This window comes from Diadema antillarum, unplaced genomic scaffold (assembly GCF_040938485.1).
Source record: "Diadema antillarum isolate AM-2024a unplaced genomic scaffold, OU_Dant_1.0 scf00000182, whole genome shotgun sequence".
NCBI classification, from domain to species: domain Eukaryota; kingdom Metazoa; phylum Echinodermata; class Echinoidea; order Diadematoida; family Diadematidae; genus Diadema; species Diadema antillarum.
In genome coordinates, this window is record NW_027271071.1 from 419,213 (window position 1) to 491,301 (window position 72,089).

At 38.3% G+C, this 72,089-nt stretch overlaps 5 protein-coding genes across 5 annotated transcripts in view; 2 read left to right on the forward strand and 3 right to left on the reverse strand.

Annotated features, from left to right (window-relative positions):
- Nucleotides 1-2,357: 2,357 nt before the first annotated feature.
- LOC139723172 (2-oxoisovalerate dehydrogenase subunit alpha, mitochondrial-like) lies at nucleotides 2,358-17,903 on the forward strand. Its single transcript, XM_071634432.1, has 9 exons — nucleotides 2,358-2,378; nucleotides 2,951-3,211; nucleotides 4,039-4,147; nucleotides 5,098-5,259; nucleotides 8,358-8,502; nucleotides 9,428-9,489; nucleotides 15,506-15,647; nucleotides 16,407-16,578; nucleotides 17,623-17,903. Exons 1-9 carry the CDS (start codon nucleotides 2,358-2,360, stop codon nucleotides 17,797-17,799), a joined length of 1,251 nt encoding a protein of 416 aa, XP_071490533.1. The 3' UTR covers nucleotides 17,800-17,903.
- A 3,990-nt stretch (nucleotides 17,904-21,893) lies between these two features.
- LOC139723173 (adipocyte plasma membrane-associated protein-like) lies at nucleotides 21,894-28,779 on the reverse strand. Its single transcript, XM_071634433.1, has 9 exons — nucleotides 28,772-28,779; nucleotides 28,028-28,129; nucleotides 26,823-26,938; nucleotides 26,207-26,302; nucleotides 24,907-25,014; nucleotides 24,026-24,197; nucleotides 23,215-23,349; nucleotides 22,482-22,671; nucleotides 21,894-22,100 (listed from the first exon to the last, which is right to left on the reverse strand). The coding sequence occupies exons 1-9, from the start codon at nucleotides 28,777-28,779 to the stop codon at nucleotides 21,894-21,896; spliced, it is 1,134 nt and encodes a 377-aa protein (XP_071490534.1).
- Nucleotides 28,780-32,085: 3,306 nt separating this feature from the next.
- On the reverse strand, nucleotides 32,086-43,107 carry LOC139723140 (DNA repair protein RAD51 homolog A). Its single transcript, XM_071634403.1, has 10 exons — nucleotides 42,907-43,107; nucleotides 39,856-39,947; nucleotides 38,435-38,572; nucleotides 37,472-37,589; nucleotides 36,598-36,689; nucleotides 35,897-35,991; nucleotides 35,358-35,471; nucleotides 34,452-34,581; nucleotides 33,730-33,851; nucleotides 32,086-32,218 (listed from the first exon to the last, which is right to left on the reverse strand). The coding sequence occupies exons 2-10, from the start codon at nucleotides 39,928-39,930 to the stop codon at nucleotides 32,095-32,097; spliced, it is 1,008 nt and encodes a 335-aa protein (XP_071490504.1). The 5' UTR covers nucleotides 39,931-39,947; nucleotides 42,907-43,107; the 3' UTR covers nucleotides 32,086-32,094.
- A 660-nt stretch (nucleotides 43,108-43,767) lies between these two features.
- Nucleotides 43,768-50,961, forward strand: LOC139723142 (N-acylneuraminate-9-phosphatase-like). The gene is made up of 2 exons (XM_071634404.1): nucleotides 43,768-43,930; nucleotides 49,749-50,961. Exons 1-2 carry the CDS (start codon nucleotides 43,850-43,852, stop codon nucleotides 50,379-50,381), a joined length of 714 nt encoding a protein of 237 aa, XP_071490505.1. The 5' UTR covers nucleotides 43,768-43,849; the 3' UTR covers nucleotides 50,382-50,961.
- A 9,264-nt stretch (nucleotides 50,962-60,225) lies between these two features.
- LOC139723143 (dipeptidyl peptidase 3-like) overlaps nucleotides 60,226-72,089 on the reverse strand; it is a 17,220-nt gene continuing 5,356 nt past the window's right edge. The window contains exons 7-16 of the mRNA XM_071634405.1: nucleotides 71,117-71,247; nucleotides 69,893-69,951; nucleotides 68,899-69,093; nucleotides 67,627-67,733; nucleotides 65,609-65,764; nucleotides 64,965-65,089; nucleotides 64,065-64,185; nucleotides 62,805-62,984; nucleotides 61,577-61,742; nucleotides 60,226-61,053 (exon numbers count right to left, since the gene is read on the reverse strand). Coding sequence (XP_071490506.1) covers nucleotides 60,908-61,053; nucleotides 61,577-61,742; nucleotides 62,805-62,984; nucleotides 64,065-64,185; nucleotides 64,965-65,089; nucleotides 65,609-65,764; nucleotides 67,627-67,733; nucleotides 68,899-69,093; nucleotides 69,893-69,951; nucleotides 71,117-71,247 — 1,386 coding nt within the window. The 3' untranslated portion in view covers nucleotides 60,226-60,907. The remainder of the gene's footprint in view (nucleotides 61,054-61,576; nucleotides 61,743-62,804; nucleotides 62,985-64,064; nucleotides 64,186-64,964; nucleotides 65,090-65,608; nucleotides 65,765-67,626; nucleotides 67,734-68,898; nucleotides 69,094-69,892; nucleotides 69,952-71,116; nucleotides 71,248-72,089) is intronic.

Here is a 72,089-nt window from a genome sequence, read left to right on the forward strand (position 1 = left end):
TGTTTTAGTAAAACAAACACGTAGAAACTACCTCGCATGTGATTGGCTAATAGATTCATAGTGTATGTTTCTGCAGTTTGAATGTGACGACGCGACAGGCTGTGTTTTACGTTGAAAATTCTCCTAAAATGTTGGATTATTCATTAATCTGGTGAGTGTAACGTATTCTTAAAAAAATCATTTCACCATACAAGCTTAAATTTGCCGACCTAGGGCCGTGATTTAGACGCAATCGAGAAGGGTGAGGTACCTCACCCAATTTTCCATAGAGACAGTGGTTAGGAACATCCACACAGCAATGGGTACTGCAACCTTCCGTCTGTCTACGGAGGACGGCGTTAATGGCAAAATATAAAAGAGTCCTCCGGACAGACGGATCTTTCTGTCTAGGTCTAGACCTATATTTAATTTACAGCCTCATTTTTTTTTACACTGGGATTGATTGTCCAGCCATTATTGTGTAAAACGATAGCAAGTCAGAGATTTCTCATGATATTTTTACGTTCACGTTCAAGTTAATGTTTATTCCCATTCAACGAAAATACAGCAAATAATTCATAGAGAAACGTCTAGAGTAAAATATCCCGTTTGCGGCAGTTTAAGCATTGTTAAGGGTTTTTCCAACTTGTAAACAAATCAGGCAAATTATTTTCAACCATTTCATATATCATAGACAAGATTATTCATTAACACAATTGTTTTCATAAAAGAAATTTACCATTGACCAACGCAGTTTTCATGATTTACCAGGGCAAAACCCGGCACAATTTTCGCCGATAAGGGCGATATGCGACGTAGTATTTCTGCTTGCGGCACGATGTACGATCCCTATGCAATACGCGCGTGCTCCGCGATCTGTAGCTGAACGCCTTCACATGTCTCGTGAACATTGCGTAAGCGCCAATTCCCATTGCGAAAGCACGTGAAAATAGCGGGCGCACATGCGTTGGCCGCAAACAAGATCGCAATTCTGGCGGTGTTGTTGATGTCTTTCTCGTGTTTTTGTCATTTTTTTTCGATGGTAACATCCACTTTCCGAAAAAAATGGCGGCCCACATCGGCTCGCGAAAGTTCTATTTTACGTGAGGATATGTTTTCAAAATCCATGAACATCGAGAAAACGAAAAAAAAATCAAGTTTCTTGGACCATTGTTTCTTAACTGTTATGTTAAGAAGTACCGAAAATTTCATTTTGGATGCGATATGTTGTCATTTAGGTGAGAAAATTTCACTTTCGTCAGAGATCGTGCCCATTTTATCGGTTGGTTTTTGTTGATTGCTAGTGTGTTAGTATATGTGTAGTGTGCATGTAACAGGGCAATGCAGTGTTTAGCGGTATATTACCGTGTATGTTGTACCTGCCGCGAACGGCTGCACGGCCGCTTACTGACGCAGTTACTCTACAATAAAAACAAAGTAAAAACTAAAATGGAGATAAAAATTGCCTAAGTAAAAGAACCCTAACATTGAAATTATACTGCGACCAGCCCCAATGTGTAGCGTTGGGGCTGCGCATTAGGATTTTGGATCTGGGAAGGTGTAGTATCGCGGTAAAATTTCACCTTAAATACTAAAACATGCATCATTTTGCCATCAATTTGAATGTTACTTACCGATGTATTCCAATTGGCAATATGACAAGAGAGGATACGTGGAACATAATTGAGTATCATGTCCGGTATGTCCCAGTTCGCGGCCAGGTGCCTGTTTGGGGCCACTCCTACAGCATATTTGGTAATATAACGCTGTACACAGCGACACACTCTATACATGTATTAATACCACACATTCACTAACACACTGCTAATCTACAAAAATTAACTGATGACACTGATGACATGGGCAAAATCTCCAACCAAAGTGAAATAATTTCACCTAAATGACGACATCTCGCATCCAAAATTTCATTTTCGGTACTTTTTAACATCACAGTTAAGGAACAAGGGGTCTGAGAAACTGGATTTTTTGTCATTTTCCTGAAGTTCATGGATTTTGAATACATGTCCTCACATAGAAGTAGAACTTTCGCAAGCCGATGTGAGCCGCCATTTTTTTCTGGAAGTGGATGTTACGATCGAAAAAATACAAAAAACATGAGAAAGACAACAATAACACTGCCACAACTTCAATCCCTGTGTGTGGTCAGTGCATGTGCGCCGGCCCTTTTCACATGCTTTTGCAATGGGACTTGGCGCTTTCGCAACATTTGCGAGCCAAATGAAGGCGGTCAACAGATGATCGTGGAGCACGCGCATATCGCATAGGAATTGTACATCAGGCCGCAAACCGAGCTATCACTGTCGCGAACCGACGGACGCTGTACCAGGTCGCGGCTGTGGTCTTTTTTTACTATCGCAATGGACATTGGTCTTGCAATGGTGACAATAACGTGAATTGGTAAGTGGTCTACCACTGTGATATAACCTGGGTTAAAGCAATTTGCAAGTTTGCGTTTCAGAGTGGAAAAACCCTTATGCGGCTGCAAACCGGAACACTTAACTTACATGTACTCTAGTCCTTTTATAGTCCATTTGTGTTGCTTTTTCAACGTACAGAGATAGCACTCTTTTCACTCAGGGTGCTCCCACAGTATCAACTGTGTACAAGGAGCACCCCGGGGTTACCTCAAGGCTAAATCAGCCTAATATGGCCTAACCGGCTTAACCACACCAGCGACCCCAACACGACTGGTAGGTGTCCAACACATCGACACTTTACATTTAAACTGATACCCCTTTATTTATAGCATTACACGTAAAGAACAAAATGCACGCATGAGACTACGTGCAATGTGTAACTTTTCTATTCTTCACTGGGGATTTGAAAATGTCCAAATATTACTGAAAAACCTGATAATAAACAAGAGCAACAGCAAACCAATGATACCATAGATTGTAAATACACACCTGACCACACTAATCAAAATTCATCACATTTTTTCTGTTGGCAGGCTACAAGATGTCAGGAGTTCGCCGTAGATGACGACAAACCACGTTTCCCTGGATCAAAGTCTGTTTTCACTGAGAAGCTAAGCTTCCTCCAGCCAGACACGTATGATGGGATCCCAGTCTACAGGGTCATGAACCGCGATGGCGAGGTCATTGACCCAGAGGAGGACCCTGGATTAGACAAGGATACTGTTGTAAAGATGTACAAGACCATGACCACACTCAACACCATGGATAAGATCCTATATGAGTCACAGAGACAGGTAAGTCTATGGAAAGACCAGATTGCTTGACACCTTGCATTCATGTTGATATTCATAGATGTTTCAAAAGATGCTAAGGATATTGAGGTTGTGTTATCAAATGAAACAGTTCAGATTTTTTTTTTTCGGGGGGGGGGGGAATTATATTTCATGCTTACAGATGAAATTTGGAAAATGCCAAATTATGCCTTGTGTTATTACCTCCACCACAAGGAAGGAGGAGGTTAAAGTGATCATTGGCTTTGGTTTGTCTGTTTGCAAAATAACTCAAAAGGTTGTGAATGGATATGAATGAGAGTTGCAAGAAAAGTTGATAATGACACAAGGAATGGGTGATTAAATTTTGGTAGTGATCCAGGAATTTCTATGGATGTTTGTAGGATTTGTTATCTTTTTGCAGATAGGGTCAATGAACTTGGAGGTTCAAGCTGCGAGTATTTGAGGATTGCATACTTGCTCTAAAGCATGAGCTCTGCCTGGGCAAGGTGCTATGTAGCTGGAAGCTGATGACGTAAACAAAATGTTTTTTGGGAATTCAGGCGAATTTCAGCATGTGTGTATACTAATGGGCAGAAATGAGCTGCTTGGCAGAGGTCTGCGTTCTACGAGTACTTTTCCAGTTTTATACTCAGGAGCTCAGCATCCTTTGTACCCATCTAATTGTATGGGTAGTGATTTATGGCATATATGTTATTTACTTTCTCTTTTTACTGTGAGAACCATACTAGGGTTTTAGAGTTCTACAGTATATTGTCAGATATAGCAAAGCAAGTTATGTTCCATTGCATTTTAATGAGCACTACAAACTATGTTACCCACCCATTCAGGGAAGGATATCATTCTACATGACCAACTACGGCGAGGAAGGAACCCACATTGGCAGTGCTGCCGCCCTCAACGACAAGGATATCGTCTTTGGCCAATACAGAGAAGCAGGTACAAAAAGAAATTGATGTGCATATGTGGCCGCCCAGCTTAAAACCCACAAAAAGTCGCAGATTACAATTCTCTGTAATGGACCACAATTTGTCATTTGGGTTGACTGACTCAGATTTTGTAAGTTTGTCTTTACCTAGTAGAGTAATCTATTCACTAGCTTACTGTAAAAATTTGGCAGCTTCGAACAAAACTGAAATCGAGATATTAGCAGCTTTCTTGGACCTTTTTGTTTGGACAGACACTGCTTTCACTGGGAAATAGAATATGTTTACATTGATACTTCTGCATTGCATGCCTGAGTGATCCTAATCTTTAAAAACTTTTTTCCTCCCTTTTCTATGAAACTGCACCTCTAAACTCTCTCTTGTATCAATCAGTTTTGAATGGGTTAAGATAATTCAATATTATTAAACAAGAGATATGGTATATCATTTTAAAGCTTAGAGCTTACTCTATGAACTACCAGTGTGTAAAAAAGTGGAAATTCAATTTGGCCTTCATTTAGTGGGTCTTAAACTGGGTGATCACATATTAAAGTCGTCAACATAATAGCTGTGACTCTTTTTGATTTGCTTTACAAGTGGATGACAGTGCGATCAAGAGGGGAAAAAAATTAAACAGACTTCTAATCTGAATTATAGTCTCATATGTCACATGAAATTCACTGTGACCAAGTGTTAACATTGCTGTAAAAACAGGGCACCAAAAATTATAAGATAAGAAGGTCTTTTTGAGTGCACTGTAGAACAGTGTATGAGAGTGTAATGAGTGCCTTTCAGCAACACTTTGTATGACAAAAGAAGTGCAATGTTTGTGCTTAACTGACGGACGTTTAATAGCGAAGGCTCATAGTGATTCATGGCTTCATGTTCCAATGTCCATGTGGTCTCAGCCAAAGTACTTTACCAGAAAGCTTGTGTCTCATGACTCAATCTCTATGTATGCAGGAGTAATTCTTTGGAGAGGATTCACACTGCAAAATGTAATGGACCAGTGCTATGGCAACATAGGAGATTTAGGAAAAGGTCGTCAGATGCCTGTTCACTATGGATCCGATGAACTCAACTTTGTCACGATTTCATCACCGCTTGCTACCCAGATGCCTCAAGGTAAGGATCTAGAATCAGTGTGAAGACTGTGAAGTTCAATTTTATGTTGAAATGTCTGTGGCAAACTGACTTGTTTGGCAGCACTGTCAGCCTGCATGGAAATCATATCCCAAAAGTTTCATGTGAAGAAAGAACAGACAAGCTAGGTTTTGTGTGTTAATGTGCCCTACCCTCTCATCTACTTTGAAATATCCTTTCCTTCTGATTGGTAAATGTAAAGGGGGTCCCGTGTGTGGGAGAATCATAATTTGTACGTGTAACAGATCCCAATTCTAGTTATGAGCCTGGTGCACACCTATCAATTGATCCATTCTTCACACACTCTTTAAGGATGAAGAATGTCTTAACTGAAATTATACATTGTTGATGTATTTTCTTTGCAATTTATATGTACACAACAAATGCGATTAAAGGGATCGTACAGTTTTGATTGAGACCTAATTTCAGATTTCTAACATTTTTGGTGAGATAATGAGAAACCTCTTATGAAATATGAAAGAACATGTAATTCTATGAGGAATTCAACGTTTATTTGATGAAAATTGCTTTTGTAATGGCTGAGATATCCAAAAAGAGCGATTCTAATTAAGTGTGGGACCCACACTTCATTACGATCGCTTTGTTTCACTTTGTTTTTGGATGTTTCAGTCATTCCAAACCCGATTTTCATCAAATAAACTTTGAATTCCTCTTAAAATGGTATGCTCTGTACTACATCATAAGTGTTTTCTTGGTATCTCGCAAAAAGTTCAAAGCCCAATTCTCATCTCTACCAGTACTGTACTATCCCTTTAAACTAAGTTGGCAGAACCAAGATTTTTTTTTTCTTCAAATTTATCCACTTGCTTGAAGAGAAAGAGACAAAAATGCAGAATATGTAAATATTTGGGGACACTTGCTTGAACGACCAAAACTGCATTAAAAAAAAAAAATATTACTTTTTTTTTTGTAGTAAAACTGCATACCTAATGGATAGACTGATTGAATGTTTAAGTGAAATACTGATCCACTGTAGAGCAATATCTCGATCTTACTGACATAAAAAGGAAGTGACCATTGTCCTAATCTGTGACTAGATTGTCCTGGCACTGTTTTATGGCTTGAAACACTCCAGTTTTCTGGCACATTGATGTTATGACTTACAATATTAAAGGTATTGTAGAAAAGAGCTGACATTACTTTGATTTTTTATAACAACCAATGCATCATTCATGGCACTTGTACAAATATCAAAATATGAGAAGAAGTAAGCATATTCTTGTTTTCTATCAAGCAAAGTTATGTGGGCGCCCATTCAACAATAATCATAGTTCAGTTTCACATCCTAAGTTGCAAATGCATTGTTTAGGAATGTGTGATTCAACTGCAGTGAGTACTGTAGGGACGTATTCAATAGGCAATACTTTGAAGTTAGAAACTTGTTAAATACAATCTTGTATGTATTGAAAATGGAGAGCACAGTCTGTGGAATCCACAGACATAAAGATGAGACTGCAGAGTATAATTTCCTCACAAGTGGACTTGCAATGCATGTGTTACTTTGTGTTTGTGTGTGTGTGTGTTTATGTGTGTGTGTGTGTGTGTGTGTGTGTGTGTGTGTGTGTGTGTGTGTGTGAGTGTGTGTGTGTTTCATTTTCCCTGTGTTTGATAATCGCAGCTTGTTGGACATTGTCATTTTGAGGCAAAAAACACTCCACCCTCTTCACATTGTTATGAATTCACAATGACTTCATCACACTGTCATTGGCACACATGCTGCTGAAACCATGACTCAATCCGTAGTTTTGTAGCCTCTATAAATTCATGCCTGAAACCAATGTATCGATAGAGTTGACTGTATACTTTCTACCAATGCCAAGTAAAAAAAACAATATTTGACTTTAATTATAATTCAAATGTGTGCATAGGATAATTTACAACACATTTGAATGGTAAATATTAGCTCTTGCAACAAGAAAAGTGTTATTCTTGAGTCGCATTTTTGCTAAGTCACATGCCCAAATGGCTGCTGTTGTTAGGTTTTAAGCATTGTTCGCATCAGGGAAGAGAGAGAGAAAAAGAGAGAGAGAGAAGAAGAAGAGAAGAGAGGAGAGGGAGAGAGAGAATATGAGAAAAAAGAAACGAGGCAGAAAGACAGAAGTGAAAAATGGGATCCGGGGCCGTGGGGGGAACTATATTTGCATTGAACCTTGTTTGTTAAAGGGAAGGATGCGCCATACAAATCATGCATGACTGATCTTATTGAAAGAATGGAGGCCACCTCTGCGCTCAAAGTTTGTGTCAATGAATGCACAGTAACAGACTGGCATTGACATATGGGTATTTCTTTACTTGTTGCATTAGTTCCATTGAATTGGTTTCCCTTCGACCTTTAAATCATACATACAGTGTAGTGCAAGAGGCCACAGGGTTGCAAAGTTTGGCAAAAAGTGAAAAACAATCTCATGAGCTTTTGATGGAATGTACCGGTACTGTTTAACTGGATGTCATATGAATCCATAAACACTTTAACTCATTGAGGACAGACTGATTTTGCTACAACACGCATTTCCCACAAACACCTGCCCGAGTATAGTCGGGACTCATCCTCAATGGGTTAAAGGGTGTATACAGTTCTGGTCGAGGTGTAGAGTTAGCTTTTGACATTTTGCGAGATATTCAGAAACCACTCTATGAGATGTAAGGGGGAATGCAGTTCTAAGGGGTATCAAAAGTTTATTCGATGAAAATCGGTTTTGAAATGGCTGAGATATCCAAAAACAAGGTGAAACAAAGAGATCGTAATAAAGTTGTGGCATGTCGCCTTTTATTATTAGAACTATTTTGGATATCTCAGCCATTTGAAAACCAATTTTCATCAAATAAACGTTGAATCCTTCTTAAAATTATGCTCTTTCATATTTCATAAGAGGCTTTTCATTATCTCACTTAGGAATGTTTAAAACATGAATCCCTACCTCAACCAGTACTGTACAGTCCCTTTAACGATGCTGCAATGAAAGATTACAGTGTACAGACTTGGGTAAACCAACAGTGACCAAACAGTGACACCATTAGACATAAATAGTATGCTCTCTTCTGTGTTATTCACTATGCAGCATCTGGTGCAGCATATGCACTGAAGAGGTCTGGTAAAGAACTGTGTGTCATCTGCTACTTTGGTGATGGTGCTGCCAGTGAGGGCGATGCACATGCTGCGTTTAATTTTGCTGCCACCCTCGACGCCCCCGTTATTTTTTTCTGGTGAGCGATCCAAATCAAGGCATAGAGGTCATAATCAGTACTTCTGTTATCTCAACAAATGAGCTGTTGCAATGTACATGATGTACATTCAATTCAGTTCATGCATTTCGACTGGGAGTATCATTTAGTTTACAAAATTGGTGGTAGAAAATATGTGATATCAAATGATTGTGGCAATATCATAAAAAGCTCAAAATATAGGCTTACTGAAAATGATCCCTACACAATTGCTATAATGTAAATTTATATGTTGGTGTTTATATTATGATAATTTTGTACCAAAGTAATCAGTTTGAAACAAACATTAATTATCTTCAAAACAATCCTCAAGAAACAATGAATTCAATTTTAAAAGACAAAGAAGAGAAAAAGCAGAAATGTTATGTCAGGCTTGTCACGATTTTGTGACTTAATTATATATATATAAAAAAAAGACATTGTTTGTATAATCTTTTAAATTGTCTTACAGTCTGGTCTAAAGAGAATTTTAACAAATTATTCCACAAATAGAAAGTCACTTTGAGATTTATAAGCTCTGTCCAATTCATTGAGATAGTAGCCTTTCTGGGATCAGTACTATTAACAGAGTTTCTTTGGTTCTGGCCTTTTGCTCTCTGGATTTCAAATTCTATTATACATTCAAGAAAGAAGGAAGGATTACATTGAAAGTAGCATGCTGTAGTACTTCTCACATTTTTTTTTTTCATTACATGATAATTAATTCACTTTGATTGTACCTTAGTATGTATTGCAGCATAACATAAATACATGTTTCTAAGTACATGTCATATACTGTTGCTGCTCATCAGAGACCGTATAAGGGTAAATAGTACATAGGTTATATCAATAAGATACACTTTTGTCCTGTTTACCACAATCATATAAACTCATCAGTGTTTGCATCCGTTTTTTTTTTTGTCTGCAGTCGGAACAATGGTTATGCAATCTCCACACCTACGTCAGAGCAGTACAGGGGAGATGGAATTGGTAAGTTAATGAAATTTTACATCCTTATGTAATCACTAGAATAAAATATTCCGTATTTAGCACTTAAGACTACACAGGACTAAATACTTTGGTATCTTGAATCAGATGATCAGTGGCGGATCCAGAGGGGGGCGCAACTGGCGCACGCCCCCCCCCCTTTATTTTTCGTAAAAAACAAAAGAAATAAAAAGAAAAACAATGAAATAAAACCCGGAAGTGGCACCAGAAATATTAGTCACGCCCCCCCCCCCTTTACAGAATTCCTGGATCCGCCCCTGGATGATACACCTCATATTTACATTATATTACTCTCTCTTGGGTGTCTTTTTAGCTAGGAAATGTTTCCAAGAGCTAGAACATTGTTTCTCAATTTGAAGTGCCTGTCATTTTCAAGCATTATGGGTAGTTAGTATCTTATTGTGTACCAAGAACAAACAAGTCTGAAAAAACTTTTTCTCTAGAGAAAACTCACAGTTGATGAATTTTTGTGTACAAACCCACTGGAAAGCTACTGTAAACGTCAATATTTTTGCGCGATTAATTTTTCGCGCTGAGCGGCTCGAAAACATATTCACGGGTTCTTAAATTCGTGCTCCACAGCGGGTTAATACACAGTCGCTGTTTTCATCCAGCGATGCCAGCGTACGATAAGCGACGTAGCGAGCGGCGCGAGTGCGAGTACAAGCGCTCAACTACGTAGTACATGTATTTTACTCGATACATGTACTGTAGTACTAGTACTGTAGTCGCGGGGATGTAGCACACCAATCGGCCGTGGGCTCGGTGCGTGCGATGCGTGCGGTGCATGCGATGATACTGCTATATGCGTAAACATGTATGTACTACGTAGCAGTATCATCGACGAAGCACACACAATTCAGGCCGTTCAAAATGTGCATAGAAAATTGCGAAGATATATTCGTGCATTTTTGAATTCGCGCTAGCCGAACGTAGCGCGAAATCCGCAAAAATTAATGTACCGCGAAAATTTCCACGTTTACAGTACTCAACACCTACATCACACAGAGTTGCTAATTTGCCTTACTCTCTATACTTTTGCAGTTCATAACATTTTTATATGTCTAATTTATTTTCCAAATTTCTCATTAATCTACTTCTCTAATTTTTCAATTTATCAACAAAGCAACAAAATAATAGGATGGAATTTTCCTTTAACCAACTTTGTCAATATGAAGCAGAAAATTCCCTTTTTCTAGCTCACAGTTCATATTCACAAAGAAATTATGAATATAGCACAATCTGGGCCCCATTTAATGGCAAGTGTCACAGTAACAAGAAGAATCAAGTTTCCTTATAAGTTGTTGGTATGGGTAGTTGCCATTCCAGCAAGAGTTGCGATCCTGACATGTTTTATGAAACAGGGCCTAGGTCCACATAACTGATACTGTATACACCGAATATTTTGTGAGGTTTTTGTTTTTTGCAAATTTTGTGAGTCAGGTGCTACTTGCAAATTTAAAGACTCGCAAAAATATTGACCCTGATCCTGATATGAATGTGACATCCACCTATACTCCACGTTCGCAAATTTAACCACTTGCGAAATCGCTGGGAATAGGCCATGGGGTGAGCTGGTTTTTTCGCTTGTTTCGTTCCGACAACTGCGGCACTAAAATTTCTCCACAGCTACATGTAAACAAATAACCAAAAAGGCTACAGGAAAAAGTTCGACACAAACCCTCCTGCAGTATTTTGGTAATTTAGGGGGAAACAGTGAACTTTTTTGTCACTGAGGAGCTGAATATGTACACTTTGCCGTGTACGATATTCATTCGCGAACGATCATGTGATGTATGTTATCCAATCCGAATCGAGAATTACTGTTTACGAGTCAAAATGGCCGCCCCCTGTGAGCCTGTCGACGCGTCTACGTCGTCTGCTCAGCCGAAACTTATTATGCGTTATTATGCATATAACATCGATGAAGTTTGAAAATTTCACGGCTATGACAAACCTAAGATAGACGAAACCTATTTTGTGTGCCAAAGAGTGGATCAAATTGAGTGGGGGAGACCGTGAAATCGCAGACCAGAACGAAGTGATTCAGCTGCTCAGGGGGACTGACTGCAACCTACGTAGTAGGATAATTTACAGCCATTATACAGGTTAGTTTACATGCGTACAGTCGAGTCGTAGCAGTCGACACTGCAGTGCAGTCTCACTCATAATGATGACCATGATGACTACAAGTACAATTGTACAACGTTTAATAGCTATGTTATGAACGTTGCTTGTGTATGTTATAATGGGCGCTAATGCAGTAGCTTAGCCGTTAGCGTGTCTGTTACTTAGATAAATTATCTTGAATTTCACCTTGGCATGGCATAGCGCCATTCTAATGTCGCCTAACAATGTTAGATGTAATTTTACAATGTTCTATGTACAGCCCAGGTTAGGTTGATGTAGCTGATCGGTGATATTGTTTTGTAAAAGTCTTGACACACAGGACTGGATTGAAAAAGGTCTAAACTGCATGTAAATTTATATTTTCATAATCATGGCCATGGAGTATTAATATTAAAAATCCATCCTGTTTCTCTCACCCCGAAATTGGCGAATCCTCCCTCAAAACACACATTAAGCATCTCATTATATTAACTTATTAATATTTGATATAAATAGATCTAAAAGACCAACAATGACAATAACATAATTGCAACAATTAAACTCCCTAAAACATATGATTACCATTATGTTGTGCCAAACTATAAAGCAGCGGGTGGTGGTGATAGTGAAAGGAAGGATTACTAGTATTAATGATGATAAGGCAGTTGTATTCATAATTATGATAATTTATATTGCATGTGATCAGGTGCTGAAAGCTGTAGATGTAATTTAAAATCAGTAATTGCACTGCAAGTACAAGTTGAAGTAGTTGATGATGACAATGATCATGAGGTGTTAATGATTACCTGGCATAGTACTAGGGCCTGTGTATTGGTAATTACAAGATTCAAATATTGGCAGTCAATAGTCTAACGTACATTTAATGATATATTGAGTGTAATGTTCAACCCCTCCATCTAGCATTTAGCCTTTTTTTCCCCCTAACAAAATCCAACGGCTAATCATTGCTGTTCATTTCTCCATTGTATCAAATAGGATTCCATGAAACGTGCTACAAGAGGTTTATAGATAGCAAACGCCTGAATCTCGCTAGGAAACGAAAGCTGAAGGAGGAGCCTGGTCCGTCAGCAGGAGCATCTGTTTCCTCCCCTAAGACGCTCACATCAAGATCAAGATTTTCTTCTGGAAGCTCTTCAGGTTCTGCTGTGTTGCCTGTGAAATGCATCATTTGCAACAGAGTCAACCTGCTCATTACTTGCCAAGGGAAATAGGTTAATATGATTGATATTGAAGCATGAAAACATTGTCATGTTACTATAAGTTGTCCTTGATAAAATGGAGCAATATATAGGCCTATACACCACTGAAACATTCACACACATACACAAAGAACTTCAGTGCAAAGTTCAGAAACAACAGAATGTACTGTATATGCACCAATGCTTTGGTCAATGTGATTGATATTCAAGAATTGACATCTTACCAAAGTTGTGCATGATAAAATGTCTTTGTAATACAGATTGCTTCCTGTATTTTGAATGCCAATGTTTATGCAACATGTTTTGACTCCTTGCCTCAGTATGTGATTGTTCGCCCTTTAGCAAACATTTCTGCCCACTATTATGATTTGATTAGGGTTGAATTATTCTAAGAACAAAGATGTTTTCCTAAGTGTGTTTTTTTTTCATAAAACTGAATGACTACGATTAAAATTTGTTTCTCCCACTCTGGGGAAAAAAAATATGTAACTATTATTAATACTGAAACAGAATGTTCATGTAGAAAGGTCAGTACAATGTAGGTGTGAGTACAAAATCAGTTTGCTAAAACTAATACACACCAGCCAAATGAAAATTGTGCATAAGTTGAGTCAGGTTTGCACAGATCCTCTGATATTGGATGTTAATTGCAATGTTATCATAATTTTTAATGCCAAACCTGTTTTATTCTCTCCAAGATTTTCAGGTACACATTGCCTCCAATGCAGAATCCAACAGTTTTCACTCATGAATGGGTAAACTATAATTTTGCCTTTATTTTATATATTGACATTTTTCAAAACTTTGACACCCTTTCAAGGATATTTGGACCATGGAATGTTCCAGGAAATTTATTAAAACGAGAAAATTTGACTGATTATCATTTTGAGCTATCTTACATGAAAGGAGGTAGTGTCCCACCATGTTGTAACCTAATGATAGCAATGAAAACTTCAGGAAATTTTATGAAGATTAAATTTTCTAGTGCTAAAGTAATGTATAATATTTCATGAACAACGTGATTGCTATGTGATCTAAGTATATTAAAGCTTCTTAAGAAGAAGAAGAAGAAGAAAAGAAAAACATGTTTACTGATAAACAATATGATCTGTTTAATAGTAATGTCTCATGTGTGTAAATGAGTTTGTATGTGTGCGTGTGAGTGTATATAATATGTCAGCGTTTTTATGCACTGATCAGTACATGTATTATATCATTGTGTGTGTTCATGTTTATGATAATCTTTTTTATGATGCTGATGTGATAAATGGCCAAGGCATGTAGAATAATATTTTAATACACTTGGGTATATTGAATCTTCATAACTATGTGTGTGCGTATGTGTGTGTGCATGTGAGGGTGTGTGTGTGTGTGTGTGTGTGTGTGTACAATAAGATTCTCCCACATGCACGCGGACACACACACAAACAAACACACTGATTTTTTTTTCTTTTTTTTGCCTTGAATGATTAGTCATTTGATTAATAACATGTCTTTGAACAGAATATACGGCATTTGCCTTGACCTCTGACGGTCAGTCAGTGCTCTCTCTCATATGGTCTTGAACCACTTTGCTCTTGTCCTCCTTTGCATATAGCCAGCATCAGGAAAAGCTGAAACTTGAGATATAATGCAACTATTAAACCAAAACTTCACTTTTTTTTTTCTGGGTATATGGCTAAAAGCAGTGCTTTACAAATGTGTATATGCATTTCAGCTTAGAAACACTATGGGAACTATACTGCGGCTAGCAGCCCCATACGCATAACTGCGGCTAGCAGCCCCATACGCATACTAAGTAACTGCGGCCAGCAGCCCCATGCGCATAGCGTCATGGGGCTGTGAACTGTAGCATACAGGATCATGACGGATATTTTATCGCGGACAAATATCAACTTAAAATCGGGAAAAAATCTTCAATTTGAAGACTTATTAATAAATTTGAAGTATTGATAACAGAGTTCGTGCAAGGTTTGCTTCTGCAAATAGTTCCTTTCTGTTCAAATTGATGACTAAATGTGACTCGGTCGAGAGGAAACTGGGAGAGCTACACTGAATTGACGGCCAGCGCATGCACACACAGACAGCTAATATCCAGTCAATGGATACGAAATTTGTGCGCAGTGATGTGTGCGCCTGCGCTGACCGTCAATTCAGCGTAGCTCTCCCAGATTCCTCTCGACCTAGTCATATTAAGTCATCAAATCGAACAGAAAATGACTATATGTAGAACCAAACCTTGCACGAACCCTGTTGTCAATACTTCAACCTTACTTGTAAGTCTTCAAATTGAAGAATTTTTGTTCGATTTAAGGTTGACATTTGTCCGCGATAATTCCCTGTCATGATCCTAAATGCTACAATCCGCAGCCCCATTACGATATGTGTATTGGGCTGCTGGTCGCAGTTTATAAAATATGGATTTTCGCAAAAACTGCAGGATATTTCGAGGAGAACTTTTTACAGTATATTTAGGATGTACAAAACATCACATTTCCGCATTCAGAAAGTAGTGCCAGTGTTGCTGGAACGAAACCCATTTTCTAAGCCTCTTTTTCAGCTTCACCCCATGGCCTAGAAGTCCCGATTCATGAAAATTAGGACTCGCTAAATAAATGGCGTATACATTACGCTAATACCCAGTCTTCTCTTTCTTCCTACCACGATAGCTTCCAGGGGTCCTTCCTATGGCATGACAACCATCCGTGTGGACGGCAACGACGTGTTTGCTGTCTACAACGCCACCAAGGCTGCCAGGAAAATTGCCATAGAGGAGAGTAGGCCGGTCCTCATTGAAGCCATGACGTACAGGTAAATTTGGCTTCCACAATAAGAACTCGCCAGGTCTGGTGTGTGTGTTTGTGTATGTGTGTGTCTGAGGCCTTACACAGAAGTCCTTTTACTTGTGTGTCCAGGGTTAAGTATAGTGAAAATTATTAGTGTAGGTTTCTTTATTATATATTACAAATTCATATCATTCTTGTATATTGCATATTGTAAATATGATGATATTTTACATTTCAATATGTTACTGTAAATGTGGAAATTGTTCGCGGTGTTGAAATCGTTCGCGCAACCAGAAACTAGGGCGAAAGTAAATGCACGCAAATATTTTTGCATGTCTTATGTTTCTGTAGCTGATGTCTTGATTCCGCGGAATTAAAAAAAAGAGCAAAACGTATCTTACCCGGCTGAGCACATAAAAAATTACTCAAGTGAAAATAACCACTTTTACAGTACTCAATATGATTGAGAGAAAGGATCTTAAAAAAAAATGAACATAGTCATATTTCTGAAGTTTTGATGCATATCATTTTGTACCACAGGGGAACCTTGTTATAATGAGGACCCCAAAACCATGAGAATTACCTTATCATGTCAGGTTTCTTACTATAGCAGGGTATGAAAAGAAGGAAATATAATGAGTTGGGGCCTGCAAAATCACCGTGCTATAAGAGGGTTTTGTTATATCCGATCTTTCTAACAAGGTTCTACTGTATTGTGCACTTTCTGCTATTAATCTATTCATTAAGTGGTCGTTCACCCATTTATCCACCATCCGCTGTACAGGATAGGGCATCACAGCACCAGTGACGACTCCTCCGCCTACCGATCTGTGGATGAGGTGAGATACTGGGACAGCGAGGACCACCCAATCGGACGACTAAGGAAGTACATGGTCAAGCAGGGCTGGTGGGATAAGGACACTGAAAAAGCCTGGATGAGCGAGACTAAGAAAAATGTAAGTTCAGTGACCTTTCTGAGCCTGAGATATTACTTACCTCTAACCTTGGCACTACCAACTGTAGAAATGCTAGGTTGGGGCCTTGCATTGCGTAGAGAGTTTTTGATTAAATTTTACTTTTTTTGCAGTACAGAATTAGCCGTTATGATATAGATAGTGTTGTTCACTTGTTATTATGAATAGGGCAAATTCCATTTTTTTTTTTTTAAATTGCCTTTATGGTATGCTTGTGCATTGAAGGTATTGATAATAGGTATTATTCAAATGTCAAGGGAGGGCATTATTTTATAGTGACTCGGTTTATGCACCTACAATAATTGTGACACAATGGTCTGCGTCTTCTTGAGCTAGAAATGAGTGTCTTGCAACCAATGAGTGTCTAAAAAAAACCCACAATTGACATTTTTAGTGTTAATTACTTATACTAGACAAACAGCAAATGGGTTAATTTGAATACCGAGTATGAACAGAATATTGCCTTTTATGGTTCGGCAGATTATGTCTTACTGGAAACTTGATATTCACTTATTTTGTGTGAGGGAAATAAGGATCTGAGTCTGTCGTACAAATCCACATGCTGTCTAATATTGTGCAACCAAAAGTCTCTCTTGGAAAAATGATATAACAGCACTTCTTGTCTGTTTATGGACTGGCTTTTTTTTCTGAGTACTTTAAGTAACGTTGAATTATTTGGAGTGATGATATCACCTCTTCATTTGATCAGGGCCCTGTTTTATGAAGACTTAAAATTGATTGTAAAGTTGATTTCGATCAGAAGTCTATGGCAGCCCGTGTATTATGGAAATTTAAAAATGATTATATCGTTTGATAAAACGGGGCCCAGGTCAATAAAGACATGATATGCATGTGCTTTAGCTTCGCCAGATTTCATAATCCCGTACACTCCATGCTGCATAGTTTTCATACAGATGTGTTGTAGATTCCCTCACAGATGTGTTGTAGATTTCCTCATGTGAATGCAGTGTAAAAAATGTAAGCATTTGCAACAAAAGTGTGAAAGTTGTAATTTGCTCCGTGCAGGTGATGTATGAGTTCCAGGCAGCTGAGAAGCGAAAGAAGCCATCCCCGAGCCTGATGCTGACAGACGTCTACGAGGAGATGCCTCCCCATCTCCAGAATCAGCTGGAGGAAATGAAGAAACATGTGGAGCAGTATAAAGAACACTACCCACTGGACATGTATGAAGACATGCAGTAGCTCCCTCTATGTGTAAGAGGTGGTCAGTCTTTTCTACCACCGCAGCAATGTATGAGACATCTGTTTAATCTGTCGAGTCCCAGAAAACACATGGTTAATGCTGTATCTCTTGATTACAATGTGCCATTCATGGTAAGAATTTCAAAAGCCTGGACTGTTTTGCATAAAAAGATGCAATCAAGCATGGGTTGGGTATCAGCCAATCAGAATTGAGTATTCATAGACCTATGTTTAATTTTCTGACATATGTTTAATCTCAACTTTTATGCAACAGGGCTCAGATTAAAAACTTCTTCATTTGAACCCTCATGTTGCAGAATTATTAGAAGTCTGTCAATCACAAAATTTATAATTGATCGTTAAATTGGCAACATACAACACATATAAGGAGATTAAAGAGAATGTATCTGTCTGAAATTTCCACAATTTTTTTTTTTCTGAGTTAGTGCATATGTCATAGGTTTAACCAATCCCGTTGAGTGCATGTAATCTTTCCCCAATATAGGATAAACAATAAAGTTCAAAGTTAATGGAGACAAATTTTGATGATTTCTACAGCAGAATTTTCCTGGGACGTGATGGGTCAATTCATTCAATGCTAAGTGGTGACATCATCCACTCCATGCTATAGAAAAGAGAACATACCTAACCATCTCTCAGATATTGTCGACATAAGTTTCGGGGAATACTTTGGATGAGATTTCATGTGATATTTTTGCATTGTTTAAAGCAAAATAGGTTTAATGTGACTGTCCCATTTCACACCATCAGTTATTGCACTACCTGGCCAAGTCCTTGAGAGGTGAAATTATTTATGCGAATAGGGATCATTATGTAGTGTATTGTGTGAATTGCGAGGTGTCACCACACCATGAGCAAAAGTTATGTCTTTTGATCATCAGTGTGCACACAGATATGTGCGTGAAAATGAGCGAACAACTCTCATATAGACTCCTCTACAGTGTGCATGGTACTACAAGGGAACTTTGTTATGAGGACATAAAAAAGGAGGAGAGTTACCTTGCTCTATCATATTTCTCACTCTATCAGGGTGCAAACGCAAATATAAAGAGCTTTAATCTGCTTTAATCTTTGTTATGTCTGACCTCTTCATAACGAGGTTCCATTGTGCAACTAGTCTTTTACAGATTAGAAGTGCGTGTGATGATACAGTCCAGTTTTTTTTGTTTGGTTCTACTGAATGGCGTCATTACTTTGTGTCTCTTAAGTGGGGTTATTTTGTATGTGTGTGCTACTCTTATATTTCTCATGGTCTGAGGGTTATCCATGTGGATTATACTCGATAAATATCTCTTTAGTGTGAATTTATTTTGCTGTAAACCCAAATGTCTTTTGAAAATGAAGAAAAGTGGAGAAGAGTTGTCTTGTCTAAGCGAGAGAGATATATTGTTTGACATAGGTTCATTTATTTTTTACAAAATCATGTAGATTTTGATGAGTGCAAGGTAATGGGTAAAAAAGGTGAGGGGTAGTGTACCATTATCAGCAATGAAACAAAGTTTGGTTGTTATGAAGTATATATTTGTTAAACTGAATTGTTTTTGGTTTTATAGGCCCTGAGGATTTTTGTGCATCATGTCTGTGTGATGTGACATTCATAAATTTTTCAGTTGAGAGCAAGGGTGTTAAGTTGCCACTAAAGCCAGTGCTTGTGGCACCTTCACGCCCTTATCTTTCTTAACTGATGAATTTTTCATATAGAATTCATTGACCTGATTCAACACCAGAATGGTTCATGTTACAACAACAAAGGTGATGATTAAAGTCATGACTTGGTGTAATTATTATAGATAGTATTCCAGTATTCAAGTATCTTATCTTGACCTAGAATGTTGTTTCCTTTGTGACATACCTGGGTAGTGTCATGTGAAATGACACTAGTATGAAGTACTTGTTAGAATGTCAATGCATTGCGGTATATTTCTGTGGCAGACACGGCTGCAGCGCAATTAGGCCAAATCCATAGTATCCTCCAAACTCTGTTTGGGGATACAATTATTAATGACGTAATGTACATTTTAGATCATTTTACCACACAAAATAGTGGGAAAATTGTGATAGCCAATCATTTACCGCAAGAGGAAACAAATGGAATTCAACTTTTTATTTTGTGTGTAGATTTGGCAGATACAGATTTATTTTTATGAGAGATAAGTAAGCTGCCCCAACGAAAACATGAATGTGTCATGGTAGTAGGTACCCATGTGAATATCATTCATTCGTGCATCCTTGAAGTGATACAGATATACAGTGTTCTCCTATTGTTACACATATGATCCTAAGACAACCACTATCGAGTTCATTCATTTGTTCACTCTTTAAATGCTATGTCGAGGTGCATAATTTATATTCAGTGATCCTTCAATATAATAGTTTACATGTCATGAATGTGTGATATGCTGTCTAAACCCATCCTGAAGAATGCTCATGACTTCAACTCTACGTATTCAACTTGCTGCACTAAAGCTTGTGGAAGAAAGCTATAGAATTTTTTAACTTGATGTTCATTGTGCTCTGTGAATCTGCTTTTTGAAATGAAAAAGTAAAAAAAAAAAATCCATGACACAAAGTACAGAAAGCAATGAATGCTTGCCAAATGAATACAAAATATGATGTAATCTTGAATGCAGGTTTGAAATGACATGGTCCAGGAGAGCAGTTATTTGCCATGGTATCTTACAGCAAGAATGTGCATATCTAAAGAATAACGTTGTTGGTTTGTGTGTGGCTGAAAGATGATATACATGTGGTAATAAACAGAAAGGCAGGTGAAAATATTGCTTGATATCAGTGTCCATTCATTAGGACCACTTCTCACAACTGCATTCATTTTGAAGAGAAAGTGTTCAAATTTGAGTGTGATTGTTCTGATATTTTAAACTGTAATAGTAGAGTGTTGGCTAAAATGTGGAAATCGGGTTTGTAAATAAAAGGATATTGCTGAGGCTAAGCTTCTATAAAACTGAAAGTGGCCTGTCTTTTATTTCTTGTTCAATGTATATACACATTTCTACTGATGTTTTATGTCCAAATTGTTAACTTTGCCCAAGTCTGATGTATTTGGACAAGATAAAACAGGTTTGAACTGCAATATTGGAATTACATGATTTTGTTAACACACACTGGTCATATAATATACATGCAAGAGTTCATTTGACTAATGTGAATGTGACTGATGCAGAATTGACTGTATTGTCTTTAATTTTGAGTGTAAATGATGCATATTTTAGTATGATTATGCAGATGTGTCAGGCTGTAAGAAGAATGTCAGGTAGAAATTCAGCAAATTAATGATGTAGTTTACAATATGCAATGAGGATACAGTGCACTCCCGTTAGAACGAACACGGTTATAACGAAATTCCGGTTACACCAAAATAAAAATCCAGGTCGCAAAATTAAAATCTCTATATTCTTTATTGTTTATTTGTTCGGTTATAATTAAATTTTGATATAACGAAAGAAAACTGCCAGTCTCGAGGACTTCGTTATAACGGGAGTCCACTGTATTAATTTCATTCAGAGTTTCATTGAACATATGATAATGTACTACACGTAGTTGACAGTGAACAGCAAAGTAGACATTCAAGTATCTCTCTCTATTTAATATGAAAATTATGTTCCACACTCAGTATCAGGGGCTGATCCAGGAATTCCATAAAGTGGGGGGGGGGGGGGGATGCATTTACAAAATTATAGGGGGTGCATGCACCCCCATTTTTTTCTTTTTATTTCTTTTGTTTCAAAAAAAAAAGATAAGGAGGGGTGTGCGCCCAGTGTGCGCCTGCCTGGATCCGCCACTGGGTATGTAATGACATTCAACACAAGAAGAGCGGTCCTCTTTCCCAAAGCCATTCCATTTGGAAAAACCTTTTTTGCAGTATGCACACGCAATTTACACCGAAATCACACAGCAACACACCTCTAAAAAAAAAGCATGCAGACAATTTCCTGTATCCAAGTCTAGAATAATGCAGAAAGTCAGTATTTCCTCATCAGGGTACCTGACCAGCACAGGTTTATTATCAAAAGTATCTGAAGAATTTTAATACAGGGTCAAACAAGTAGTTTCTCTCATGATATCTGTATCCTGGCCAGAAAGGGAGTGCTGTAGGATCCGAGGTAGAGGTGATCTCCCGTGTCCAAGACTTCACTGACCACAGAGACCGTGGATCCAGTGGGATCGTCCATCCTTTGGAGTATCTCTCCCTCCTCATTCAACTCTAGGATGAGTCCGTAGGGCTTGGTGGTGTACTGGAAGATGGTTTCTGGAGTGAAAAACTGTCGAGCAAAAAGTTGAAAAAAAAAATGTGTTTTTGAGGGGATACATTGTATTGACAAAATTTATGTTTTTGTGGAATTTTGTTCACTCGTTCCATTCAATGAAGGAAAATATGCAATTGATAAATACCAATACTGCTATAGAGGCTCTTGAGTAATGCCTGATTGCTTTTAAACCCTTTTATCTTTTTTAAGGGTTGTGGGGTTGAGATGAGTACAGAAGGTTTTTTATAAGTTTGATGTAGTTTTCATATGATGTAATAATTTAATGTGGGGTAATTTTTAATAGTTATTCTTGCCAGATTTGTGTACATAGCTGCAGTACAATGCATGAGGATATTATACTTTGGCTAGGAGCAGCGGAATGATGTCACGTCTTACTTTAAGAAGCAGTTGTCTGAGCCAAGGCCTCGGTGCAAGAAGGTCATAGATGCATCTCCTTCGTACAGTGGGATGAGCTACCCAGAACCCCCCACCTGTTGTTGAGCTTGGACGGATGTTGTCTACGAATCCAGGAAGGTTTTCAGCAAAGATCTCGGTTTTACCACTCTTCTCGCCTGTCAAGAAATACCTGCAAAATGTAGAAAATGAAAGAGTGAATGTAAGTACAAGTACTGAGCATATCCATTTATTTCATCACATCAGTCTATATTTGCAGATGTGATTAATCAATTGAGTGAATTTAGCAGGAAGAAAGTATTGGGAAGGAAATGGACAGTTAAGTGTTTGTGGTGCATTTTAAGAATATATTATGTTGTGAAAATATGTAACAGTTACCATTTTGATTGGTAGGATGCTGTTTAAAAGCAGATATGACTAAAACATAAGGTTTTTTTTCCTGGTTAAATATTTGGAAACCTCATATAGTCGCTAAAATAAGAAAAATAGGAAGATGTTTGAAGAGATGAAGATGATGATGTTGATGATGATGATGATGATGATGATGATGATGATGATGATGATGATGATGATGATGATGATGATGATGATGATGATGTCAGATGATGATGATGATGATGATGATGGTGATGATGGTGATGATGGTGATGATGGTGGTGATGATGGTGATGATGATGATGATGATGATGATGATGAAGCATGTCTGGTATCTCACCTGTGAATCCTCATCCTGCCTCCCTCAGCAACCAGGAGGAAACTCTCGTTGTGAGACAGCTGAACACCATTTGCCAGGGCCAGGCCGTCCATCAGAACAGAGACTCTTCTTGATGATGGGTCGTACTTCAGTAATCTGCATCAGAAGTAGAAAAAGATTGCATGCATGACTTGTCAACCCCACAGATATCTTTTTCTTAGCCTCACAACATTATGGAAATACATGTAACTCCAAAATGGACTTTCGAGAAGGGATGCAAATTCTTTTTGTGGTAAGCGTATTATTGTTTGACTTCTTATATCGTAATAGCAAACATAACCAACAAGTTCATCTATCTGGAACACGGGTAATGCCATTATTCCTGGTGTCTGTATGTGTAAGCAAGGAATGGACATCACTTTCAGTACGGGGAAATGCACTATATGAGTTAAATGGCTATAGGATGGAATCTGGAACAGTAGCGCATACTCAGATATGATGACACCTTTCACACTCCTTGGTGATTTGCAACCACTCCATGAAACATATCAAACTCTGATTGAGTGGAAACATAGTACAGTTTCCTGTGAAGTGGGGGTCCTTGTGAAAAAGGTCACATGACGTTAGAGCATGAATAGATCACAACTGAATTAATGGATAATTATTGAAGGAATCATTGTTTTCTTTCACCTCCCAAACTGTATGAGGCAAAATCTGTTGAGGCATACAATGTTATTGTATTTCCTTTGCAAATTTGTTTTAAACATTTATCTTGATTTCTCACTTCTGATACAAACTCTGAGGTATGACAATGTTGCTATGGCAACCTTACCTGCCATCACTCATGCCTTCCAGGGCCAGTGTAAGGTGTTGATGGCGATGCCATCGCGAGCTGCTGTGAGTGAAGAAGACCGTGCCATTGGAATGCACATCAAGGTCGTTGAAGAAAAGAATTGGTTTACCATCCACTTCTGTGTCCTTGGGAATAAGCTGAGATTTTTCTCCTGTATGGGAAGGAAATATGAAGTTGTCACAAAATGTCACCCAAAGTGTCATATTTTCATGGTTATCATTGTTCAGGACATAATGCCATCTGTAAGGTGTCTTAATCTTTGCTTCTAGAACAAAGAAATAATGACCTCAGCCATTATACATACATTTTGTGGGCTTCATGTGTGTTTGTAGGTGTGAAAATATTAAATTTGCCACATAATATAGTTTATCACTACCATATGAAGCAGTTGTATGTTAGCTTAGCTTGTATTTTGAGCAGCATACAAGTAGAATTTGTGTGTTCTGTATGTAATGGCATCCAACAACAATGTCGATGTCACTGTATTCATCAAAATCAGAAAATTATGTGTGTAATATATCAGAATAAAGGAGCATTTTGAGAAAAGAGGCTTATAATCGGTTGAACAAGAATGGGACATCGTCTAATTCAGAAGGTTTGACTGTCTTTAGCTTAGAGCATAGTGAGATTATTACCATTTCTTTCAATTTCAAGAGATGATTTTATCAGTCCTGAGTCTTATTGTTCTGTTTTGTTTTGTTTTGTTTTGTTATTTCTCAATATTTTTTTTTTCTATTTAATTAAACATCATTTTTTTTAAATGAATTTTATCAGGAACAAAATTATGGTGAGACACAGATATCTAAAAGAATCTAAGTTTGTTATAGCTGAACTGCATTATGTATAAAACCATAGGTTACCTGTTGTGACGTTGATGCGGAATAGCCCAAGGAATGCATCAAGGACATAGAGACCTCCATCAGGTCCAAAGCGGAGACCAAGAGGGCGCCCACACTCTGTCTCGTTTGCTGGAAACATGAGGGAGAATTATTGGAAATATTGTTCACCAATGGCATTATGGTAATATCATATCCATTTTTCTTTGCAGTTAACAAACATAATCATTATTTTCCCTCGGCATACTCTAGAATGACATATTTTTATATTGCATTTCATCAAGATATAAAGCATTTTTATCCAGATGAATGTTTGTGAGCACTTATAGAGCTAAAATATATGCACAATAGCTGCAAAATGTATTTGGGCCAAGGCATGGGTTTTTTTGTTTGTTTTGTTTTGTTTTGTTTTGTTTTGTTCTTTCCACTCCAGTTGATATCAACCAAAATACTCAGATATAGTTTTGATATCAATGGTGCTGGCAATAGCAACATATCCGTAGAGAACATTTGTAGCTTGTGAGATGCTTGGTGTATACACGGCTTAAAATTTTGTTGGACTGTCCCATTTCGATCACCCTATATTTTACCCTTAAAGACAAATGAAAAGAAAGAAAGAAAGAAAAAGTTAAAGTAATGCCCTTAGTGCTACTCTATAGTGTTCTGTAAGTTTGTTTGGGTGTTTGTTTTTGTAGTAAGAGGTTTTGATGTATGGATACCTCACTTAATTTATTGAATATACAGGCATCAGGAAGTGTCATGATTTGACCAGGTCAATTATCCATTTAGATAATTGCAGGTACACATCGAAAGTTATAAATCACAATTCTAACTACATATAATACAGATGACATCTGTGAAATGAATGTGCCGATATCAACAATATAATATTTAACACTAACAATCACTATAGCAATTATATCAATTCCATAAATCAAAAATATATTCATACAAACATACAGACTTTGAAATATTTCAAGAGGGATTAAACATTATGGATCTCCATATGAGGTTTTCTTTCTCAAACAGTAATAACTCTGAATATTGTGGCTCTATCTTTTCCTTCCAATATTTTGCAACATCATCATCTTCTTCTTGAATAATCATATGAATTTGGGGGAATCAACTTTACAATTATAACAAAGGCCATGGTATGGAATAACTGAAACATGGCAACTGTGTCTGGGGATATAATAACTAAGGTTTGGCTAAGTGTTTCATAGGATATTGCTCAGTTACAAAGATCCAGATAGCAAACAGTGTCTATATCAACCCGTGTCAAGATACCGAGTGTATTCTTTAACAAAAGATGTATCAAACTTACCACAAGAGGGCGGTCCAAGAATTGCTACATCCGAGACTGATAAATCTTTGCTGATTCTCACAATTTTGCCATCTGCTGTACCACTGTAGATTTCACCTGTTTTGGGGGAAAAAAAGTGAGATAATTTTACGATGATATATACCACAAGTATTTTCACGCCCTAGAAAACCAACAAAAACTACCTTTACTAGTCTTTCTCATGCAGGCAGATTTGACAAAGGTGAGAACAAGTTTAATGATATCAGAGGAAGGAAGTTTCATTATGTAAAGATACATGAATGGTAGTGAAATTCAAGTACTGGTATACAGATTACTGTAAAAGTGAAATTTTTTGTAGTGTGGAAATTTTCGTGCATTTCATACCTCCATAAGCTACCACAAAAATAAAAGCACATGAATATTTTTGCATACCATATGTACCTTTAATCAATGTCCTGATTCCGCGGAATTAAGAATACGTGAAATTCATCTAACCCAGCCGAGCGCAAAGAAAAAATAATAATAATAATTCTTCATGTGAAAATATCCACTTTTACAGTATTACTTTTGTTGTAATAGTCACTGACTCTGAAGAGACAAAAAGGCTGATGAACAGAGGAGTTCATGAAATAGTTACCATGAAGGTTCGCCAAGGATTCGGGTCCAAGAATTGAGTCATCCAGGATTCTTTCTGCCCCCTGGAGGTAGGTGTTTTCTGGGAGAGAATCCCCCAGGTAAGGTGGATCTGGCAACCTAGGGATCAAGACATTGAAAGGTCTTCATACATATGAACACAACTTTTCATGTAAAATCAGACGAAAAAAAAAAAACATATTGTCAACAAGCATATACTAGACATCCTGCATTAGTAAAGTTGGTACGTGTCCGTTAGCTACATATGTACCTATACATTGTGAGTTGCAATGTTTGTTCTCTTTTGAAGCGTTTGTATGTGTTCCTTTTGCATATACAATATTTCTTCATCTGAATGGCTGTTGACAGACTCATAGCATACCAGAAAAACTGCAAGATTCGCTGCACTGTATTCCTGTATCATCAAATGTGTGTAATTGGTTATGCATAAATACCAACTTCTATACAATGTACTCCTGGTCAAGATTATATTGGTATGTTTGGACAAGGTACTACTGGCAAGGGTCGATGAAGAATCATTTAGCTTCTCATCCTTGCCTCTTAATTTTGTTTTCCTGATTTGTATTGTCGTAGAGGAGTGCTACAAACACTTGAAGAGTTTGTTCGCAAAAACCGATAAGTCCAGTTTTGAAGATTTTGAAGTACGGTCTCTGTCATAAAGTACAAAATAATACCTTTTAAATGATATATTGGTCACTATATATAAAGGTAAATTCTTGAAGTTATGGTCAAAAGAAGAAAAAATTTTCTTATTATTCTCTTTATTTTTCTTGACCTTTAATCACAAATATCTCCATTTGGCAAATATGGACTTATGGGTTGTTGCGAACAAACTCTTCACTTGCAGCAACCTGAATATTTGTGCTGTCACGCTACTCATAATACAATGTATTCACAATGCTCTCAATGTTCCCTTTAATAGCCATGACTTTCTGAGGCCTTCAGATGGATGCTACAATGGCAGTATCCTTACAAATACAACAATGACTGGCTTTCCTGAGCAATGTACATAAAACATGTACCAAAGACAATACCGATAGTTAATACATCAAAGAGGAATTTACACTCGCATAACTGATTCATTGTCCAAATATTAGGCGTTTTTAAAACATGATAACACATTGTCAGATCAATCCACAATAGATACTAGAGTAACTCAAAGAGTGTAGGGTTGAATGCTGTACTTACTGGAATTCCACAGGCTCAAATGGGATGGGCAGTAGGAATATGATAGCCGTGACAACAATGTGAACAGTGATGGCAGTGTTGAGGAAGATGTCACTGGAAGGCCTATATGATGGAATTTAAGGTAAATAAAGTCCCATTAACCAAAGGCTGAGATTAGTTGTAAGATTTATATCGATCATATACTGTTATTCAGTATTTAACTGTATGATGAAAATAACAAGCAACTGAAAATTGCTTGCATGTACAACCGAGAGCTCACCCCTGGTAACCTGAGCTGGTGTGTCTTGGCCTATGGAGGCGAGGAATATAGCAATATCTGCATGGGAGCTGGAAACGCCACAGAGTGTGTGAACAAGGATCATCCTTTAAGTGGCTGTGTAGATCTTCTACCCCTACCATCGATGCAGTGAGTTAGTCTATAGATCTCTATGCAACATAACTTATTTTTAGATATACCGGTACACTGCCAGGCATATTGCAATGTATTGCTATGGCATATCATTCAGAATATTGTACACAGACATGCATTAAAGTTATACTTACATGTTTGATGTTGTTTTCAAGCCTCATAAGACTGATGTTACTGTGAGGGACAGTAAGACACCACTGAAGTCGTCTTTGCCAATACCAAAGGGGACACATTGGACCAGCATACTTTGCCTCTGGTTTTAATGGTGGTGATGAGAAATGCTGGTACAGTGTAGTTTCTGCAATGAGAGATCAGGTGCTGTAGTGCAGACATACTGGTACATGGGGACCTCATTATAACAAGCTGCTTGGGACCGCTGAAATGTCGTTATAACAACCATCTCATTATATCAGGGATCTCATTATATCAGGGATGAAAACAAAAGGCTATAAAAGCAATGGGACCAGAAACATTACCTCGCTGTGCTGGCTTTCTCGCTCTATCCAACCTCGTTATAACAAGGATCTACTGTGTATACCGCTACATACATGAAATGCATCTAAACAGCTGAACAGAAATGTTGCCTGCCTCTTTGAGGAATGGGTGCCACTCTGCTACCATCTCTGTGCCTTTGTTTCTCTCTGTGCTCTGTTTTGTCTTTCACATTTGTTTTGTTTGTTTCTCTCTTCCTCTCCACCTTCCCCCCCCCCCCCCACCCCCGCTTTTTTCCCCCCTCTCTCACTTTCTCATATGTATAAAAATATACGTGTATACAGCGTACATGTATATCTAACTACGTATATAACTCTGGAGCCAGCTTTAGAGAGACAGTGTGTACGAAATGTGCACTTGCACTGAACAATGTCAGCAGTAAAGCTTGTGATTGATAGGGATATAATATAGTTGAAAAGGTTAAGGAGACATATTTATGTACATATACGTGTACAATTATAATTATGATATACATAATAACTGTTGCTCTCATTTCACCAATCTGCCTCTACCTGTCTAACATATACACACTTCCTGTTCTTCTTCTTTTTTTTTTCAAATCTGACCTCTCTCATTAAATCAAAGAATTAAATCATATTCTACTGTAAAAGAAAAAAAAAAAAGAACTCCACATTTGAGTTTTATTTCATGAAATAATTTATTTACAGGCGTTCCATATGTAAGTTTTCATACATGTACAAGATATACATGTGATGCACATTGGCTAACTGAACATTACAATGGATGCAGTGTGCAGTTGCAATGCCAGAATAAGTGATCTCACATCAGTTCAGTACACAGTCAACCTTGCTTAAGTTGACCTTGCACGAGTCAAATAATAAAATACAGCTGTATGTCGAATAATGTCAAAGATCTTTCTAAGTCCTCTTCTCTTTATATTCTATTGACTGTAATCCCTCAAAAGTCGAATTTTCTCTAAGTCAAAGCTCTTTCTTCAGTCCAAATACTTTGTAGATTCGACTTAGGCAAGGTTGACTGTATTTTCCCCCCATATAGTTGAGACAGATATGTGCTACTTTCTTCCATAAATTACAAGTCAAGTACTACAAGTGAACTAATGATTTTATCTATACAATCTCATCTCTTGGAATACAGTAACATAAACAGGTGAATTCACTGACAATATCATACAATGTACCATAAACTCTACCAATATAGCAGAATTCTTCGCTACAATTTTAGCTGCTATGTGTCTGCAAACTACGTATTTGCCCCACATATTTTTGGAGATGAACATACCATTGCCACTATCACAGTATTTTGTCCAAGAGTACAACATCCTTGTACTAATTAATTTATAACAACATGTCTGAAGGTACTCTATTCTTGGTAATTTTTCATATTCATTCCTGTTATTTGACATCCAATGTAAACCAGATCTAGTTCAAAATCACACATGTGATTTGTGACCTATCCCAATAACTTATGATCTCTGATCCACACGAGTATGACAGACCCCCCCCCCCGAAAAAAAAGGGAAAACAAAACAAAACAAAAGAGTTTTATTGATTTCTTTGACTGTTACCAGTTCTGATGGTGACAAGAAATGATTTAGTACAGATGAATGGAAGAACGGCTCAATAAAGGATGGATAAATGGTAGATAAGAAAATATAATGTCTAACATCCAATTTAGCGGTGAAGACACATCAATGCCAAAATCAGAATTAAAAGTTAGAGAATGAGGTAAAGTTCTGTTTAAGGTAGAAGCCAGAAGCTTGGAAATTTACAGAGAGATCCACTCTGTGCACTTCTAAATCAAACATTTCATATCAATGACTTACAATGTACTTACTTTCATCATGAAAATGGCATATCAAGACGGAATTTCGACAATCAAAAGGTATACAATGGTAATTTCTATGTACACAATGTGGCACAAATTGGGCTAAATCTAAGATGGACAGGTCTTTAAGCTTTGAAAAGAGAAACCATAATCCTGCATCACAAAACTCAAACACTATTTCACAGAATACTCTTCAAGTGTCTGGTGATTCTGTTTCTATGTAAAAGTGCATATGTATTACACGTGCTTAGCACTCATTCTGAATACATGTATCTAAATGTTTGTATACAGCACTGTACATGTATTCTCAAAAGTATAAAAATTTGCTGGTTTTCTTCACAATATTTGACTATCTTTCGGCCAGATCACTCCCAAGCAGAAAAGCTCAATGATATTATGTCCAATAAGGGAAACATGGCATTTTGTAACCCTTTCCTGTACTTCATGATGGTCCATAATAGTATTTTCTATAAGCTAACTACAATGACGAACTGGCTGTTGATGACACTGCTACAATTGAAAAACTTAATAATTAATTTGGCACATTAAAGACGGAGTGTTATGTACACTTTGTTTTGTTTTGTTGGTGGGTTTTTTTCAATCAAAAGAGTCTAGGTAGGAGATGAACTCTACATGCATGTAGGCAAACATAATATTACACTTCAGTAGAATAAAAAAAATACTACCACAGTGTCACCAGTTCAAGGTTTGGCCATATCTTGAGTTAAACTTATCACAAGTGTACCATGAAGAATTCCTCAAAGCTCTTTGACCTCTGCCTCTGTGACTGGCAAACAGAGCATGACTGGTTATTTTTCACCGTAAGCCTCCTACCACGGTTCAATGAAAATAGATTTTGACAATATATTGACTACATTGTACAAGATACAACATTGGTTTACCATAGATTCTAGCCACCTAATTGTACATTTACTTGGAGGCTTTCCTTTTCATAAAGACTTTTTGCTTTCATGCACAGTGAATGGAATACCTCATACTGAAAACGATTCACTTAGAATAACCTATAATGATGAACATAATGCAGATTACTTCTTCAGATATCATTTTTGTCTTTGGGCAGTAGCAAGCTATCTCCAAGTTGATTACTTCTAAAAGTAGCAGTCTACCAACAAAAGATGTAAATCAATCCAGTTAGGGAGGAAACAAATGTGGGCATTACTGAAATCCTACCAAATGATTTAAATGCTAGTGGCAATGCTACCTTTCATTGGAATGGTTCTTGAGCATAGTTTGGATGACGGCCACTGTATAGGAGTCTTATTGGTATCTGATGATAGCATAAGCTATGGCTTTATGGAAATAAAATTGAACGGCATGGATATGACGTTTCTTCTGATCTTCAGTCTTTGGCGTCTCCAATGCCATCTGCGTTGATAGCAAACATGGCCTCCGCTTCGGGAAGACACGGCGAATCGTAAATCTTACATATCCTGGTCTCACCACGACCCTTCCGCAGATACAATCTTCACGTCAAAAGAGAGTGAGAGAAAGAGGCAAAGCGTTTAATTTTACAAAATAAGTCATTCAGCACAGAAGACAGCTGATTAAAATGGGGCAAATATATGAATTTTGGGCACACAGAAGAAAGATACTTCAACTTTGTCATTGACCATCAGTTTCAAGGAAAATATTGAACCTTATGTCTGCAGTGTGCTTTAAACAGGAAATATGTATTCCCTATCATGTAGTGTATGTATTCTTGAATCCAGATAAGCATCAAAGGTTTATTTCAGAAGTGAAATTTACTTCCCATTTTTAGGCTCTGCACATAGATAATGAGAAAATCATGTGGATAAATCCTCAGGAAATGCATAACTATTCTGAATATGACACAAATTAACAATTTTCAGAAACTTACACTAAACTGATTTTACACTGTTTTCCCTTTTAACTTATCTATTTACTCAATCCTAATTTTTGTTGTTATATTATATGTACATATTGCTGTATCTTAATTTAATATTTTTTCCTTATTAATGTGCTTAGAAGCATCAGTATTAAGCACAGTATAAATGTTATTTTTTATTATTATCTAATAATGCACTTAATGCACCAATCCTAAAGGCAAACACAACAAAAAGAGCTTTAGCATTGAGAGCCATAAGACAGATAGTAAAGACATAAACATCTGCATAAAAGAACTGCACAAAATAAGAAAGTATGTATTGTTCCTCTTTATGCTGCTGAATCAAAAAATTTATTGAATCTGTTACACACTCTTTGCTGTGACATGAAAGTTCTACTCCTTTGGAAGACCATGAGACAAGAATTTCATCCAGTGGTAAGAAGGAGGAAGAGGAGGAGGAGGGTGGAGGAGGAGGAGGGTGGAGGAGGAGGAGGGTGGAGGAGGAGGAGGGTGGAGGAGGAGGAGGGGTGGAGGAGGGGGAGGAGGAAGAGGAGGGGGCGGAGGAGGAGGAGGGGGAGGAGGGGGAGGAGGAAGAGGAGGGGGCGGAGGAGGAGGAGGGGGAGGAGGAGGAGGAGGGGGAGGAGGGGTGGAGGATGAGGATGGGGGAGGAGGAGGAGGAGGAGGAGGAGGAGGAGGAGGAGGGGTAGGATGAGGGTTGAGGAGGAGGAGCGGGAAGAGGAAGAGGAGGGGAGGAGGAAGAGGGGAAGAGGAGGAAGAGGGGAAGAGGAGGAGGGTGGAGGATGAGGTGAAGGAGGAGGAGGGGTGGAGGAGGGGGAGGAAGAAGAGGAGGGGGAGGAGGAGGAGGAGAAGGAGGAGGAGGAGGAGGGGAAGGGAGGAGGAGGAGGAGGAGGGGTGGAGGAGGGGGAGGAAGAAGAGGAGGGGGAGGGGAGGGGGAGGAGGAGGAGGAGGAGGAGGAGGAGGAGGAGGGCGGAGGAGAAAGAAGGGGAGGAGGAGGAGGAGAAGGAGGAGGGTGAGGGTGGAGGAGAGAGATAGATGCAGGATTCACAGATGCCCCTGCAACTGTTTCTGGACTACATCAGCTCAAAAGGTCTGTTAATTATGACTCACCTTGTGGTAGAGGCATGGGCCATGATGTGTCCTCCGATGGGTTTCTTGGGGTCTGCTGTGAACATGGCTGCACCATCCACCTGAGCCACAACCTGGTTGGTGATCACCACAGCAACGCCAAACTACACAATAGATAAGATGAAGCAAGGGACACAAACCACACGTAAAACATTCACTCATTTGCTACAACCTTCTGATTACAACTACACAGATGAGGAGAAATAAGATGATATTTATAAAATAAATTGCAGCATCAACTTATCAAAGAGAGAGAGAGAGAGAGATAGACGACAAGAGTATTGCACTAAGAGACAAAATGTGTCATTATCAAGTGCAACAAAAAATATTCTTTAAAGTGATAAATGAGAAGTAAAACTGAATTTGTTCTAATTTTTGAAAATTACTTCTGTGCTATGGAAATGACTTCCATTAACCAAAGTGGATTGCCATTATCTTCATAAATGATCATGTTTAGTGAATTTAAAAAAAAAATGAAAGAAGGGAAACAAAATCAGGAGTAGACAAACAGACTGATAGAAAGACATACAGAAAGACACACACACACACACACACACATGCTAACAGATACATAATCATGGCCGGATGCAGGAATATTTTTCTAAGCGGTCAAGAATATGTAAATATTTATACATGTATTAAAAAAAATACATACATCTAAAACCAATAAATATGATACAATGCTTCAGCTACTTTTGTCATACCTCATCTGCCAGTCTGAGCAGTGTGCGGAGAAACCTCCCCATGTGCATCTGTCGGGATGCGAGCTCACCCCTCCCAGAGTAGTCTGTGCGATACAGGGCAGTAGCGCTGTCTACAATCAATAGGGCATACCTAACAGGAGAAATAAATAAAAGACTTCAAACTACATGATGCAAGTTGCTAGGAAAGAGTCAGCGTACACTAACAACATTGACTGAATCCGAAGCAAAGGTGACGCCAAACACGAAAGCTGCCATTTTTTTTTTCCACACATTGTCTCTGTCAAAATTCATGTCACCAATGTGGTAAAACTTTTTTTGTCTGTTTGAAATTAATTTGCAAGTGTTACGATTTGCATTTTGATTGATTGAAACCTATGTTGGTTGAAAGACTGCATGACATATCTAAACCACCAACATAAAAAACAGGTAACATGTTTTCTGGGGTACTGCATTTTGTCTATCAATGCGTCAACCCCTTCTCTACCCCCCCCCCCCCCAAAAAAAAAAACACATACAAAAAACAAACAAACAAACAAACAATACTTATGATGGCAAACATGGTTTCGGCATAGCTCATTTGTATCATAAGCAATTTCATTGTTTAGAATGAAAGTCTAAATTTGTGTGCAGCTACAATCAACTGTCTTTGACTGCTCTTTTAAGAATAAAATTCACAGGTGTGTACACAGGCTAAGATTACTGTAAAACGCGATATTTTTGCGGCATGAAATTTTCGCGAATTGGAGCCGACGGCCTTTTTCGCAGCATGAAATTTTCGTAACTCGCCTCTAACATTCAATGCATATAGTGTAGACAAGAACTTTAACATGCATTTTAATTTCGCGAATCTTGGCTCTTGCGAAATTCGCGAAATTAAAATGCACATGAACATTCGTTTTACAGTACCTTGATTCGGCCATCATGGCTGATGCCTGGAGAAGAAGCTGTGACTGGTGATCAGAGTTGTGTGCTCTGGCGTAGGCGACGTTATCGAGAACATCACTGCCCGACAGGTTGTACCTACATGAATTGCAGAAGGTTTGACAGTCATTTCACAGCTTTATTAATCCTTTATGTGCTCGGGCAAGTAGCTAAACTTGACAAATGTTTCATTAATATTTAGTAATCCAGTCATACTATGGAGAGAAAAAAGTTATTTCTTTTCTTTCTTTCTTTCTTTCTTTTTTTTTTTGGGGGGGGGGCAATTCACCTCACACAATAACTTGCATAATATGTAACTGCACTTTTGATTGATTACCTGTAAACATCCCTACAAGTCTGTATGAAATAAGTTAAATCATCAAAGTAACAATTTGTCAGAAACATGGACATTCTGATACAGAAAATACAATTTAAATACCGCTTTACAGACAAATTCATGATTGCGGCATCTTTTAAAAATAAATAAAGATGTTCTATCACAAACTGAACAGATTATTGCTCACCTTTCTGCCACAGCGATCAGTCTCTCTGGGCGGAATGTTCCTTCTGTGTCGATGTACAGACACTTGCCTTCTCCCCCTCCCATATCGATGGGCAACTGAAATAACACACACAGCACAGAAAAGGTCTACCGTTATTTCCTCTCTTCATCTTACTTAAACACAGATGTCTTAAAGTTGCATTCTGTTATTTTCCCCTGTACAATTGCCTTTTTTCCTAGAAATTTCCTTCTCAGGATCCACCCCCGTTTTCTTACTTTTTGTATTTTTTTACTCTGTTTTCAAAGTTAGCATTCTCCATCATCTATCGACTTTGCATTCTCTTGCTTCTTAAATATACATCACTTGGAATTTCAAGTTATCACTTTTCTCTCTTATCTCTATGATTCCCAAACCTTCTCCTTTCCCCTCTTCCTCTTTTCTGGTTCATCTTTCTCCTCTCACCAACTTCCAAACACTTTACTGGATTCTCACTCTATTCTTCCCTACAGCTGTCCCTGTCTCCTATTCTTCCGTCTCCATTAGTACAACCTTGACTCCCAGATCACTGCTGCCCTTCGTCTCTCACAATCTGCCTTCCGTACACTCTCTCTTGTTTCTTTCCTCCTTCACTCTCCTCTTTCTTTACATGGACTACATACACATGGTGTTACCACAAACCTCTCTTCCTCCAGCTCTCACAATGATGATCATGATCAACTCACCTGGCATGTAACCGCCATAGTGTGACAAAGTTGTGTCTTGCCAGTACGGAACTCTCCAAATATTTCTGTGATTGAACCAGTCTCAATACCACCTAGCAGAGATAGAGACAGACCATAATAACTTGAGAAAATGCAAATATAGTTAGTGATGTCCCACAGGATTTGTACATCCCATTCAAACATCATATCTTACAAACACACAAAGAAAGATCTGGAGTTAGTTAGTGTCATTTCCTAATATTCTCATTTGTTGCTTCTCGGCCTTTTGGGTAAGATCATGTCAGTGCAGTATCATCTATAGTGATTTAACGAAGTACATTCGTATATCTATGCCAGTATTTTTGTGAACAGTCCCACTTAGTGTAATCTATGTACAACCAGGTACAGCCTGAAGAGTGCTGATATTATTTTGGTTGCTCAATTACTGTTCCTGTCTTTCATAGAAGATTGCCATAAATAAAGAATGACTATACATGGTGACACTTTGACTTTACCCTGTTTGATTTACATAACAAACATTTTAATGGCAAAAGTAAAGTGCATTTCATACAGAAATCTATGTACATAAATGAAAGCCAACAACAAAATAGAAAAACGAAGACAACCCCAACCCCCCCCCCCCCAAAAAAAAAAAAAAAAAAAAAAAAAAACCTGCCAGGCAAGGGAAGTAACAACGCAATACATTGTCTAAACTTGAAAGTAAAGGAAGGGTTCACTGGTCAATGCATGTTGGAATGAAGTGGTGTCTTCCTCAGCATCAAGGTTCCTAAAATTGCATCAGGCATTTAAGTACCCATATTCCGTCAAAGTATGTGTTTATAAAGCCAGCTGTTTGTCTGTTTGCTTTCAAATCCATTTAAATGACATAGACTACCTTGTAAGAGTTTATCCAGCTCTTTGGAACCTGTGGTGACTTGGATGATTTCTGATCTCTGCTGGTGGAACTGGGTGGCTGTTGTAAATCCCATGGGAACTAGCTTCTGTGCCTCTGTCTGTGGATCAATTTGAAGGCAAACCAACTTTACATAAAATTCTAACCCAAAAAGTGGCATTCAGATTTGCATTCAAGAAGGAGAATGTAGTGTGCGTGTATGGCACCCCTAGTAGATGTCAAAATATGACTATAAGTTCATACACACCATTTTAACACACATGATGATACACCAGCAAGGCATGATAAAAGCGACTAAATGCAAAAAAAAAAAAAAAAAAAAAATGTTTAGTACGTATAGAATTAGTCGCATAGCAAATATCATGGTATGCTTCATTTTGGAAAGAGTACATCTACACACCAAAGGATTTGCCTGAAAGGAATACATCTTTCGAAAGAAAAATATGAGGTGTGCATATATGAACTTGATTGATAGAGGTGATAACCCAACCTTGGGTTGCTGCTGCTGTTTTCCTCAAATATTCAATTTGATGGGTGGATCACAAAAATAAATGGATAAGTTCATTTGCATACATTGAAGCAAAGAATCAGAGAAAATCAAAATAGCAAAATTATTGTGCTCATCATTATTTTCACATTTTTCCTGTGGTAATGGCCACCTCTCATAATTTGACTTTACATAAACATACATGTTGTGTGGTCCTGCAAAAGCTGCCAAGCCCAACAGTTATACTTTACTTACCCAAAAGTAAATACTGGTTGCAGCAGGTAAGAATCCACATTTTTAGACAAGATAGAAGAGCATATCCACAGCTCTTCAGCTTATGCTTTTCTAAAAAAAGAAACATTACTTCCTATATAGTTTGGGGTTCTTTTGTGGCCTAAATAACAATGACCCTCATTCTCTCCTTACTGGGGATATTTCTATGAATGGTAAAGTCTCACCAGAATTTTGTCAGCTTTAGCCTCACTGATGCCCTTGACTGCACACAGGTCTTTCTTGGTGGAATAAGCCACACACTCTACTGTGTGCATCCCTGCCTCCTCCAGCTTTTTGACATCATTGGAGCTGATTCCACTTCCCTGGGAAAAAGGAACAGAAAACATTGATTTATCTCTTGAAGGAAATGTTCCTCTGGAGAAATGTTCAATGCACACATTTATTAAGTTTTGCGTCAACAAATCAAGCACAAAGCAATGCTCAGACCATAACTGTCTCCTGCATAACATTAGGTATAATCTTGAGATTCGAGTTGCACTACTAGTATCAGGCAAAAGTTTGATACAACTGTATTGTTGGTATTCAATAAATTCAGTACAAACAAACGTGTCACTCAAAAGCCAGCTTTACAAAGTTCTTTGAACATTAAATCTGCTTCTTTTTTTTTTGCTGAAAAAGAAATTCAGAACTCATCAGTTAGATATCATTTCACCATGATTCATATTTAAGATGATGAAATTATATTTTCAGAATCTTTGCATATTGAATGAAATTGCTGAATGTCCCCAACAGCAAATTATAGCTATATCATGTACATTTTGTCCAAGAGCTGTCAATATAATATTCATATCAAATGAAGTCATGATTTTGGATTAAACACATTTTTCTCAACTTCTATCTGATTGAGTACTAATCACCACTTTTCTAAAATGAAAAAAAAAAGACTTTCCCATACATACCTGATGATTTTAGTTTTTACTTTAGTTTGACAATGATGAGACCTCTGCTTTTCAAAAAGAAAACCAAAAATCCCTCAGAAAAACTGCAGTGTTGCAAATAAAACAATTGAGGCTAGGAAAAATGATAAATCCAAGCTTCACACAACAACAAAAAATTCTGAACAGCTCAGCATTCTTTATGTATCTTCATATCGTAACGACTTCTACATACTATTTTGCATGAACATGGTTTTGCTAAGAATGGCTACCTTTGTCTCGACAGACATTGACAAGATACCTGTCTGTATGTCAGAACATAGTACAATGTATCCCTAAAATGAGCAATCTTCTTGAGCGCAAGAAGCTCTCAAGAAGCTAAATGGAGTAACACAGCCACAGTAATCTAGGGGGTGACTCACATGATGATAAACAACCATAAGCTTCATAATAATGTCAATTGCAACTGTCTCTATATGGCTAAATTTTACATCTCAGAGGGACAAATTCTCCTGCAATTATTTGCAGCATGCCTGATCCCCATTTAATAAAAAGTTGATATGATAGCAACTCTTACTGGAATGGCAATTGTCATGGTAATGACAAGAATCCAGCTTCCTGATTGGCTGTTGCTATGGTATGGGAAGTTGCCATTCCAGCAAGAGTTGCTATCCTAACATCTTTATGAAGTGGGGCCCAGATTTGCTCACCTCCAGTCTATTGATAGGGAGAGGTCCAAACTCTTCCTGGACGTCTTGCTCTTCATTATGTGCCTGCATGGCCATGACTGCTTCAAGTAGTTCTATGCAAAGAAGAAAGTAGGAGTGGACAAATATTTTGTTAGTAGTCTACTACCATAGGTCTTTATGGTACAATTTAATAATAATGCTAAGTAAAAACAATGACTGCACAAGATAGAGCAGACCTCCAAACCTTTCTGACTGAAAAATAGGAATGATTTGGCTCAAAAGTAGGAAAGAGAGAGAGCAATTACCATAGCAGTGTGTAGTAAAATTATCAAGAAAATAGGAATCTGTTATTGGAACAAGAGCTGGGAATGGTCAAAATTCAGATTCTTTCCTCCAAAGTCAGAATGGCTGGAGGTCTGACAGAGAGTCAAGAAGACATAGCCTTTAGTTATATAAGCTTAGGTTTTAACACTTTTCTTTGCACAGAACATTTTATAATGTATAGTCCAGTATAGACAGATTGTATAAGGTAACATATAAACACATATGTTTATATGTTCGCCCGTGCGGCATAATATGCCTGGCGCGAAACCGGCAATTATGCTGCACGGGCTATGACCCATATGCATGCGCCGATGCATGACACACACACCCCCAAGGCATACGGGCAACTCAACGGGCATACGGGCATCTCAACCCCCTAGAACCCGTCCCCGACTCAACAGTATATAAGGGGTGCCATAGAGAGATACAGAGAGATTGTCCAGAAGATGCAACCAGGAACAAAAGAGAATAAAGTGAGAGGAACGTTTCACTGACGCTGGACCTGGGACCCCTCATGAAAAGTACGGTAACAACAACGAAAGCCAAAAAATACAGAGACCCGCACGTAGATGGCATCAATATTCGGTACACGAATTGTACGCCACAAAAATCTAATAACAACAACAACAACGATACAGAGAGAGACCAGATACAGACAGACAGACAGACAGACCAGACAGACAACGATACAAGAACAGCGACCGCTACCGGCGCGGCATCGACTTCGCGGATCCCTGTATCTGTCTGGCAAGCAGTTTTTACCACAGTAACGAGGTAAATGCTGCCGATGTCTTTCTCAGTATCATGTTACGCGAGGCGCAACAATACATCACAGCAGCGTTTCAGCGTCCCGCGCAAAAGATGGTATCTGTCTCTTCACGGTGGGCTTCTTATTTGACATTGGGACATGTATGGTCAGCCCTCCGTTAGCACAGAAAATCTGTCTGTTCAGGGTTTTATAACATTTTTAGACTTTAAAGGGATGGTATAGTATTTGGTTTAGCTGAGGATTCAGCTTTTAACTATTTACGAGAGAGAGCCTACTTTAGAATTAGAAACCACCAAATGCTACAGTGCATACAATTACACTTTGTACAACTCTAATAAGAAGAATTCAAAGTTTACTTGATGAAAAACAGTTTACACTTTTGTGAGATAAATATCAAAAAATAAAGTAACACTATTATTACTTATTATCATTATTATTCTTGAGATCTATATTATCAGTTGTCTAATTAGGCCTATTATTATTATTTATTTATCTATTTATTTGGCATTTCAACGTAAACAGACATAAAATACAAACAGAAAATCATATTAAAGATTATTACATCTAGAAAGATTGTGGTGATTCTAGGTTCATACCACTGGTTGCCAGCGCCAGGGGAGGAAAAGGCAAACTTGAGGCCAACCAGTATTCCAGTTTGACAAACACTATCAAATAGATATTTAATACATTACACAAAAATATGCACTGAATTCAAATACATAAGGTGATGGATGCCCCACCCAAACCTGAGGGTGTTAAAACAAAGCCAGGGACAGATACAGGGGGAGAGGGTGCACCGGGGGTGCGCCACCTCTTTTATTTTTTTGTTTATAACACAAAAGAGATAAAAATTAAAAAAGAAAAAATGGGGGACGCGCGCCCTTAATTTTGTAAAGGCGCCTCCCCTTTTACGGAATTCCTGGATCCGCCCCTGAAAGCGATCCTAAAGAAAGGTAGCATTAGACATTCTAGGATGTAGGTCCCACATTTTAACCGTTACTGGGATCGCTTTGTTTTTACTTTTGTTTGGATATCTCAGCCATTTCAATAAGCATGATATTGATGGCATATCAAATCGTGATATAATCCCCACCGCTGCGTGTCCGTACTAAATAAAACCCTACCTAACCCTATACCCTAGCCCTAAACGCACGGGTGCACGCACACTGTGGTGGGGATCTAGGTCAGTCCGGGAAACCCGCTCATGGGGACCGCTCCCGCGTACGAGGACTGCCCCGCCTCATGAGGACCGCCCCCACGCCTCATGAGGCCCGGGGGGGAACGCCTCATGAGGCCCCCTATTCACTTCTATTCATCTCACATCTGACGTATAAATTGTCGCAACTTTGCACGGTGATTTTTTGTTACACACACATGTCCACTATCCATGATGAAAACAAGAAAAAATCCTGTCTGTTTTTTTTTTTCAAAAATCGAGTTTTAATCAACCGATGCAGAGCGCCCATCAAAACACGGCGCCAGCGTGTTCATCATGGATAGTGGACATGTGTGTGTAACAAAAAATCATCGTGCAAAGTTGCGACAATTTATACGTCAGATGTGAGATGTGATGAATAAGAAGTGAATAGGGGGCCTCAATATGAGGCGTGGGGGCAGTCCTCATGAGGCGGGGCAGTCCTAGTACGCGGGAGCGGTCCTCATGAGCGGGTTTCCCGGACTGAGGTGGGGACTATATCACGATAATGCCATATTGATAAGGTCAAGGCCGGCAGGGGTATGTCATTCAGAATGAAATAATTAATAGTAAAATTACTATAAATTCTACTTTGCCCTTGTGGTTTATGTCCTGGCTTTTTAGCTACACCCTACAGTAAATTCACGTTATTTACAGGCCGCTCTAACGTTAACATTAGGTGATTAATAACTGTGTTGGATAATACTGCACTGCTGACTGATGTAATGTCAGTGTGTCACTGACCTATGCCAATGGCTAAACTATGTTGTATTTTAGTACTGACCAGATTCTTGAGTCTAAACGTGTTACATCAACACTGATCAAATGAAATTCCAGACGATCCTCGGCTCCAGACTTTCGAGTTGGCTTCCAAAAGAATTCAGACCCACTGACGAATTACGAAGGAAAAATCTTCAAGCTGCATCAGCCTTCACAAAACAGAATTTAAGGAACCCACCTCAGGATGTCAACTTACAAGTTGCATAGATCTCATTCTGTACGTGGGTGTACATACATGTACACTAGCTAGCTATTGCGCTTGCATGCTCGGACAAGTTTGTAACGTTGAAATCAGTGGTACGCACACAACGCATTATGAAATTTATACAGCGCGCCATTCTCGCGAGAAAATGTTGCGACTTCCGGTATCTGGAAGGAACCATTTTTAAGTAGGTTATTAGATTTCAACTCTGTCTACTGAAGGAAGTAATGATTGGATTCTATCTATTAAAACTTCTTTTTTTCGTTTTAAATAATAGTAATCAATTCATTTTGACTCTATTTACTGACTTTATTATAAGTTTGATACAAACAAAAATGTAGAGTCCCTGTATATTTATCCACAGTGTTATGGCGTCGCCCGCCATCTCCCTTGGCTTGAAGCAGTGCTGTAGTATGGCACCAAAGAAGAACCGATCGCACCGTCCGCCGTATCGACGAAGAATCGTAAATAAAGCTTGTTATTCGCCGGTGATTCGCGTGTACAGTAGTACAGTGTACGTGTGATAAACGCCGCCGCCGGAGCCTAGCTTCTAGCCTTTGCTTATACAACTACACGTACCGCTACCGTAACATCCAGTTAGCCGCTCGCGTCAACTTGGTTCGCGATACTCGGGCTAGTCCTATTACTCCTACCGTTAAATTCACGATCGAACATAGGGAGCAAGCCTGTTTTTCTAACGACAGAGACACATAGCAGCCGCAGTAAACACTTCCAAACGATCAAAATGAGGATTGCTGCAGTTATATTTGACTTGGACAACACATTGATATGGACAAAGCAGTCAGATGCTAACGCTTTTGTTCAGGTGAGTTGCCGGTGCCACACGCGCTGCATGCTAGACACCCTGTCCTTGCGTATATTATAGGCGCCTATGTATGGAGGATGTTTTCATGATGAGGATTCATACCGCTGTAATTTTGTGGTAGGGATCTATGGTTCTCTTGGAAGAATCACATCTTTTGAATGCCTGTCTCATCCACTTAACTTTTGCTAGCGTTTAGGCGTTCAAAAGATGTGATTCTTCCAAGAAAACCAGGACTAGTAGATCCCTACCACGCAAGGTACGTCAGCGGTATGAATCCTCAGACACTTTATTTAGATTCTACTGCCTCATTTTAAGGCCATTCATGGTCTAGCCCCAGGATACCTGTCTTCCCTAATCGAGCGACGGCAGCCTCGCCCTGGCCTTCGTTCATCTGGCCTTACTCTCCAGGTGCCCATCACACATCTCCATAGATGCCAAGTTCAAAAAATTTTTATGAGTGAGATTTTCATGACTCAGCATCTCGGCGCCCGCTCGCACGCGCGCGCATGTGCGTGTGCGAGGGAGCAAAGCGACTGAGAGATTGGGTCATGGGAGGGTGTGGGAGGGGGGCGTCCGCCCTCCCACGGTAGGGAGCTTTTTCAATTTTTAGCTCTTAATGGTGCATACTTAAGTGACTATTTTTCACTTATTTTGAAAGACAAAAGGGAAATATGCCTTCAATTGCAACTCTCACGTTAATCCTTTAAGCTATGCTCCCAATGCGTGAGAAAAATGGGTGCCATGCGTGAGATCGTGAGACAGACCCTAAATGCTTGAGTCTCACTCACAATGCGTGAGACTTGGTAGCTCTGCATCTCAAGGGATATGGAGACTGGGCATTTTCCTCTATTGCTCCTCGCCTATGGAACTCCCTCACATCTTTCCTCCGTGAATTGACAAACTGGATCACTTCAAAGCCTCACTCAAAACTCACATTTTTCACCGCACATTCAATTGCTATTAACTGTCTTGGAGGAGTCTGGGCCTTTGAATGTTTCTATAACAGATATAAATGGCGCCATACAAATGCTGTGGATCATCATCATCATCATGTGCGTTTTAAAAATTGTAGACATCTGGAGCAATAATTGCGATTTATGGCTGCAGGCGAGATTTACATGATAGAAATTTTCTAGTGTCTAACGTTACATGTTGATGTATTGTCTACCGGATGATGTTTGGGGAGGGGGTGGGGGGGGGGGGATGGGCTTACTCCTAGGTCCCGGCGAGGAGAGGGGTGATTGCACCAAATAAAGTTAAAAGTATTGCTATCAGTGAAGAGCTACGCGTACTTCTGCCCTGATGAGGGGTGGTTGTATTCTGCATGGCCCGCGGAACCGTGGGGGCTCTGGCCCCCACACTTTTGGTGCACCATTACCAAAGGAATACATAAGGTGTCATCACTTGTTTTTGGGCCCCCACACTTTTTTAACCCGGAAGTACGTAAGTGGCACTGAATAGAAATAGATAGAGATCTTGAAGTGTGAGCGCGGTAAGGTTATGTTTTTCCACTGGAGACCTTTTTTTTTCTTCTTCTATTTTTTTGCTTGTCAGCTGAAAAAGCCCGGAAATGGAAGGGGGAGAGATCCGAGCTGAGGACCTTTTTCTTTTTTTTTTGCTTGTCAGCTGAAGAAACCCGGAAATGGAAGGGGAGAGAATTAGCTGAGGACCCCCTTTTTTTTTTTTTTTTTTTTTGCTTGTTAGCTCATGAAACCTGGAAGTGGGCCCCCACACTTTTGAAAACGTTCCGCCGGCCCTGCTCTGGGAAGAATTCCTTGTTTGAATATGGGACAGCCACCCAATTATACTCCTCTAGACCCAGTACACTGCCCTAACCTGGCCTTAAAGTTGTAACGTTAGACTTCAATACGTACAATACATGCAAACACATTTGGCAAGCAAGAGGCAGGTTGGGTGGCTGTCCAAAAAGGAACATTTGTTGGATGTTTTGTTTGTGTTTGTTTTTGTATAGATTTGGTCTTGAAAAATCTAGTAGAGTTCTAGTTGCTTATAGATAATAAAATGAACTCATCTTAGTACTATAGTAGTACATTTATACATAGGCATCTACTAATATTAGATATGTGACAAAATTGCTAATGGACCCATTATTGTCTTGGTATCAGTTGATGTGATAAAAAGGGATGGTATAGTCTTAGGTGAGATGGGGAATTCAGAATTTAACTTTTTGTGTGATAGATATTACAACTTCTGACATATTAAGAGTGACAATTCTTCAAGGAATTCAAAGTTGATTTGATGAAAACCAGTTTTTAAATGGTTGAGATATAAAAAATGAAAAACAAAGTAAAACAAAGTGGTTCTGGTTCAAGTGGAACCTCTTGTTAGGTGATACGCTATCAGCGTATCACCTATTGTGATTGTCAAAATTTCTCTTTTTTTTTATTCTTCTTTCTTTCTGCCACATTTTGTGTCGTCAATATCTCAACAATGACATTACGGAATAACATGACATTTTCAGTCAACATGTCTCATGACAAAATCTAGCCACAATAAGGTTTTCATGACAGTAACATATCTATGACGTCATCTAGGCGCCATTTTGTGATTTTCGGACCTTGTCACATGATCGATCATAACTTCATAACTGGATATCATTTCTGTATCATTTTCGGTGGACATAAAGTTCAGGTCACGCTCTATCTTACTTTTTAACGCTAGTTACCCAGGTCTTCATTACGCGCGCGTTTGCGCGCGTCAAAATTTTAAAAGGCTCAAAACGACTTCCCAATGGGAAATCTCGAAGTTTCAGACAATTTTAAGCGTTTCAAACATTTTCTCGCGTGCGCGTCCGTCCGCGCAATTTCGCGCGCAGAGGGCGTAAGCAACATGAAAATGCATTTTTTTTTGACTGATTTGGATTCCTGATACTTTGAGTAACAATATCCATTGATTTCCGATCGATGTTGACCTATAACAAAGAAATGCACTGGCGTCAAAGTTGAAATTCCGCGCGCGCGTCTTTCTGCAAATATAGTGAAAAAACATGTCTTTGTTTATTTCGCCATAGCTCTTTAAATCGTCCATTGACCCTATATTTCTATTGCATATTACAAAAGCATATGAGTTGGAAATAACGTTTCAAGTACCAATATTGCCAGGAAAACTCATGACGTCATCATATCATCATCTGAAATCAAAAAAGTGGAATTAATTTTTTTGAGGTACTGTTTCTGTCATTCATTTACTCGTATCTCTGTTGTTTAAGCTCAATATTATCCCAAATTCAGATATGTTGTACTTTGAACATTTGCCTTTTAAGTCCATATCATGCTTTTGATATTTGATGACGTCATCATACCTTAAATTGTGATTAAAGGTAAAGACGCAAAATCGGACAAGTTTACGTGTATTGTCTATGGGAGGTGAGTTTTTTTTAAACCATGCATTGACTTAACAACGTTTAAGCACCTTTATCTCAGCTGATTTTGTTTCATTTCCTCTGAAACTTAAGTATGTTGTAGCTGTGACAATAAGCTGCAGTAATCATGCATTTTATTCTTTGAAATCTCCTCATGAGGTTGACAATTTTGCAATTTAAAACTGAAAATGAGAATGGAATGTGGACGAAACGATTCCTGATTCATCTTTCACGTACATAAATCTACGTTCCTCTAATTTTCTCGTCGAGACGTATGGCCGAGTGGTTAGAGGCGTCGTCTCAGAAACGTGAGGTTGCACACGTACGGGTTCGAACCTCACAAGAGCACGAAAGAAAATAATTATTTTTTTAATTTGTTTTTTCTTCAATGGAGTACTACACCTTCGTCCATGTAGAAGTCACGTTCGCATGTAAACACAACTATACGCACACACTCACATAGTATCCCTTTGTTTTGCGTTGGAGACTGCATTACTTCGACTGCTGCAAAATTTTGCAGGCTGGGCTTTTCGAACTGATTTAAAATATTGTTATAAAATGAAATTTGTTCATATCAATTCAGTAACACAATGTAGTCGTGGTTACTTTGTGCTGATTTATACATGGAACAAGCTATACATTGTAAAAAAGGTATTTGAATTGTTCCTTTAAGTCAGTCTTCTGTATTGATGATTATTTGTCAATTAGTGGTTTTTGTGGAGTTTCAGATAGTGATAAAAAGTATAGATGATAAGTACAGCGATAATTTCTACAGTTAGTTCAAAGTTGTGTTACAGAGGTTTGATACATACATTTAGCATTGTGTGTGTGTGTACGTGTGTATACAGGTTGGCCATATGACACATTCTAGACAATTAATCTTAATTAATTAGCAAACGTGATCAGCTATGGAACTGAATATGGTACTAATGTATGATGTTAATGATTCTAATTAAACTGTGACGAGTTTAAAGGGATAGCTTAACTGTGTGTAAAAATAAAGCAATTATAAGGAAATTTTAGGGGAATTTGATAACCATGCCTATAATAATTTCATACAGGTACTAATAGCTGCCTCATGTTCATGTGATCGATCGTCATGTCAATAGCAAACTGACAATGTACGATGAATATGTTATACGTTGAACAACTTTCAAGTCCATATCGTTACTTTCTAATTTGATGACGTCATCATGCTAGAAGGTATGGTTAAAGGCGAGATATTGAAATCAGCGAAGACTGTACGTTATGTCTATGAAAGGGGATTTTTGTTTTTTATCCATGCATTGACTCGATTACACTCGAGCACCTTTACCTCACTTGATTTTGATTTCCTCTGAAACTTAAGTATGTTGTAGCTGAGACAATAAGCTGCAGTAATCATACATTTTATTATTTTTTTTTTATCTTCTCACCAGGTTGAGTATTTTGCAGCATAAAACTGAAAATGAGAATGGAAGATGGACGAAACGATTCCTGAGCCATCTTTCACATATAAGTTTACTTTCCTCATATTTTCTCGTCGAGACGTATGACTGAGAGGTTAAAGGCGACGTCTCAGAGACGTAAGGTTGCACACGTGCGTGATTAAAGGCAAGGTATCAAAAACCAGCCGATTATAGGTTTTATGTCTGCGGGACGTATTTTTCCCAAGTTGCCAGAAATGGCATAGCGACCTCAGTCGTTACAAGGCCGCTTTTCCGTCTAGCAATGCAATAGATGTTCACACGGCCACGTTTAATAGTTGAGTGGGCATTGACTTTCCCCCTGTTATATCTATACATTGTTGTGTGTATTTTTTTTTTGTCTTACCATTTCCGTGGATGACCCGTGGCCGAGTGGTTACAGAAACGGTTTGGCATGTACGCTCAATATATTTTCAAGGTGCCTATATCACATTCTTTTCTTTGTCGATCGCAGATGACCGTCATCTGATGACCACAAGCGTATCACCTAACTCGTCCTCAATGTGACGAGTTTTCATGTCTCGTTTAAATTGGATATCTCAGTCATTTCAAAACAGATTTTGATCAAATTAACTTTGAATTCCTGTTGGAATTGATTGTAAGCTCCTTGATATTTCATAAGTGGTTTCTAATTATCAAAAAAAAATTTAAGTTGGCTGAAGCCCCGTCTCAACCAAAACTATACCATCCCTTTAAAATGGAAAAGAAATTCATACCACTATTCATTGACGTGTTACTATGTCAGGTAAGTATTTTGTTCAACATTTATGGTCAGTACCCATTTGTTCAAGATACCATCTCACTGGCAAATATGAAACTTGTATGGAAATGTGTAAATCTTCCTTTTAGTTCAACATTAATGTTAAAACACACAATCCGATATATAGATATCGTGGTATGCAAAGACCTAATGCATTCTGTATTGCAAGTGCGCTTATTTTACAATGGTTTGTGGTTGTCCTTTGTACAGGTGACTCGGTTCATAAAGAAGGAGATTCCAAGCAGCAATGCGGAGGAAATAGTTGCAACATTCCGCAAGTTGCTTCTTGCAGCTGAAAAAGATCCCGACAACAAAATGCCGATAGACGAATGGAGAACCGGTCTTTGGAAGAAGGCCCTCAACTCTAATCAGAACGAAGAATTTGCCTCCAGGGTTTACCAGCTATGGAAGAAGCTGAGACTGGAGGGACTGTACTTTGATGAGGAGGTGAAGCTGTTGCTCAAAGGTCTCAGGCTCAAGTACAAGCTAGCCCTTCTCACCAATGGTGATAGCCAGGTACAGAGAGAAAAGATTGCCCAAATAGGAGCGGAAGACTACTTCGATGAGATCGTCATTAGCGGGGACCACGCTGAGGCAAAACCGCACCCTTCCATCTTCAAGACATCTTGTAAGCTCCTTGGGGTGGAATCCGCGCAGTGCGTCATGGTTGGTGATAGCCAAGATACTGACATTCAGGGTGGGGCCAATGCTAAGATGCTGGCTACAGTGTGGATCAACCCTCATGGGAAGCAACCCAGCCAAGATTTTGTCAAGCCGGACTACACCATCAAGTCTGTTCTTGAATTGGATGGTGTCCTCAACCAGCTCCAACCTCCATCTTGATCTGGGCCCTCTTTCATGCAAAGAGCTTTCATTTTCTAGTGACATTCCAGTTCACATAACTTATTTCATTTCTAGTAATGAAATTCCAAATAGAACTACAGAGTTTGTCGCAGAATTCATTCTTGCCTCTGTGTTTATGAGAATGCTGTAAGTAGGCAAGCAGGCATTTATATAATGGTGTCGCACAACTACTTCAAAATTCCTGTGCTCTGAGAAGAGACTGTGTATACTCACTTTTATCTTTCTGTGAGAATTATTATTTATCAAGTGCTACTTGAGGTACATTGTGTGGCCTGTGAGTTGTGGAATTATAGTAGATAGCAAGGAAAAAAGAAATGTAAGACAACTCCAATATTGTGCAAGTAGATTCATGTCTTACTACGTGCAATACGACTCAGAACTGTAATCACATCTCCGAGTGAGAGTAACTCTTCATGACTGAACAAGGTCAGGATACTGTGATCAAGATCCATGTTAAATTCTATCTAATTAAATTGAAAGTCAAGAAGAGAAGCCAGTGTTTCCAAGCCATTGTGTAGTGTAGAGCACTGGAATAGCCTTGTGTCAGAGAGTTTTCTTTTTTTTTATAGATTTGTATTCCTTGTACATGTATAGTAGATGTGCAGTCTTATCTGCTGGTGGAATTCTGATAGAACAGAAGGAATCCACCAATGGCCTCAGACTTCATCACAATCGCTTGCTGCTGTGGAAAACTTGAAGTTGGACTGGGACACAATACGATCATTCATTCCATTTCATTCTCATCTCCATTTCGTAGTCTGCAGACCAAGATTGAATGGTGATGATGCCATTTTTACTACTCAGGTTGTTCAGCAGGGACCTTTCTCTACTCTGAAATAACAGTACATCCCAGCAATAAGCCCTTCTCTGACACATACATTGTATGTACATGTACATTATAATTATGTGCAATATTTATGTGCTATGACCCAGATAAAACTGCACAAATTTTTATTAAGCATAAATGTTCTTGGCAGAATTCTACACTTTATTACTCTTCTGTCATGAAAAAAAAAAATAGATATGGATTTGATAATAGTGAACAATTGTTTGAATGGCAGAAATGAATTCACATCTACATTTTGTATTTCAGCCAGAATATGAAAAATTTCCTTCTTCTCCCCCCCCCCCCATTATCATTAAGATCATCTATTCAGTTGGCCCAAATATAATTACTGCAGCGATTTGTAAATGTATACAGTCAACCTTTGCCTACAAAATTGAATCTATTTGGGCTGAAGAAATAGCTTCAACTTCGAGAAAAATTGACTTTAAGGGATTAAAATCAATAGACTATGAAGAGAAGCGAACTTGAAAAGACCTTCGACTTAGACGATTATTTGACATACATATCGTCGCTGGGGCGACAAGACCTCGTACTGTACAAAGTATCTACAAAATGTCAAATGTTCAGGAGAGCCAAAAAACATGGCGGCCAAAGTACTGTATCCAATGGGATAGACATGCCTTTGACATGCCGCAGTGGCTTCATTTTTGGGGTAAGACATCTAGTATTTGGACAGGACATCACTTAACTGATTATCTGACCATTAAAGGGACTGTACAGTACTGGTTGAGGTGGGGATTCATGTTTTGAACATTCCTAAGTGAGATAATGAGAAACCTCATATGAAATATGAAAAACCATGTAATTTTAGGAAGGATTCAGCATTTAGGAATTTGATGAAAATTGGTTTTCAAATGGCTGAGATATCCAAAAAAGTGATAATAATAAAAGGCATTTTATTAGGATCTCTTTGTTTCACCTTGTTTTTGGTTATCTCAGCCATTTCAAAACCGATTTTCATCAAATAAACTTTTGATACCCCTTAGAATTGCATGCTCTTTGGCATCTCATAGAGTGGTTTCTGAATATCTTGCAAAATGTTAAAGGCTAAATTTTCACCTCGACCAGAACTGTACACACCCTTTAACCCAGAAAAGTCATTTTCACCAAATTGCAGATACAAGGTCTTGTCACCCCAGCGACAATATGCAAGGTCGACTAAAGCAAGGTTGACTGTATTAACAAATTTAAGAATACCGGTTAAATGTGCATTACTGTATGCCTGAAGTAATTTAAGTAATTAAAGTACTTTGATAACACAGAAAAATGTTTGAATATATGTAAGCCATAATGAACACTCTGACATGCATTGTACTGTAAATGCACCACAGGAGAAAGGTTTTTAGAAAGGAATATAGTGATGCTGCTTGCAACGCTCATTAGGATTTATTTCCAGATGTGTTTATTTTTCTCTTTTCTTGTGGAATTTTTATCCATATGATTTTGTTTGCTTTGCTCAGGGTTTAAATGTATTTTCGATAGACTCAACTAGATTGTACCCGCTGTTTCCTAGTTGTCGTTAACATTGACTATATGTCGTGTAGCTTGTTAACACATACACTGTAAATGTAGTGAACTGAAACTGCATACATGTGTGATCATAAGCAGTGAAACTATAGTGTAAGTTATCACAAAACTGGTCGCTAAAACAGGATATACCCTTGCATATTTATTTCCATAGAAAGTAGGATTGGTCCAGTGATTAAAGGGTCATCATGTTGATTCTTCCTTCAATATCAGTTACATAATTGTATGTGTGGTTAATGTCAGTTTAGGAAAAGGGGTATAAAATTTCAGTTTTTATCCGAGTTACAGTTTGAATTAGGATAAGTTGGGAGACTGGTATATTCAATGTACATGTACCTGTATGTAAGTTTGAAATCAATGTTACTCTGATATTTAAGGTCCAAGGATTCTGTTATGGTAAAATGAGTGAATTTCCAATGATACATGTTCGATTCAGTTTGCAACCAATTGGGCTAGTTCAATTGACTGAAAGAGCAATCAGAAGGTACCAAAATATTGATATGTAATCATGGAGCTACTTTATATTGGTTTGTTTAATGCATAGCAGAGGTCACATTGTTGCTGTGTTATGGAGTAAAATGTCACTGTTCTTCTTATGATTTAGAGCACTGTTGTAGACATACTGTATGTAAAGCGAAGTGACTTGAGTATCACTTGGGTCTGAAAAGAATTCAGAGTTTTTTTTATTCTTCATGTTAGAACTTATTGTATGCGCCAAATATTTTGCGAGGTTTTTATTTTTTGCGAATTTCGTGAGTTGGGTGCTATTCGCGAATTTAAAAACATGAGAAAATAACGACTCTCATTCTACATGAATGCAACATACACGCATAGTTCAATACTGGTAATCCATGATCGCGAATTTAACCACTTGCAAAAATGTCGCGAAGTCCTAATTTGCGAAAATGTCGCGAAGTCCTAATTTGCGAAAATTTAGACTTGCTAAATATATGGCGTATACAGCACAGTGCATGTATCTATGACTTGCTGTTACACATTAAAGCTGAATCTTTTAATTCTGCATTTTTATTTTGGCAAAGCTTACTCCTACAGAATCACACCTGTAGGACACAGAAATTCTACATTGTACCTGCAGAGGGTGTTTAAAAGAGAGTATTAATGTGTGTTATAACATATGTATCCTAGTCTCATGATTGCTGAAAGCTTTCATGTGACCAGCCTTTTTTGCATAAAGACCCAAATTTACTTTTCATTGGGCTTTCGTATACTAATGACTGGTGCAAACTATCACTCATCTGCTCTCAGCTGCATTGCCTGTGTTTCATACAACATTTGTAAATGCATTGCAATTGTTTTTGTATGCCTTTCAGTTAGCCTGGAGCTGGGAATCTTGTGAAAGTGGCTGCCACTGAATTCAACTCATGTTACCATTTTATAGAACAAATAATGCACATTACTTAGTTGGGCATTTGTAAATATTATCCACCCTGTATAATTTTGGAACAGTCCAAAACACACTCGGATTAACTTTACCTACATGGTTTCTGACTGTTTGTAAGTTACTACTGAGTGGATTTTTCTTGGTAACACCCTCTGTAATGTGCATTATTTGTACATTATGTATACTGAATGTGTGTGTTCACATTATTCCTCTTGTGGCAGTCAGTTATTCAAGGGCTCGTTATCTTTTCTCAGAGCAGGAAAAGTAGATTCATCACTCCTCAGATCTGAAATAGGGAGGATTTTTAGATTATGCTGTCAGCGTGGAGCTTGAATAGTCTTGCAAATTGTGAATTTAATGTGTAAATATGCTAGCAGTGAGTAAATATGAAATGAAAACCACTTCAGAAAATGCACTTTTGTGAGGGAAATATTTTGTGTCTGTCGTGATGTAGTTGCCTGTATGGAGAGATACAAGATGCTTCTTTATGAATTATCCCGTTTTTTTTTCTCTCCATTTTTTGTTAATAAGAATATGAAACTAGAATGGACTTGTCTTTATTTACATTAGAAGACGGCAACAACAATAACAAATCAACAGTGTGATCTCACCTGGTCACATCATGAAAAATATTACTGCCATGGTCAATATACGTATTTCCTTTATATGTTTTCAGGGGATTTTGCCACTTATTTTTTTCCCCCTTGGTTTTGTCCTTGGGGGTTTACAACAACAGTCCCATGTTCTCTGTCAATGATTGCGTCATTCACGAGTTGTGGATCGAAGCCAAATTTGGCGATGCAGATTTTGAGAATGAGCAATAGTACAATCTATGGCCATCCAAATCTCTTCCTGTCTGTAATCCCACCCAATACCCTGAAGGACTTGGGAGTGATTATCCTCCCCCACCCCGCCCCCATTTTTTTCCCCCACCAGGCAAGGGGAATGGGTGTTAGGAAGAAAGTTGGGAAGGGTTATTATCTGGAAAAGTGCACCAGTTTGTGCCAAGTTGTTCCAAGTATGTCTGAAGTAGGTAATATTGATATGTGTCATATACACAAGCCCCTTTGGCAGGCATGGGGAACCACCAACTGTCAGAGCTATACTGTGTGTCATTACTAGATTAGGGAGTGCAGCATGTAATTGCACACGGGGATATTGTATTGGGTGTCAACCAAGGACAGGCGCACATGATAAAGCTAGAGAGAGGGGAAAAATTACCTTATAGCATGACACTGTAACAATTAGGTGGTTAAACAATCAATTTGGGTCCATTTTTCTCAAACAAGGTTGGTGACCTCCTTCAGTTTAGTCATGGAAGTGTCTGTGAATATACTTATACAGAGACTCCAACTCTCCAGTTTTCGACGGGAGATCTCCTGCCATTTTTGCAAAATCTCCCATTTTCCCGCTTGAGATTTGATTTCTCCCGTCCTGGCTATGTGTCTCCCGCTTGAAATGATTTCTTACTTTAATATCATTGTATGTTGAAATATAAGCCTTATATAGCACGAGAGAGCATCTAGAAATGAGCTTCCAGGGCCCTTTAAGCGGGCCCTGGACCCTGGCTGCAATTAACTTCGCGTTTTGCACTTGTGGTGTGCGCTTTGCGCACATCAAATTGGAGTCGCCCGTTTGCTAGGGGTTTCAGGCGGGAGAATCTCCCGATCAGAAGGTGCTTGGGATTGGAGTCTCTGCTTATAGATAGATAGAAAGAGGGAGATACAGGCGACTCCCATTATAACAAAGTCCGCAAGACTGGCAGTTCTTACATTATTTACACATCAACATATAAAGTGTACAAAGGTATATGAAGATAATGGATTTGGGACTGAATTTCTTCGTTGCAACAAAATTTCATCAAACATGTTCATTGCAAAGGGAGCACCCTAGGGTGTGTGCGTGTACGTGCGTATGTGTGTGTGTGCATGCATGTGTGTGTGCGCGCGTGTGTGTGTGTGCTGGTACATGTATAAACAATATAAATGTTAACTTCTAAGGCAACTGGGGAAAATGCATGCTGGTCATGATTGCACAATCCAACAGAAATGGGTGGAGCAAAGCAGGAACCTCTTATTCTTAGAATTTTCCAAAGAATGCACCAAAGAACACATGAATAATACATCACAACATACTTCTTTTGAACGAGTCACTCCACAACATACAGCTGACGCTCTGCAATATGCCTGTCATCAGTTTTTTTTTAATTTGTTGCTTCCAAAGCCCCAATCCTGCATGTGGAGACAATAGATTACCAAAGGGGATTTGTTTTCACCACACATTGGCTTCCTGCTCCTTTGTACCGAGTCAAAGGTAGATAACCCAGTCTGCAGATGGCGAGAGGTTCAGGTCAACATTGTTACGAGGTACATTTTACAACCAGTAACCTACATGGCACCATGATTTGTATGTGTGGCATGTGTTAAACTGTGACAAAAGACCATGTCCTCCTGCAAGTCATACTCTCTTGGTACATCACAGTTCTTGGGCCTTATACATTCAACAAAACGAGAGAGAGAAGAAATATTCTACATGACCCGCTCACAGACTGCATACAAATGAAATAATGCTAATACATCATTGCTGAAGAGTTTGGAAAAAAAAATGGTATAACCATCAGGGGTGGATCCAGGAATTCTGTAAAGGGGGGGGGGGGGGGGGGGCAACTAATATTTCTGGTGCCACTTCCGGGTTTCATTTCATTTTTTTCTTTTTATTTCTTTGTTTTTAATGATAAATAAAGGGGGGCGTGCGCCTCTTGCACCCCCCTCTGGATCCGCCACTGACCATCCATTAAGCTATGATGCAATGACATTGAGTGACAAGATTCTTCTGTTAAATACGGATAAAACAAAATTCCAAGAGAGTATCCGCTCCACCCAGCCCCCTTCGGTTGCTTCACTAAAATTGCAGTTTATCACTCCCAGCCAGTTTAGAAACATACAGAAAATTAGAAATTATATAAAAGCTAAACTGAAATTTGATACCAGCTAGTACATGATTTTCACATGAACATTTCTTTTGAAAAAAAATGGATAAAAAAGGGTGGAATCAGCAAAAGAAGAGGTTGGAAGGGAAAGGTTTTGTTTAAAGATCTGGGAGTATGGTATAAAACACATCTGCACTCCAGGGAGTACTATCAGGTATATAAACTTGTATGCCTGGTTACAGATACATGAACATCACTCCTTTTAAACCTTTGCTGTTTGATTCTTTTCAGAATAACAAACATGTGCTTCACATTTACATGTACCAAGACTCCAATAGGAAATTTTTAGACGTATGTAATTGAGGCTCTGGTTTCATAATCGCACCATGCATTGGCTTTAAACTCCACAGTGTCAAAACCACACGCATCGACACACCCAATCGTGACTCATGACCAGACAGAATTAATCCCCAAAAGAGATTAAGAGTAAGGCACCAGGCAAAGCCGGATTCACACAACATCCCGACACGGAAATGGCAAATCGCCAGCAGAAACAGGGACACAGTGAAAGGGGAGTTTTCCATTCATACTCGAGAGAGATTTTAATGATAATCAACTTTTTTTTTCCTTTCACTTTCATCTCGCAATAATGTCCACATGTACCATCCTTCTTGTATCGTTTTGGTTGAGAAGGGGATTCAGCTTTTAACTTTTTGCGAGATAATTAGAAACCACTCATGGAATAGAACACACAATTCTAAGAGGAATTCAAAGCTTATTTGATGGAAATCGGTTTTGAAATGGCTGAGATATCCAAAAACAAAGTGAAACAAAGCGATCCTTACAAAAGGTGGGTCCCACCTTTTATTGGGGTTGCTTTGTTTTGGATATTTTGGCCATTTCAAAACCACTTTTCATCCAACAAACTTTGAATTTCCCTTAGAATTGTATGTTCTTCCATATTTCAGAAGAGGTTTCTCATTATTTCACACGAAAAAGTTGGGATTCTGAAGCCCCATCTAAACCAAAACAATATCCTCCCTTTAAGTCAAGTGTACAATCACTCAAATGCAGAATATATCTTAACCAAAGGAGGCACAAAAAGCTACTCCTCTTTAAATAGGAGTTTTTCAGTGACAATAAAATTTACAACCAATATGCCATTAATTCTACAAATGACAAAAACAAACTCACATTCTACTGAGGAAGAAATAAAAGAGTACCTGGGTAAAACTAAAATAATCAACATCACTAATTCTGTTCATTGCAAACTTTGCCATATAATTATGTGCACTTGTGATTAACTCTTTTGGAAGTTTTGAGGTAGAATGAAACTTGAATTGAAAAGTTCACAACTTTCCTCAAAAAGTCCATCGAAGTGCATCAAGGGATCAGAAAGTTCATTGTTATGTTCCTAGTTTCTGAGTCTGAATATTTTTTGTCTGTCTCTTTGGATAAGTCTGTGCAGAGAGCAATCGTAATTACTGGAGTGCATAATACTCTATTCTTGTAACAATTTCATCCTCCTCCAATAAATGCAAACCAAACCAAGTTCTTGAAACTAAAGTGACAGATTCTGCTGCAAAATATTTCAAGGGTTGGCACTACATGTTATAATCTACCTTTTTCATTAAATGTCAGAAAACTTATATGAAGATTTATTGTGATGGGCATAGGACAAATCACTTAATGATCAACCAAGAAAATATAAGCCTCTATGGCACACACTTTCAGACAGATTAGATATTAGTGATTCAAATGTGATTAAAACATGGAAGTTGAATACTGAAGAAATGATATTCATTTTTACTATATCTAGAATCTACAAAAAGGTGATTTATGGAAAAACAACAACAAAAACAAGAGTGCATAGCAGTACGCACTAAGATCTTATGGGTACGCAGAACTTACTGTACTATCCATGTAAATGCATGGTGTTCCTTGGTTAAATAGCTCCTCAAAACTAGACAATTATTAGATGCAAAACAGGTTCTACCTCGAAGAATTTAAAACACAATTCTGAAACCACAAACTCAGGTTTGTTACAAACTTTATCCATGTCTTGAGTTCTGGAATCACACCTTCATGGCTAGAATACTACTCAAAGACAATGATGAAATATGTTTTAAATTTCTGGAAACATTACTCTGTTTACACACGCTGATCCACATCTCCTAATAACGATTCTCCCAGCAAAATAAACCGCTGTTATAATGCACGTAGGGAGGAAATTTCAGTATATTCAAACACAAAATAAAAGAATAACCACAACGTGAATGAAAGGTACACAAAACATGATCCTTAGTCTCACAACTTTCCTTAAGTCTTACAATACCTTGCATTGGAGTGGACATTTCTTTGGATGAACGAATAAACAAACAACAAACAAAAATCTAACTATGTTCTCCTAGGGCTTGTCAGGACAACAACACATCTGTTTGATCTTGCATTCCTCATGAAACCAATCACTCCTCACAGAGGCATATCATATGACATTATACAGGGTACTTGACCTGTGGCATCTTACTACTATTTCCACACAAGTCTTGCCATGAAAACTGTTGCAATTGAAGACCCAGCATCATGGGCATACCATGGAGTGGTAGAGCTGGCTCAGCTCGGATATATTCGAGAATCCCATGATGAATTGTGTACAGCTTTATTACTGGTCTCTATGTGAGTACATAAACAGCCGCAGAATCTCGGCTGGAGTTGACTGTTACTGATGGGCGTACGCTTCAATGCACATATTCACTGACGGGCGCTTTTCATGGCTTTCGAATGTACCTCGGTGCACAGCAAATGAAGATGGATTCAATCTGGGCCACCCATGTCTCCCCGTGCTACTGACTGTGTCTTTTAATGTAATCCAATATTTCATCTTGATAAATGAAGAAGTATAGTGAAGTTTGTAATGTATTCAAATAATATCTTATGCAGATTTTTTCATCTGCGACTTTAAGAATTAGCAAAATATATTTTGCTTACTTTCCTATCGACTCAAAAGATTACACGATGGTACAACACTGTGAAACCACCTTCACTATACCAAACTAAACAGACTGCTAGGCAGAAGGCTGCTCAATTATATAGGGTCACAAATTTTTAAAGGAGAATGAAACCAAAATATGCAAGTGAATTCAGTAAATGCAGCAATATTAGTAGAATACGTTAGTGAAGATAGAGGAAAATTTGACGATTAGTTCAAAAGTTCACGAGTTTTAAAGTACTGGTGGCACTATTGCTGGATGAGAAGAATACAACAATCTGTGATGTCGCGTTGGAGAATATAAAGAGAATTCGAAATGTTTTCATTTTTCTTGCATGATGACAAAGCATTTGACATACTTCTTTCAGAAAAGAAGGGGAATTATATTACCCTTCACATTTGTCAGTAACAAGTCAAGGGATGTGTGCTTTACATAAAAAGTGACATTTTGTGGAATTTTCTTAATATCGTTGTCCATGCACCACGTCCCAAACTGTTGTAGTCTTGTGATCCAGCAATGGCAGCAACAAAACTTTAAACAGTCATAAATTTCAAACGGATTGTCAGATTTTTATCGAATTTCACTGATGTGCTCTACTAATATTGCCACATTCACTCAATCTACGTGTATATTTAGGGAAAGCTCCCCTTTACGTAGCTTGATATGGCTGCTTCCTATCGGGTGCTACCAAAGTGAACTTAACATCATACAGTTTTCTGACCTGCAAATATCATGGCTGACAAAAGACAATCTGATTGCCATACTACTTGGTAGCGAATGAACATTCTCATGTCTTCCACGATTTGATCTTTACTGAATGGATGGGAAGTGCGCCCTGTCCTTTTCCCACAATGCCCTGATGGCTCTCTCGACTTCCTCGTCTGGAAACCTCTCGACGAAAGACTGGACGACGCCTGTAGCGGACTGGTCATACTCGGTAAGGACAACCTCTCCATCTGTCACAATGAGAGGGCGATATATATCAGAAATGCACAGCAGCACAATTTAAAACTACCTCTCACAACATGAACATCAAAAATCCACAGGTATGTTGGAAAGCTGTTGATGAATATAATGCACATATACAATTCATTCTTGCTGCAGCATATACATGTTTTGAATCTTGTCAGATCATGGAATTATTGTAATGCAAATAAAGAATATAATGAATGAATAAATAAACATAATAAATAAATAATAAACATGGAGTGCTTTAAAAAATGAACAACAACTCAGGGTGACATGGATACTGTGAATATGGTACAAGAAACAGTAACAGTGTACCTTAGTTCTGGTAGGTGTCTGTTTCCAAAAATTTGCATAAATAACATTATTCCATGTAACCATGCAGTAGATCTTAAGAATGTCCATTTCATAGTGACCAACACCATTTACCATGCTAATCAGCCCAATGTCAACACTTTACAGAAGACTGAGAAAACTGCCAAGTGTTAAAAATTCTGGAGGTCAAAGACTAACCTGATCCGACAAAGGTATTGCACTGCACAAAGATCCTGCGGGGCTGCTTCCGATCAAGAACCACCTGACGCAGGGACAGGAACTTCTCTGGCGTGCTGTCGTCGACGACACTGTAGCCATTGAAGAAGGCCTTGCCTGTCTCAAAGTCTCCAAGGGACTTGTAGACCTATGTTGCAAAAGAAACAAGAAAAAATTATCGTAAATGACACTAATTTCTAAGAGGGACAATTTTGCGAAGACATTGAGTGCCACATGACAGAAAGAAAGAAGTGGAAGTTTTGGAAGAAAAACATTGTACAAACTACCATTTTGGTATTGACAATTGCATTCTAAATCTTGAGTGACTCTGCTCAAAGTATCTCTAGTATTTCATATCTAATTCCTTTCATACAAATTTGACATAAATCATAATTTGATCACTTTAAATGCAAATGCAAACAAGGAATTGGTACACAAGTGATGTCATGATCATGTGACTAAACTTACAAATAGAGAAAATACACAAAGGCTCATTACAGGACAACTTATTAATTAAATTTTAAAATCAATAGCAATAATAATAATAATAATACAACGCTTTATAGCACATATCACTGCTGTAATGTACATCTCAATGCACTTTGGTGAGGGAAAACAGGACAGAAAGATGCTATTAAATGCAAATGTAAGTCATTCAAAATGCTTTTTTGATAAATATATTTTCAGGACTGTTATAAACTTGGGAGTTGTGGATGAGTCCTTCAAAGAAGATGGGATAGGATTCCAAAGTTAAGGAGCAGCGTGAGCGAAAGATTGCTCTCCATAAAACTTGGTCTGAACAACAGGACAATGGAAGATGTCTTGAGCCGAGATTGTGGGAAAATTTAAACTTTACCATGGATTTGCTGAGATATTCTGAAACCATTAACTGGAGACACTGGTAAGTCAGAAGTAGTTCTTTGAACATTGCATTAGTAACTATCTTAATTCTTGTCCACTATCACTCATATATTTTCCCCGATGTAGTGCTGTGATTACATTGACTTTCTTTTTAATGACATAAACAAAATACAAAATACAATGGTAATAGAAAAAGATCACACAGTATCATTATCCAACCTGAATACTAATCATATGTTTCAGTGAGGGAGCTCATAATAATACTTGAGGGGGAGAGAGAGAAAAAAATGATTCCCTTATAATGGTTTATTGTCACAGTGAATTTGCTTCACTACGACATATTACATACCTGCAATTTCCTCAGGAAAGTACCGATGGCCTCCTTGCCGACCGTCTCAATCTTGGTGCGGTCAATCTGAATCACCACATCGTCCTTCCCATCCTCTCCAGTGGTCCTGGTCACCTTGACCAGACCCTCCCCGGCCTCCAGCAGCACTCGTAGGATGACGTATCGAGCCTGCATGTGAGCCTACATGTGGGGACACAGCACAACCATGGGGGGAAAAAAAACTGGGGGTTTATACAGCCCTTGAAAACAACAAAGGCAAGTTTTTACAAATCTACATCCTGTGACTGTATACACTAGATATTTAGCAAGTCTAATTTGTTTTCATTATTTTCACGACTGGAATCAAGTTAAGTGTACACATGCCGTTAATATTTTGCGCAAGTCTCGTGGCCTCGTGGCCAAAGATTCTGGAAGCACCCACGCATAATTATTAAACACAAGAGATAAGTTCATGACCGGAATCAAGTAAGTGTGCACATGCCGTTGACATTTTGGACAAGCTTCAAGCAAAGTGCCTGGTTAGAAGGAACTATTTTTTTAACATCTAGAAGTGAACAAAAACCCTTTTATCAGTACATTCCATCCAGTTTGTCCATTAAACAACTAGCCACTGAGTTACAATTGAAATCTATTTTATGATCAATTGCATGTGCAATCATTCATTTAAGTATATGGCACAATATTCCTGGTTGATACCATTTGCTGACTATTGCTAGTCACCTGGGGTGAACTACCAGGGGTCCGCATCATTCCCCTATTATCTTGTGTGGGTATGCAGGTGGGCCACTTGACCAGGTTAGCGCTCTTCTCTTTTCGATGAATGAATGAATGAATGTGTGAGTTACAGCCAACTCACACAAGGAACCTCCGTTTAATGTCCTATCCAAGTGACAGCGTGTTTTTGCCTCTTACTAGAGGGGGATGGAATGCTTACACGCAATATCGCTCAGTGAGACTTGGTAATCAAACCCAGCATCCTTGGATCTGGAGGCAGACACGCTACCAACTGAGCCAAATCACCGCCCTATGTCCTATCACACAAGGGTCCAGGGCCCTGTTTCATAAAACCTGTTGTCAATAACAAGTTACAATAGTTGTTATAAGCTACTGAAATCCTTGCATTTGATTGGATGAGAGCAAATTTGTCATTGAAATGTGGCAGTTGATACTGATAACAAGTCATATATGAAACAGGACCCAGGTCTCAAGTACATCATTACACAGAGAACCAAATATATAATCCATTCCAGAGAGACTCACTTGTCTCCAAGTCTTGGTCTCCGGTGTGTAGAACTCCAGACCCAGGATACCAGCCCGCACCATGTTCAGCCAGTTGACGTAGATGATGTCATCGGCCATCTGACCCTCGTGGCCAAAGATTCTACATGCACCCAGGCATGATTATTAAACACAAGATATTAGTTCACAGATGTCTATTTTGAGGGTTATTCACTTAAAAGTGTCTTTATCAAACAAATGAAGTTAACTATTTTGGCAGAGAAATGATCATTCATGTCACCCAGAATATTTGCATCTTTACATCACATAACCCAAATGCTGCTGACAGAGGATGTTTCATGGACATTCAAGAACAAAGCAGGTCTCTCAAGTTATATATATTTCTTATCTATGGACAATTACCCATTCACAATTTGTCTCAATTTTTCACACATAAACCAAGAGCGAAAGTGCATTTCTAGTGATTTGCTACTAAATTATTTCCCTTTTTCTCTCATGAACTCAACAAGTCCAACCTAAAATCACATTTGCATTCACTGGCATAACATTTACCTGTGAATCACTCCAAATGGTAAACGTTAAAACAGCTATACTTCAATCTCAAGCACTTCGGCCAAAACATAAGCACTATCCTCTATCATGCCCTGTTAAAAAATAGTTACTTATCAGTTACTGTGTGTATAACTATCTGTGTATTGATTACATATAAAGAAGTTGTTATACTGTACATAAGCATGAACATCAATGATTTAAAACTTGATCTTAATATCATATATTCTGTATTTTTGTAACTATCATTCTGTATATATCAGTCTTACTAGAAATTATGCAAATTCTCTGTGCAATTCAACCACTTGGTTGTGACGGACAAGATGACAATAAAACTTTTATTTAATTCAATTCAATCCAATCAATACTTACTTGAGTGCATCTCTGGAGATACACAGATAAAGACCAACACACTCTGCACGACACTCCTCGTACGGGGACGCAATCACTGGAAATTTGGAATCCCACACCTCTCCGTGCTTGTACCATGTTGATATCTAGGATTCAAAAGTGTTTGCAATGTAGTATAGTTTTAGTTATTATACCTCGTCTCGAGAGAAAACTGCTACACGGTGTTGAAAATGGTTGATTTTGATACGGATAATCACTGGGGCTCACAAAACTTAAACAGAGTTAGTAAAATTTATCAAATTTTCCAATACTCACAAATGCAAGCACTGATTTGGACATATGAGATCACGACAATCTTTTGAATTACAATAATGATTATGTACCAACATGATTTGATCATGATATTCCTGCCTAAAATCTGCCGTGATTTAATACCTAAAAAAAAAAAAGGTTTGTATTGCCAAAAGAACAAATGTGACACACTTTCCTCATTGATAGTGTTTGCCAATGCAACATCAAATTGTCAAATCAAAGTAATGCAGTAACATCAATCAATCATAACTTATTGAAGAAATAATTTCACACAATGATGATGGGACAAATATATGAAAGATGCAGGAATGAAAAGCTTTCTGGGGATGGGAAACGCTTAATGAGAGGTATACCTTTTCACCAGTTTCCGTGTGTCTGACTGTGTCACGGTCAAAGTTGAAGTTGCCCTTGTCGTCTTCCTTGAAGAGTTTGCCGCTCCCATGTCCGAGCAACTCATGCAACCCAACCTGCACTTCAAAGGATGGTCCCTTCAGTTTCTTGTAGTACTCCTGTACCAGAGGGAGCAGCAAAACCATCACTGATGAAATATTTATGGCACTACAAAAAATTTGCAAACAGAAACACTACATAGGACAGAATTCATTTTGTGATCGTGCCTTCTCGCATAAATATGAAGATCATTGTACACAAATATGAAACAAAAATGGGCAACATGCAGTGTGCCATTGTGCAATATGCAGAGCAGAACATTAAAGATACTTGAGAATTATTTCTGATAAGGTAGGCATATGCAAATCTTCTATGGTCCATTCAATCACATAGTTCACACAAGTTAAAGGTCCAGTTTACCTTTGGGAGTAGTTATTTAAAAAAAATTGTTCTAGATATCACATTTGACGCATATGCGTAGGTCAGTTATATCCCAAAACATCCTGCCATATAAGAATTTTGCAATAAAAACCTGAGATATAAGATATCCCTATTTTTCTCAATAAACCATATCTGTAGACGGTTTAGTCTGGGAACAGTTTTATTATAACTACCGTTCACATTTAACTTTGATTATACTAATTCAAATTTTTACATTCGTTGTTTCTATCACTAACTCACATTTTAAACTATTTTGAAGCACTAATGCTTGTTTTTTTCATATGCAAATGGTAAATTATGCCTTTAAGACTGAAGGCAGGATTCAACATAAGCAGAGGCCTGGTGGCCACGGACCACTGACAATTGATGTTGGGCCACCAAACTTCCAAGGTAGCTATCTTTTGGTGGCCTGTTTTGGCAGCTTATATTGAAAAAGATTCTTTTTCTTTCCATTTTCATTTTGGGCCACCACATTTCTTTTTCGAGCCACCGAAATTTCAAATTCAAAGAATTTTTCAGTGGCCAGAATGGGCCACCACAGAAAAAACTAGTGTCGAGCCCTGCAATGGGAATACAAATGAAAGAGTATGAGTATTCTGTATACACCACATAGATCTCTATTATCACATTTTAGAAATCGGGACATCCAGACAATTTTGCGAGTGGTTGAATTCTTGATAAAAAATTCACAAGGACAAAATGAAAAAGATTACCATATTTTGAGAGAAACATGAGTGATCCCTAAATTTGGAGACAGAATATAACACATTTGCTTTACGGGATGTGATATTTTCTCCCCTTGTTGATTTCATAAATATCGATTGCCAATTTCACAAAAATAACTAGAAAAGCAACGAGAGAGCACGGACCTCTGCAAAACGGCTCATTTCCACCCATATGTGCATAATTAAATTACCCAATTTTCTAATGATAAGAAGCCTTACCTCTTAAAGGCCTTGTGCTGCGCGGCGCCTTGAGCAGAGCACGCGCCTTAGTGCGCATATGCAAACCTCAAATATGCGCAGCTTGAACTCCCAAGTTATTGACCCTATTTGCCAAAAGACAAAAAATCTTTTAGAAATTCATACAAATTCCCAGATCACTACCAAAATTTAATCATCTGCTACCTGTCTCATCATTAACTTTTCCTGTAAGTTTCATCCAAATTTGTTCAGAAATTTTGGAGTCATTTTACAAACAGAAAAACAAACAAACGCTGACAAAAAAATAACCTCCTTGGCAGGGATAAAAATCCTGCAAATATACCATGTACATGGTATTTACTTGCATCTGCCGGTTCCTACCTTATTCACTTAATGTGTAAACTATTTTGAGTCATTTTTGTGGGAACAGGATTATCTTCCTCCATTTTACAAAATACAAACATATAAAAAAATCTGCACAATAAAGAGTTCATACTTTAAAACTTTTTCTTTATGATTTGCTGCAGTTCACTCAATGCATTAGGCAGGAAACACTGGTCAACAACTGATACTTGGGTAAGAGTAAGAAGTCTCCTCCAGAAATGATTTTCAAGTACCTTGTCTTCATCAGTGAGGAAGGTGACTTTCTCCTCCTTGCCGTAAGCAGACAACACGTTGCCTAGCGACACATTCTTGTATCCATCATCCTGTCTGATGTCATCATCTGCCAACAATATAACAACATCACAGCAGGAGAACAAAAAATTGACCATACATTTCCATATCTTGGGAAACACACACACACACAGAAACAAAATCCCACAAGTAACAGACTTTCAATCTGATCACTCATCAAGGGAGAAAACGAAATACTAAAGAAATGGAATATTTACATACAAATTTAACATACAAATACATTGCACACTGGTAACATTATTCCTCAAAAGAAAGTGTCAGTAGTACATTTAAGCTTTATGCCAAAAGGTCCCTAAGCATATTCCTTTATACTCCTACTTTGGATGTACGTTACCATAAATTTACATCAAAAGGTAAGCAGAACAAAGGATAAATACCCTGACAATCTTCGACTGTGAGCTACACAATTGTGAGATAAATTGATTCATGACTGTAAAAAACTTCTTCTCAACTAGATTTTAATCATAAACTTCATTGCAGACCAATTCAAACATATACTATTCGAATTCATGTACCTGAGGGGTGTTTCATAAAGCTGTTCTTAAAGTTCCGAACGACTTAAGAACGGCTGGTGTTCAGTTCTTGTGCTGAATAATTGAAATTCTGATAAGTATAGCACATCAGAACTGATCACCAGTCGTTCTTAAGTCGTTCGTAACTTTAAGAACAGCTTTATGAAACACCCCCTACTGGTAGATAATGCTCTATTTCACTTGCCATGGTAACCTATTCCTTCCAGTGAGACCTGGTATACCAGGCTCCTGTAGTGTCAACTTAGACAAGAATTTGGTATACCAGCTTTCCAAAATGTACACAAGCGTGTCTGCATTTGCGGCCTATATTCATGTTTAGTTGTATCATACCGAGTTGAAAAATAACTTTTAGCAAAAGAATACAGTTTCTGCTATCAGCAGCTGTCACTATATACACCATATATCTAGTAAGTCTTACTTTTTGCGAATCAGGATTTTCCAACAATTTTGTGGGTGGTTAAATTCGCGATTACTGAGTACAGAAAAGAACAGAAAAATGTATGTGTGCACATCACATCTATGTTAGGATTAGAGCAAATATTTTCGCGTGCTGTTAAATTTGAGAATAGCATCCGACTTGTCAAATGTGCAAAACTGAAAAAGCTCATAAAAAATATATGGCATGCACCGTAACATCCTAGTACATCGCATATTGCTTACAGTTTGGAATGTTGATGCCTGCTGGAATTCCAGAGGAAGCGTAACTGAGGATGTCGAGTGAGGTGAAATCTGGCCTCAGAAACTTGTCCTTCTCGTACTCCTTGGGCCATGGTAGCTGGGGGAGGAGCTCCTCAGCACTAGCGACGAGCGTGGCGAACTTGGCACTCATCTCCTTGTTCACCATGGCAACAAAGCCTGTCGAATAGGAGAGAGAAATTTTCAGCTTCATGTTGGGAGAATGTATGAGAAAGAGATGCGTACCTGCAACTGGCAGACTATTACTGATAAAGGGCTTATATACATTTAAAGGAGACCTCCGGATGGTTTTCAGACTTTTACATTTGAACAACTATAAATTAGTTATAACGAGTACCGAGTTTCAGAATTCATAGTGATTAGGTTGAGGAATAAGAATGTTTTCAAAATTTACAACAAATTGCAATGAACACGGATGATGACATGGCAGCCTCACCATAAGAATGTATGAGCTGGGGCTCAAGGAAGCAGAACAAAAGAAGATGGCATGCATACATTCTACACAGGTGAACTTGTTTAATAAGCAAGTGGTATTGTAATGGAATTACACTGCTACATTTCTGAAATATGTGAGGCTCCTATGTCATCAACACTGTTCAGTGTAATTTGTTTGAGATTTTTCAAAGTACTGTTTCTCTGCTCAAGAACCACAATAAATTCCACAAATCTATACATGGTGCTGTTGAGTTATGTGCTTCATGATGTAAAATTATGAAAAACATCTGGAATGCCCCTTTAAGCATGCCTGCATTTATTTTGGTCGTCACATATTCAAGTATTTAACCTCAATCGTTTCTTCAAAGAGAACCAATGTCTGAAATGTTTGAAGAAATGTTTGAAAATACACTGGCTTTCATAAGTATGCCAATTGTATGCACCCAAGCATAAAACCCTGGTTTGTGGCAGACAAGGTCCGGCCAACATTTCTTACTTCTCTTTTTACAATCTCTAATCTTACCTTCCCATTCTCCACGACTGCCAAAGGGGTCACGGTAGCTTTCAATGAAGCCGATGTACCTGGAAAACAGAACAGAAGAAAACCAATTTACACTACAGAAACATTTTATAACTTTACAGCTGCACAAATACGTACATGCAAAACTCTACTCTTATTCATATTTATAAACTTCTGAAAATGTCATCAGCAAGTGAATGTTCTTGGGGGAAAAAGATGTGATTTTCCCATCAGTATTTCACATTTTACATTAATGTCTTGATTAGAAGGGGATATAACATCGCTACAGCTGCATTAGCTGACATTCAAACACTGATGATCGACAGAAATATTTGGCATGGCATTGTGTACTCGATCTCGTCTATCAAGTAGTAGCAGTAACATCCCTGCCGTCTTTCTTCTTAAAGATAATATAAAGTTTTGGTACCTCAAAAGTTTCCCTGAGTTTCCTTGTCTTAGTTTGTGTTTCAGGTTAAAGTACCTTTCATATAACTAACACTGTGAGAATTACTCGCCCCAAAGTGCTCTCATGTCTTAGTAATCATGCAATAATGGTTTTGCGACAGAGCAGAGCGGGCTCTGAAAAACTCGAACGAGCCGTTAGTTTTACTCGGTACCGCGACAATCCAGAGACTCCAACTCTCCAATTTTCGATGGGAGATCTCCCGCCGAAAACCCATTTTTGCAAAATCTCCCGTTCTCCCGTTTGAGATTTAATTTCTCCCGCCCTGGCTCAATGTCTCCCGTTGGAAAGGATTTCTTACTTATTGCTATCGTATGTTGCAAAAATAAGCCTTAGATAGCACCAGAGAGCATCTATAACCCTATGAACTTCGCGCTTTGCACACATAAACTTGTGTCTCCTGTTTGCTAGGGGTTTCAGGCGGGAGAATCTCCAGATCAAAAGGTGCTTGGGGTTGGAGTCTCTGACAATCAATATACACGTATCGTACGAAACCATTATTGCATGATTACTAAGACATGAGAGCACTTTGGGGCGAGTAAGTCTCACAGTGTTAGTTATATGAAAGGTACTTTAACCTGAAACACAAACTAAGACAAGGAAACTAAGGGAAACTTTTGAGGTACCAAAACTTTATATTATCTTTAAACAGAATTACGCCGCTCAGTAACAAAGATATGTTTACTGAAGAGCCAAGAAGGTTAATATTCCAGAAGAGGAGAACTTCAGCAAAAGGCTTCATTCCACCCATCCTCCCTTCTTACGTTTCAACGATGGGTCCCTTGTCCTTGATCCAATATCTAGAGCCTTCCTTGTGGGCATCGATGGAACCATTGCTGAAGCTCTTCACATAGTTTTCCATCATGGCTCGCTCGTTCTCATTGGCAGCCCATTCCTACAAGACATGGAGAGTGTCAGCCATGTAAAACCGCATCCAGTCTGACACAGGAATCTCTAAATATTCTCTTTTCTTGCACAAGACAAACAAGATTAGAAATGACATGAAGTGCCCATCATGAAAAGCACTGCTGTATTAAATCAAGCTTTCATTCCGCCCCTAAAAAGAAAAACAAATAAGCCTACATACAATCTGCTGTTCTTTGTCGCATAAAATGTACTGAATTCTTTTATGCACCATCTATCCACCACAAATGTCTTGTATGTCTTTTCAAACTTCAGCAGACTAAAAGCAGGACTTTCCCATCAACATGCACCACAACGTGGGGGATGAAGTTTGTAAGGCATACCACAACTAATGCAGTTTTGACAGCAAGCCCATGCCAAATATTCACCAAACATGGCAAATAAAAATATCTTAATCATATATGCTTCAACATCATTCCAATTATTATGAAGACAGTTAAACCTACACTGCCTTGGACATCATCTCTGGCTCTGATTATTGCAGATTTGTGAACATTTAATGACTGAAAGATCAGCTAAGGACACTTGCAGCCATAACTGCTATAAAAGTGAAAATGTTTGTGTGAGTGATTTTTCAGGCTTAGCCGAGTAAGATGAATTGCTTGCTTTTAATCTCGCAGAATCAAAATATAACCTAGTATTACATACAACAAGCAAAAAAAATTTGCATGCTTTGATTTTTTTTTTTTTTTGGTGAGATTCACATAGTGCAAAATGCATGAAATTTCCACACCACAAAAACTTCCACTTTTACAGTATTGCTAGAAATTGGACAGACACAACAACGAACACAAATCGTTGTGCGCACAGCAG

Excerpts from the sequence above, each read along its gene's own strand:
- LOC139723172 (XM_071634432.1), top strand. The coding sequence starts at position 2,358 with ATGGACATTGGTCTTGCAATG. Across the intron at positions 2,379-2,950 it reads TGGACATTGGTCTTGCAATG|GCTACAAGATGTCAGGAGTT; the intron begins GTGACAATAACG and ends TTCTGTTGGCAG. Across the intron at positions 8,503-9,427 it reads GCCCCCGTTATTTTTTTCTG|TCGGAACAATGGTTATGCAA; the intron begins GTGAGCGATCCA and ends TTTTGTCTGCAG.
- LOC139723173 (XM_071634433.1), bottom strand. Across the intron at positions 25,015-26,206 it reads TCTTGGACCGCCCTCTTGTG|CAAACGAGACAGAGTGTGGG; the intron begins GTAAGTTTGATA and ends TCATGTTTCCAG. Across the intron at positions 23,350-24,025 it reads GAAGGCATGAGTGATGGCAG|ATTACTGAAGTACGACCCAT; the intron begins GTAAGGTTGCCA and ends CTTCTGATGCAG.
- LOC139723142 (XM_071634404.1), top strand. The coding sequence starts at position 43,850 with ATGAGGATTGCTGCAGTTATATTTGACTTGGACAACACATTGATATGG. Across the intron at positions 43,931-49,748 it reads ATGCTAACGCTTTTGTTCAG|GTGACTCGGTTCATAAAGAA; the intron begins GTGAGTTGCCGG and ends TCCTTTGTACAG.
- LOC139723140 (XM_071634403.1), bottom strand. The coding sequence starts at position 39,930 with ATGGCCATGCAGGCACATAATGAAGAGCAAGACGTCCAGGAAGAGTTT. Across the intron at positions 38,573-39,855 it reads TCCCTATCAATAGACTGGAG|GGAAGTGGAATCAGCTCCAA; the intron begins GTGAGCAAATCT and ends CCTTTTTCCCAG. Across the intron at positions 35,992-36,597 it reads CTATGGCGGTTACATGCCAG|TTGCCCATCGATATGGGAGG; the intron begins GTGAGTTGATCA and ends GTGTTATTTCAG.